General features: G+C 29.5%; 4 protein-coding genes and 1 non-coding gene across 11 annotated transcripts in view; 2 read left to right on the top strand and 3 right to left on the bottom strand.

The window, feature by feature from the left end:
- Positions 1-997: 997 nt before the first annotated feature.
- LOC136986563 (uncharacterized) lies at positions 998-7130 on the bottom strand. Of its 7 annotated transcripts, none has more exons than XM_067284134.1 (3): positions 6986-7126; positions 4933-5127; positions 998-2659 (listed from the first exon to the last, which is right to left on the bottom strand). In XM_067284134.1, the coding sequence occupies exon 3, from the start codon at positions 2551-2553 to the stop codon at positions 1081-1083; it is 1473 nt and encodes a 490-aa protein (XP_067140235.1). In that variant the 5' UTR covers positions 2554-2659; positions 4933-5127; positions 6986-7126; the 3' UTR covers positions 998-1080. The 7 variants fall into 7 exon arrangements, with proteins under 7 accessions (XP_067140235.1, XP_067140236.1, XP_067140238.1 ...); XM_067284135.1 differs by lacking the exon at positions 6986-7126 and adding an exon at positions 6729-6750; XM_067284137.1 differs by lacking the exons at positions 4933-5127; positions 6986-7126 and adding an exon at positions 6431-6610 and having other exon boundaries at positions 998-1763; positions 1875-2659.
- Positions 7131-7854: 724 nt separating this feature from the next.
- TRNAE-UUC (transfer RNA glutamic acid (anticodon UUC)) lies at positions 7855-7926 on the top strand. Its single transcript has one exon. It is a non-coding gene; the product is annotated as a tRNA-Glu (tRNA).
- Positions 7927-15169: 7243 nt separating this feature from the next.
- LOC136986530 (NADH dehydrogenase [ubiquinone] 1 alpha subcomplex assembly factor 2) lies at positions 15170-35576 on the bottom strand. The gene is made up of 6 exons (XM_067284080.1): positions 35413-35576; positions 28371-28460; positions 26024-26064; positions 25876-25950; positions 18971-19022; positions 15170-15464 (listed from the first exon to the last, which is right to left on the bottom strand). Exons 1-6 carry the CDS (start codon positions 35549-35551, stop codon positions 15391-15393), a joined length of 471 nt encoding a protein of 156 aa, XP_067140181.1. The 5' UTR covers positions 35552-35576; the 3' UTR covers positions 15170-15390.
- Positions 35577-36817: 1241 nt separating this feature from the next.
- Positions 36818-45917, top strand: LOC136986536 (pancreatic lipase-related protein 2-like). The gene is made up of 10 exons (XM_067284086.1): positions 36818-36947; positions 37021-37298; positions 42717-42863; positions 42930-43050; positions 43212-43328; positions 43402-43518; positions 43608-43868; positions 45224-45344; positions 45488-45685; positions 45786-45917. Exons 1-10 carry the CDS (start codon positions 36863-36865, stop codon positions 45874-45876), a joined length of 1536 nt encoding a protein of 511 aa, XP_067140187.1. The 5' UTR covers positions 36818-36862; the 3' UTR covers positions 45877-45917.
- A 9876-nt stretch (positions 45918-55793) lies between these two features.
- LOC136986511 (uncharacterized) overlaps positions 55794-61030 on the bottom strand; it is a 26259-nt gene continuing 21022 nt past the window's right edge. The window contains exons 18-19 of the mRNA XM_067284063.1: positions 57133-57309; positions 55794-55947 (exon numbers count right to left, since the gene is read on the bottom strand). Of these exons, the coding sequence (XP_067140164.1) occupies positions 55860-55947; positions 57133-57309 (265 nt within the window). The 3' untranslated portion in view covers positions 55794-55859. The remainder of the gene's footprint in view (positions 55948-57132; positions 57310-61030) is intronic.

Below are 61030 nucleotides of genomic sequence, written 5' to 3'. Positions count from 1 at the left end.
CCTTTACAAAAAAGAAAAAAAAAATGTACGCAACTGCTTTTACGATTGACGCTTATAAGCAATTTTACTTTGTGGTACTATTTTTTAAAAATAATTTTTATATTAAATTTAGAATTTTATATTTTAAAGATTTTTATATTGTGGTTAACGAAGATTTTTATTGTGTTTACAAAATACGTGCGTTTAGAAATTAATTGAATGCTTTTTGTGTCGCTTTTTAATGTTTTAAAACGATTTATTTTTAAACTTAAAGATTTTTTGTTTAAAAATGTAAAGTAGGACAATTAAGCTTTCATGTAGTACGTAAGACATCTGTTTTAACTGTACGACTGTCCTACCGAAAATACAAGCGTGGTAACTGTAATCGAGATGCTATTCTAGACCGGATAGGAAGGTCCATATTGAATGTTTATGTAGGATATTAGCTACATAATCTAAATAATATAATATTATATAAAAATAATTTTACTAATAATAAATGATAATTTTTCATTTTAGTAGTGATATTGTTTCTACAAAATTATTAAATTCTTGACTAATAATTCGATCCATCACTTCGCAAATTTAAAAACATTATGGATTTAAATACAACTAAAATTTAAAGTTGTAGTAAATTTATTTAAAATTTATAATTTTGTTAATTATATTAAAATTTTAAAAAATATATTGGAATTATTCAATGATTTTTTCGAACATATTAAGCATCGCTGATACTATTCCATTGATTATAAGTTCGAGTCTGATAAACAATATTTATCATCAATTTTCTTCTGTTTTTTAAAATTATCTTTATAATTTTATCTTACTATTGATATTTTATAGTTTTATTATCAATACTAACTTATACACAAAAATATATTAAATTTAAAATCATTCAATAGATAACGGCAATCAATCACTAATCATAAAAAATAACATTTATTTGAACTATAATTTAAAATTACATCATTCAATATACATCATTATAAAATCAATATAGTTTATTTTAGTTCAAACGATAATTTCAATTGTATATGTTTATTTATATCAAAGTTCAGAGATTATCCTTATAAATTATTTAATAGTTAACATTTAAAATGCTTAATTTAGGCCTAATTTGAAAGCATTAGCATTTGAAACATTGAAATTTAATTTGTATACTGTAGTCTCAACTTTTCTCGTTAAAATCGGAGCATATTTCCATATTAAAGTATCTTTGACACGATATTTTAGATAAATTTTGAGGCAATCCATTTTCATTGATAGTGGACACTCCGATCTATAATGATGAAGACGAGCCACGTCTTTATTTATCAAGCCGTTTCTTCTCAATCGTGGATAAAGTGGAATAAGAGCGTAATGATTAAAAACTGCCAATGTGTTATTTGTAGAAATAAAACTCTTTACCGCAAATCCCAATTTACTAAAATTAGCTGAACGGTAAATATGTTTTAACATATGCATATAATGAGGAACTTTAATGTCTTTGTAAGAGTTGGAATCACCAGTAAACTGATCAAAAAAATAAACATTTCTAGCCGAAAGTGAACAATAATTTAACAGTGCATCCGGCTGATCATCGAAAATTCTCTTTATCATTTGATGCCAATTTAAATCCCGTGTTGGAACAATAATCTCATCTAAATCTAACAGCAAAACGAAATTATGACTATGAATATGTCGGTAGAAACAATCGTTATAAGGAATTAATTCGTGTCTTCTTTTTTGCCAGATATTTTTATTTAAAAATTTTGTTCGTTTTTCGACATCATTAGGATCCTTACCTGGTAATGAGATGAAGTTTATATCAACTTTACCTTGTTGCTTATAGTAGTGTAAAACTCGCGCGACATTAACTGGAACGTTATACACATAAAATGATACTGTATCGGCACCTAAAAGAAATTGCATTTCGATCCATTCTATTAATCTCAGAGAAATGTCGTTTTTAAAATCCATTCCCTTGACACATACAGCAAAGTTTTTCTTTTCCGTTTGCACCGTTCTTGATAAATTAAAATATACAGTTGGTTCTTCACAAGAGGTAGTTATGACAGATACTCCATCGATATCTTTAATATTATACGGAAGAGGACAACTAATAATGTACGGTCTGTAAAATATTGTATCAGCGACTACGTCCCAATTTTTTAGCCATATCTCTTTAGTTTCGGCAGGAACACTATACCCGACATTATCTTTCCATAGTAAGCAATATAAGGATACTTGTAATATTCCTTCAGTCATGCCTATTATCCTGACTTGGGGATAATTAACGTCTTTATATTTGTATCTAGTATCATAAAATGCCGAATATAAATATATTTGAGATTTTCGGCATCGTTGCCAAATGCCATTATTAAGAAAAATCGAGCCTTTACTGACGTTACAAATAAAAACGTCTACTTGGGGTATTAAGTCTCTTCCATAATTAATAAGTTCTTTGACTATAAAAGCTTCGTTTTGTTTTAGATTAGAAGGTACGTCGAGAGTTGTTTCTTCCAAAAAGAAAAAGTAACAGATACAAACAAATGCGATGATTACTACTACAAATAGACTTCTGTTCCACTTCATACTATCCAAAATATCTATAAATTTTCTTCTTTATATTACATGATTCCAAACGCTGTATTACAGCTGAATTTATTTCATAAAAATTTTCGCTTTCATATTTAATGTTCTGTAAAAAAATAAGTAAAAAATATAACAAAATTAATTTAATAAGAAAAATAAAGTACAGTGGTGCCTCGTATAACGTACGCCTCGAATAACGGACGCTGCGAACTTTCTGTTTGGCCGTTACTTGACTCGAGCAACGGACTAGCTGCGAACAACGGACTTTCCGGCATAATTGGTGACTGCTCCATCGGTGCGTTCTTTAATAGCGGTCGCTCTACGTCTCCGCTACTACGGGAGTGCGCTGCTGTTTGTAGGCATTTAGGAACGACAGTGAAAGAAAGAAAGATGGCGACGCCCCCACTATCGATAATATCGTGATGGAGGAATCTATAATTCTAAAATATGAGCTTTAAAAGGCAAAAGAAGGGTCCCAACTGTAAAATTCAACCATAAAATGAATTATTTGTTGTAAAAGCATTCAAAATAGCCTCGAAAAACAAATTCGTAAAGACACTTACATCACCGCGTGCGCTAACTCGCGCTTTCACGATTTCTAAATTCTCATTCATAAAACCACATAATGGACCCGAAAAGGAAACTATCTGAGCCATGGAGGACGCCATGTTGCTTTCCACCGTAAACTACTGCTACAAGCGGCCGTTCGACAGCGTGAACTCCCACCGGAATTTAGGAACGCGTTCCGCAGGAATTTTTAAACGGATGTCATTCGCGAAAGTTACGCGGAGGAATAAAAGAACGCACCCCATGTTCATTTTTTTTGATACAGTACGGTTATTTTATGCTGCGGAACGAATTAGATGTTTTAGCATGTATTTCTATGGGAAAATGCGTTTCGTATAACGGACGTTGCACTTAACGGACGTGCACCTGGAACGGATTAAATACGTTATATGAGGCACTACTGTATTGGTTTATAATAAATGATTTATTAAAATAAAAATAAATAAGATCTGTAGATTTATACGATGACGAGTGAAAACAAATTGATGGCTTTTTTTCTAGCGAAGGATAACTCTAGCCGAAGAAGTTAATATATATATATATACAAATTTATATGTGTAAGAGTAGGATATAGCAGAGTATACGAATAGTGATAATCACTATTGCATGCTATTCTCTAAGCCAGTGTTTTTCAACCTCTTATCTCACGGCACACTTGAACCTAAAATTAAACTTCCGCGGCATAAATTTCCACGGAAAAATCACGAGCTTTAAAGTTGTGTTTGTAAGCAATCTATTACCATATTACTTGCCACTTAACCTAATTCTTCTTCTTTATTTTTTGAAAATTAAATAAAACAGTATTGTTGTTCCTTAAAATAACATCAGATTACGATAATAGTTATTTAAATTAATAATATTCATTTACATACGAAAGCAATTAACATTAAGTCTTAATTTGCATTTAAAAGTGACACGATAATTGTCTTTAGTAACCTGTCCAATGTCCCGCTATTTCTAAGTTAAAATAATTTGAACTAAATATGGACAATTATAAATATATTTTTGATTTAAAATTTATTTTAAACGAAGAAACGCAGTGTTACGCTCAGATCATTTTGCTTATGAATATATATCTTTTGTTACATTATGTAAGCCCTATACCTTTATTCATTATAACAATGAAAAACTCGTATAATCAATTTAAAGAGGTTTTAATTTTGACATGTACACTTATTGTTCTTTGGTTTTATTTCCAAAATAGTTTATTTAATAACCTTCAAAACTTTTCGCGGCACACCTACGATCTCTCGTTGAAAATAACTGCTCTATGCTTATTCGTTTCGTTAAGGTAATGCACAATTTGACGTCATTTTTAAACTTGTTCATTGTAAAACTAAAGGAATTACATCAAACTAATGTTAAAGCGTTCACTTTTGCAAAGAAACGAACAGAGTTTCTATTATGCATCTATCGCATTTTCTGTAGGCTAAATGTACTGTTTGGTGACCTGCACGACATTTATATATTTATGTGGGCATACATTTTCCAATGATAAATAGAAAAAGATGAAATTTAAAGAGAAAAGATTTAAAAAGATATAATTTTTACATCTGAGAATAGGATTTCTTCAAATTTATCCGACGATTACATTTCCCTATTTTATGTCTTATAAGTCTCTAATATATTGATATTTTACAGTCTAAAATGTGGATAATAACATAAAATACTTTGCTTTACAAACATTTAAAATTATATATTATTAATTTTAATTAAACTTATTTTAATTTATTCAGAAAATAATAGTATTTGAATTATTTTTCATAGAAAATAATTCTTCTACTTAATCAAAGATCAATATGAAAAACTTACCACTGAATTTCATGCTTTTCAACAGAAGAATAATAGAAATGGACAAATTTAGAAGCGATACAACACTTAATAAAAGAGGAATGGAGCAGAAAAACTCCGAGTTAACGATATCCCGAATAACCTCGTTTAAAAATCTGATCCAGTTAAAAGCATCCAAGTGGAAAATTATGTTCTTCTTTAACTAAAATAGCACACCTTTTCGGGAAAACAACAATTTTTAAATTGTCTTATGGCTATTTTACGATGTATTTTACATTCGATTCAAATGCCTAAATATATATATTTGGCTATCACAACTGAATAACATCGTAAAACATTAACCTAGATAATTAGATGCGAAGATACTCTAAAAAAAAAAATGAATGGAAAACATTAAACATAATAGAATAGCCTTAAAAAAATATAGAGAAATATAAAATATTTCACTTTTTATGCAAGATTATTTCAGGTCGTTGTTATATATTTTGACACTAGTAATTTTAACTTAACAGGATAAAATTAATTTTACAAATTTAGTCCATTTTACTAGAAATACAGTGTAAATATTATATTCCGTATTGTGAAAATGCCCGATACAGACAAATTTTATTAAAATAGCAACTTATATAAATTTAATGTAACTGTTTAGTACATGACTCGAACTAATTACAATGTTATGGGCTGTAGATCAACTATAGTTCATTTGAGCGATTAATAGTTATTTATGCTACTTCTTCAGACCACTAACTATAAAATTAATAAACAGAAATTTTAGTAACGTTCGATATTCATTATATTAAATTATACTATATAAAATTTACACTAATAATAGAAAAATAAAACATTTTTGTGCTATTTACACGATAATTTACTGACCGGTGTGACTTTCTGATACATTCAAACCTTCGAACAACGGCCATTTTTTTTTTTATGTTACCATCAGTGGCTGTTGTTCGCAGGTTATTTTGTATACGTTATTGGAGGTTCGACTGTACATAATAATGGATAGAAATATTAATTCTTAAGAAAAGGATATAACATTTATTATCTTAAAATTATATTTTTGCTCGTGTGATTATAAAGTAATTATTAAGTCGTATTTAAATAAGAATCCAGTTAATTAGAAAGAGCTTTAAACGTAAGAAAGAACAGGAAACGTACACAAAAAAAATTATTTTTTCTTATTCCAGTGACGTAAAAATTTGAATTTATAATCAATATTCGTGAGTCAAAATGAAAAAAAAAAAAATTGTAAGGTCAAATTTGACCCGCCACGCATCTCCAGTTAAAAGAGTGACTATTAAACAAACTTGAATAAAAAATATATATAATACCGGACCTATTATGTTAATATTAATGTATAAAAATGTATATTAATTAAAATATTTGTATAAAAGATTTGTCTAAGTAACCTATAAACCCTAAAACGCCTTTGAAACTTGGACGATTGTGAACTTGTGAAAAACATAAACTACACATAGAATTAATTAAAGAAAAAACAATAATGCTGCGGATCCACCTTATTTTGAAATTAGAAAATAATTGAAGATAAGCAGATGCAGGTCATTATAACAGGTGGCCCGTGGAATGCGTGTGAAAGTATCCAGTAACAGGAAAGTAAAAACAAATTAAACAATGAAAACAACAAGAATATACTTTCAATTATTGACGTTGTGCAATACTTTAATTAGATTTCTATCTTTTTCTTGCATGCATCCATTCAAAATTTAATCATTTTTTTTATAACGATCAAAAGCTAAGTTATATATTTAAATATATATATATTGTATATATAATTTTTTTTCTAGTTACTCTACCTGATCGATACTAATTGTTTCGTTCCTCCATTAGAAAAAATAATAATGAAAAATTAATTAGTAACTAGTCATATTTAAATACTACAATTATATTAATAAAAAACTAAGTAGTAACATTCTATTGTTAACGATATAAAATGCGTAATGAAGTAGTTAATAATCTAAATAATAAATATATAGGATAATATAGCAGTTTTTAATTTTATTAAATTAATATTAATAATTAATGGAAGTTTATAGAAGATGTAGGAACCTACCAAAACAAGCAGTTCTTGCAGCAGGTGTGTGAAGAATGTATTGTAGATTCACTTATTGATGGGTGTTAATTCTGTGAAATAATTCACTTCAGCAGACGACAAAAGCAGCGAAGATAGACGTCTGCAATGTGGGTGTCTTTAACCGGTTTTGAGTTGGCGATGCACTTCGTTGGATGCGTTATGCTGTTTACAGAACGCTCATTTACGTAATGTTACTCATAGAATTACTCAACTTTATATTCAATTATTACTTATGTAATTGATATACAGTATTAAGCTGTTACATTCATAAATCAATAATGGTGATTATGAAGTGGTTATTAATATCAGATTAATAAGTTTAATACGTTTAAGTTCGTCTTCAGATAAAGAAATCGTATTAAGAACGAAGAAAAAATTTAATTTCTCAGTTCATTCCTGTATTAACTCGTGTCTTAGTGAATACGTTACAATTATCTCGTTAATCTTTATTAATTCTACAGTAGAATATATTGTATAATGTCGATAATAAGAAAATAAATAATAAAAATTTGCATAAAAAATTAAAATTTACAAATTTTAGAAGATAAGTTACTCATCCAACTTGCCCCTAATTTGTTTAGATGATAATTGTACTAATCACAAATCAAATAAAATAATAAATTTAAAAAGTTTTGAAAAATAACTAACTATAACAGGAAGAAGAAAGAAAAATGATGATTAATTAATAAAAAATTTCTTATGTATATAGGCCTATAATTTTTTTATCACATAATTTTGTCGTTAACTAAATGTTATCATTATAAAAGATATAATCAAGCTATCACCATTGCTAACTTCTGTAATTCCTATAATGATATCTATAGACTTAACATGAGTATGAAATGTATTCCCATGTGGTCTAGTGGTTAGGATATCTGGCTTTCACCCAGAAGGCCCGGGTTCGATTCCCGGCATGGGAAAATTTTTCTTTTCTTTTTTTTTTTACGGCTAGATTATCTATTACCCTGGTCATCTAGCTACGTTGTAGCTGTGATGAGTCCGGGAGGGCAACGAACCCAAGGAATTTCTCATGGGAGGTTTGTCGGGCCTTCTCCCTTCATCACCTGGTCGCCTCTGTTCTGAGCTTAACCAAACCCACGACAAGTATAATTAATAGAGCTTTTTAGTGCCCATAGGACAAAAAGAATTAAAATGTAGAGAAGACCTGGGTGAATTGCAACAGCTTTCGAAAATTTTGTTTCTAATTTTATACATTTGATAAGCAAATCTAGTTATCTTTTATATTTATCCACAAACGAGTACAATCTTTTTACAGCTGAAAATACCAGACCAGTTCAAATGTATATATAATAGAAATTTGGTTGCTACTTGCCCCATTACTGGGGCAATTTTCAACTAAATTGTCATTATACATATCATTGCATTTATTTCCAAAAATGATTTTACTGCAACATTTTACGTATATTTTCAGCTGCTCTTCTTTATCATTAAATAATTGGCTAAGTGATTTATAGCCAGCATTCAGTGATTTGGTATCCTGATTGTTTCCGGTTCAAGGAAAAAATTTAAATTATTTCCAAACAATACGTTTCCGATGAAATATTTTTCTCCAATTAACGACAACGTGTGAATTTATAAACGTCCGATACTTTAGGATATATACTATATTTGCTATTATCAATAATAGAATAGTTTAAATACTGAAAAAAATAAACTATCAAGAATTCAGGTTTAAGAAATTAATTAATAGAATGACTGGGAAGATAAATATATTTAAAAATTCACATAATTGAAAAAACAACCAAAATAAATTTAAAGTGTTTTCATTTCGTCCTTTTTTACGTCTCAGGACCATAACAATCTTAGTGCGAAGTCGATCTTTAGGCTATTTGAAAGCTCTCATCCGCTTCAAAGACGAAATGTGAGAACACTTTTAATTTATTTTAGTTGTTTCTTCAATTATTTATAAATTTTTAAATTACGAGGGCCTCTTATAGCGAACCCATTACGGGTTCGGCCAGGCCCACAATGGGGCGACTGGGTGGTCCCCAGAGCGGTAGGTTCCCACCTTCACTGTTAGGCCATCCGGCCGTCGTTAACTATTAGAGCCCTCTATAAACAGAGTATGGTCAACTGGGGGGTCAAAATATGATTGGCTACTGCCGATCACGTGGTTTGTGGACGCCATTATGAGGCCAGCTTCCGATCTGCTTATGACGAGTGTCAATCAGCTATTTATTACGATAAATAACAGGATTGGAAACTTTATATATCAGGTAGTTTCAATCTAAAATAGATTCTAAACATCAAGTTAGTTCTTACTTTGCTATACTGACGTTAGAAATCATTGTTTTAGCCTTTAGATCTATCGATACATCTACGTGGTACGATCCAAAAGTTCGAGGAATGCAGTAATCTATGACAACAAAAGCATGTATTTGAAGTTACAGCGTATGAAATGGATTCTACCAAACCACCTCTACGTGTTCAGGTTAATTTCACCCATGTCATGTGATTAAACCACGAGCGCTGCTGTTTTTTTCCGGAGATAGTTACCTTTGTCCTGCGACGTAATCAAAGTGGAGTTTCAAGAACAACCTCCAACATTAAATTTTGCCAGCGTTTAGGTAAAACACCTACGGAGATTTTAAAATTGCTAAGAAAGGTGTACGGTGATTCTACGGTGAAAGGTCACGGTGAAGTCGAAATGTTGGAGGTTGTTCTTGAAACTCCACTTTGATTACGTCGCAGGACAAAGGTAACTATCTCCGGAAAAAAAACAGCAGCGCTCACGGTTTAATCACATGACATGGGTGAAATTAACCTGAACACATAGAGGTGGTTTGGTAGAATCCATTTCATACGCTGTAACTTCAAATACATGCTTTTGTTGTCATAGATTACTGCATTCCCCGAACTTTTGGATCGTACCACGTATATCGCTCTTAAAGCTACCACATAAAAATAGATCATGCCGGGTTGATCAGCCATTAATTGCTCAAAATAGAGCTCCTAAATTCAAACTGCATCGATTTCCAAGTGATAAAGCTAAGAAACAAAGCATTGGAGATTAAAGTAAACAGGCTGGATGAAAATAAAAAATTACGCATTCCTGGAAAACATGCATTACTTTGTCAGAATTTTTATGAGAAAGAATCAGAATTTTATGAGGTAAGAATCAGAATTTTTATGAGAAAGAACTTCTGCTTTGCCTACCTATTTAATTGTACAGTACATTGCACATTAATAAACTAAAGCTAAAGAGTATTAAGTCTGTTAATACATTTTAACCTTTATAAGTATATTGGTTTAGTGATGTGAATATTTACAATTAACTCCCATAGGTTCATTTTGAGAAAGATCAGTGTGAGAATCACAGGAAGGATGGAAGAAGATTGCTGAAGCTTGATGCCGTCCTACACTTTTTTCTCATAGACCTGCACCTAAGAGAAGATGCTCTGAATCAAAAACAGGGCGTAGAAACAATTGTGAGTGTATAAATCCGACCTTGGACCACAATTAGGCTACAAATTTATCTCCTATGACATCTATGCAGCCCAGTACAGACATATTTATAATATAAATTTAAAATATTCTTATTAAATATTCTATTTTTTTTTATTGCATACTTTGATTCTTTTTGAAGAAAATGCTGAAGAATGTAAAAGCACGAATGAAGATGAAGACAATGAGACATCTGGTTCAGTATTTCAAGACTCTGGTAATCTTGTTAGCCAGCCACTGTCACCAAAATCAAAACAAATTAATGAATTGTAATCTCAATTGCATAATGCATTACATAGAGTTAAAAGAGTGCAGAAAAGAATAAGGATCTCTATGAAGAGATAAGAAAATTAAAGTCTAGAGTCAACACAGAGTACAAACATAAAATTAATTTTCAATCCTGATCAAATAACAGCCCTTGGAAATGTGTCAACACGGAAAATAAAATGGCAAAGTAATACAATAAGAAAGGCTCTGCAGTTAAAATTTGCTTGTGGAAGATCAGGCTATGAAATGTTAATTGAACAAGGCTCGCCTCTTCCCTCTTTACAGACATTGTAAAGACGACTACAGAACACCCCCTGTAACAGGGAAATTACCCTTTTTATTAATAAATTATTGATATTTAGTAATTATCTGCATTCCTTGCAAAAAATGCAGAGAATCACTATTTGTTACTATGTTACACTATGTTACTTGAGTTTTTCTTATTGAAAAATAAACTTTATTGATTTTTTTTTTTATAATTTTTGTCTTTAGTTATATTTTTAAATTTAAATACATATTTTTCAGATTATTTATATTGCAATAGTGCTGTGAATAAATGTGATCCACTAAATATTTTTTAATATTTTCACTTTTTTGCTTCTAGCCCTGTTATTGTTATATATTTTGTCCATCACTTATAAACTACAATTATTCCGAACATAATTAAAAATTATTTCTAAAAATGTTTAACTTAATATAACTTCTTTCTGAATCTAATTTCTGTTTTTAACTAACATTGCTCATTTAAATGCTAAGCAGTACTGTGACACTGCAACTTTGGCCTCAAAATGGCGTCCATACGTTAGAGTGGCCATACTCTGTTTATATAGGGCTCTATTAACTATATACTAACGCCGCCCTCTAAATGCCCACAGTACAGAATTTAAAATAATAATTCACTAATTTAAACTTTACTTTTGATATTAAAATTATTATTGTATGCTATATTTAATTACTTATTATATTATTAATATGTATTTCTACAATTTTCAATGTAAATATATATTGGCAACACTGAAGAATTCGAAGCATGTAAATCAATCCGTAAAATGGGGTATGTTGATATTGCCGTTTAGTCAACGTTTGTAATAAATCCGTGACGAAAGTTAAAGGTAAGATCACTCTCCACTCGCTCTAATATTTATAATGAGACAAACGAAATAATATTTCGAAAGCAATTAAATCGATGGAAAAAAAAAGTTGGGTAATGAGAAAGAGTAATCATGTTACATTGAAGGAATTTCCAGGTCAATATCTCTATATTTATATACGTACGAATTACTTAAAAGTAACTCCTACCGAATTTGCATTTGTTAATACATCAATGAATTAATTTCCAATTAAATCTTCATACATTAAAAAAGTTCAGTACCAATTTTTCATTTGTAATTTTTGATAAATTACTTAAAATTTTACTTATATAACATTATTTAAAAGAGTTTAAACAGTATTGAAATTGTTAAATAATCAATACTTAAAATGGACGACAAAAGAAGTGTCATTACATAGATTAAACTTGGATTGCAACATCAATTTTTATATGACTCATACTATAATATGTTGTTTTTATGTAGGAAACAAGATGTTCGATTGGAAGGAATGGTTGGATTATTTTGTTCGTTGGGCTGCAGAGTCGCCCGTGGAATTCATATATTATGTCCTTTTGTGTCTGTCTCCATTCTTATTAATAAGTGCAATCCTTTCGTGGAAACTCGCCAAACACATAGAAGCCGAAGAAAAGAGGAAGAAACTGAAGTCGAGAAAAAATACCAACATTGCCGAAACGCGCAGATCTAAGACGGATTAGAATTATAAATGTTTCCAGTTTTAAACAAAAATTTTAATTCCAATGAAACAATTATGATTTTTCTTTTGATAAAAAATTTTTAATCAGTCACATTAATGTAAATGTGAAAATAGTTTTTTTTATAATTTTTGATGTATGTATATATTCGTGTATACATTATATATATTTGTATAATTAAAAACGTTTGATTTATCCATACATAAATTTGAACTAAATGTATAAATAAAAGTTTATTGCATTAATAATCAGTTGTTGTTAAATAATTCTTAGAATGTTGTATATATATAAAAAGTGTGTGTATGTGAGCCGTGACCGTGAAAAAGTGACTTTTGAGTAATTGGCATTAGATACTTTGTAAACTTGCCAGTTTTGACATTGGCTCTTCCATACATATATATAAATTTTTTCAAAATATATAGTCAAAAGTTGAGGAAATTTTTATATATACAGTATACATAAACTCCCTGCCTGAGGGCTCTTAATTGGGTCCATAATGGAAAGAGTTTTACAAGGGCTATTTGTCCTGATATGTCAGGAGAAACAGCCCATAAAAAATTTGATCCCCAGAGTGTAAGCTGACATCTTTACTGCCTTAAGGTCATCTGGTCAAATTATATACAGTATTGTAAAAATGAGAATATAAAAACTTCACAATACACAGATTTTCATGTTTAAAATGAACATTTTTTGAATTCTTTGTTAAATATTGCAGATTATAGAACAATTAAACCTATACGTTATATTTAAAAGCTAACTTTATAAGAACTGAAACAAATTGTATTTTGCCAAACGACTGCCATATTAAATCGGGCCACTTCTCCACAATTTAAATTTCTAAATAATATGTCACTAGAAGCAGGTGTTAGGCACCATCTCTTATTAAATTTAAATAATTAAATTGCATGGTATATGTACATATATTTACCATGAAATTTATATTACTCTTTGAATCTTGTCTATAAAAATTACTACTGTACGTACATCAAATTTTATAAGAATTGAATTGTATTGAATTTGCATGTATATTAAGTATTGAGAGAATTATAATTTGACTTACAGTATACTCTCATGCTGCAGGTAGCATCAAAAACATTTCAACTACTAGATTGTATTTTTACTTTTGTTAATTTTTTTATGATAAATAACAACAATGCTTTAAAACACAAAAATCCTAAAACAGTAGTTAGTTAATATGTTGATAGATATTTTTGGTTTTTAGCAGTGTTCTATTTTTATTCGTACAAAATACCCGAGTTGAAACATGGGAAATTATTTATATTACATTTCCATACTTTTTGTTGTATATATTAAAATAAATAAAAGGATTATATTATAGAAAGATTGCAGCACAAAATATTCTCTCTATATTATAGAAAATTTTCAATTTTTGTGTTAATATTCTGTTTTAAAAAACTACATACTAGTACATTATATTAAAGAATTTACTAATATATTGTTTTTCCTGCTGGCATAAATGTATGTTTATGTTTAACATTTGATTCACTAATAAACATAAGGTTAAGTGCTATTAATTTTCAATATATTAATATTCAAAAAGGTTTCAAAAACATGAAAATAAACTAGTTTTTTTATTTTTAAAAATAAGCCAGGATGATGTGATACAATAAAGAAAAAATATATTTCTCTTTGCAGACAATACATACATAATGTGTCTTTACACTATACATCCTTTCTCGTGCAGTTGAGGGATAAGACAATTCCACAGCGGAGTCGATCTTTCATTTGAGGAAGCTGGATCTTCTCATCCACCTTCAAATGTAAAATAGTCCCAAACTTCCTTCTATCCCTCAACTACGTGAGAAAGGACATTATGTATGTATTGTCTGCAAAGAGAAATATATTTTTTCTTTATTGTAGTTTTTTTATGCTCTCTTCAATTTGTAAATAGATCAATGCAAGCTGAAAGAACATATGCTAAGATTATTATTATTAGTCCTTTTGTCATATTCATTCTGAAAAAATCATAAAATCAAAACAACCTAAGATATTTTAATGTATAAAAAGAAAGATTTCTCTCTTCAAATGCTATATTAACACTAAGGTTTTAAATGTGCTATAGAACAATTTGTAGGTTGAAAACAAGCAATAACTCATTTTTATAAAAATTATAGAAGATAAAATTATAATTTATTTTGTCTTCTATGTTAATGCTTTTTGATATTTCTTGCCTTACTTTTTATTTTCCACAGTTTTTGTTTTTCAATACTAATAAACTTTCATTCAGATTTTATGTAAGAAAAATCCCAATGATATATTTAGTGATTTTCATTATAAAATTTTTTAGAAAAGAACCAGCTATTCTAGTATTTAAAAGAAAATAAAACTTTAACTGCATTTTCAAAGCATTCTGAAAAAGATGAATTTTTAAAGATATACTTTTATCATTTCAGAAAATTTCATTGATTGTAATTGATATAAAATAGAACAAATTAAATAGTAAGAAAATACCAAAATCCATTTTATCAAATATTTTTAATTTTTCTTTTCATTTTTAACTCTGCCATACGGGCACTAAAAAGACTTTTTCCCATACCCAATATGGATTCAGCTAGGCCCACAATGGGAGAAGCTGGGTGATTAGGGACAGAGCTCAGATATCCACAGCAGACTACTCAGATTCAATGGTCTTCCAGAATGATAGGCTGGCACCTTAACTGTCTCAGCCATCCAAATTTTTTTTTATTGAACTGATAGAGAAATCTGATATATTAGTTACAAATATCATACAATTATTACCACAATTATATTATAAAAATGCCATTTTTATTACTAAATAATATAAATTTGTACAAAGAATTTCAACTAATTTTTTAATCAAATTATGTTACTTCTTTTGTTGATTTTCTGAATACTTTTCTCCAGGAAATGATTCAAATTCTTCAATTACTTTGAATTTCTCTGAAAATAAATTAATTTTAAAACTAAATGCTTAGAGAGACATTACTAAATTTATAATAATACAGTGACATTTATAACTTAGAAAACTATAATGTAGATTTATTTGAAACATCATTATCTGTTGATTTTAAATAAACTGTAATTTTTTTTTCCTGAAGATATTAAATTTCATTGAAGAATAAATATTCTAGATCACAGATTAAATAACAATTATCTGTAACTGATCTTATAACATCTCAGATTACAATTTAAAACAGTGGTTCTTAACCTTGCTGGAGGTACCGAACCCCATCAGTTTCATATAAGCATTCACCGAACCCCTTTTAATTGGAAAAATAAAATATAATTTTTCAAATTCAAAACATAGGTATAATAGGTGTTCTATTAGGAAATATAGGCATATTTCCCAATAGAACACATGTTATGTAGCATTAGTTTTCGAAACCAATACGGTTTCTACGTCACGATGACGTCAGGTGGTTGACCTCCGCCGAACCCCTGAGACTGACTCGCCGAACCCCAGGGGTTCGGTCGAACCCAGGTTAAGAACCACTGATTTAAAAGTTTAATATTTACTATATTAGAACATATAAAAATGTACAGTATAACCTCCAAGTAGCAAACATTGTCAAGACTAAAATTTGTCTGCTATTTAGAGGTAAATATAATGATGTCCTATTTGAAGGTTCTACAGATTGTAAAAATGTCCATTAAGTAGAGGTGTTCATTATTTGGGAGTGTCTGTCAATGAAGATTTCACTGTATTTAAAAACAACGAAAATCAAATAAGGTTTGAGGTATTATATTACACACATTTTAAATAATTAAGTAATTTAATCAGCATATGAGAAATGCAAGCAATTTGAACTGCTATATTGCAAGCAAATAATTATTAAAAACAATTCATGTTTAAACCACTGATTAAGACTGATAATGATTGTGCATAATCAGCTACATATTGAGGCTGATAGTGTAAATACATCTTAAAGATGTTTATTTACTGTAAGAAATCTATAACCAAATCAGTTTTATAAGTATATTTTAACTTTAATTTTGATGGCATTAGATGAATGACAATATCTACAGTTATCATAAATGAAATGTTTCTACTATATTTTGATTTTTAAAATGTTTAGCATTGAATATACCTGAATCCTTGACACTTGAAAAACATTTGTATATTAAAACTGTTTAACTTAATATTTAATACCAAATAAAATCAAACAACAAAAATAATTTTGTTTTGTAAACTCATTGTTATGCTTATAAACACAGGATACATAATAAACATAATGAAATTGTCTCTTAACAGCAAAACTTATAGGGTTTGGAAGAATGTGTTGTAAAGTTAGACTTTTGTGATAGAAATTATATTCTGCTGCTGAATACATTGTATACCAAAACACACTTTCAGGCTCATAAAAAGAATATCTACATTGAATAATATCAACTTGAAGAGTGAATAATAGTTTTTTGAATGGTGAAGACAATTCTTGCATGTCAGTGACTAATGTTTCAATTGAAACTGTCTTTTGATGTTAACAGATATTTTCCCCAAGAAAAATAACACAAAATTGTTAAAAACAAAATCATATATACAGTGGAACCTCACACAACGAGTATTTCGCATAACGAGCAAAACAAATTGTAAAAATTTGCCTCACTTAATGAGCGATGTTTCGCATAATGAGCGACGAGGAGAGGGGAAATTCCGAATTGTGCGCATGTGATGTGCTCCATCAGTCTGTGTTTAGTACTTGTTTTGCTAGCATCTTAGTGTCGCTTGTGATCACATATTTTTCCAAACTTGTGTTCACACATATTACTTATAAACATCAACAACCATAGCCCATTACATAATAAACACGCCAAATAATATGCCAAATTCTTGGGTCATTAAATTTAATGACTGATTCCAAATTAAATTTTAGAAATGTCTGAATTAAAAATTAACTATTTATAATTATTAAATTTAATACGAGATGTAAACATAATTGCCTATCTCTAGTCAAATTAATTAATTTCTAATATTTAATTATAGCCTTTACATAACCCAAGAATTTGGCATCTCATTTGGAGTGTTTATCAATCATATTAGCTGTGATATTTTTTTTTGTTTCTGCAAATCGAATTCTCATTCCAGGATGGTTCATTCTGCGATAGAAGAAATGATAATGATGATTCACGCTCCTTAACAGTGTATATTTTACAATTTTTTTTTTGAATAAATGTTATACATAAAACATTTGAGTAATTTTTTAGCGTGGAACGCATTATTGTATTTTACATTAATTTCTATGGAAAAAATTGTTTCGCTTAATGAGTGTTTCACATTACTAGTAAGACTCTGGAATGAATTATGCTCATTAAGTGAGGTTCTACTGTATTTTGCAATTCTGTTCTTAAGCAACTTGGAAAAATTTTTCCAAGTTGCTTAAGAACAGAATTGCAAAATACAGTGTGATAATAATTATAGTCCTCTAAATAGGACAACTTTACAGCTCCAACCAAAAAACTAATTGGCAACAAAATTTGTGTACATGCTTTTCAAAGGATGGAGAAAAGGATTTTGCAAAGAAAAATTTTATTTCCAAAATTGTCTGCTATAGGGTAAATAGCACCACAAGCAAAGGAATGTGATATGCATAGCCACATGAAATGTAGCCAAGACTGGGTAAAAAATGCTGAAACTATTGCATGCCATTCTCATTAGCTACAGTTACAAAGATCATCACTTTGCTGGAGCATGCATTAATTGTGAAACTCTTTAACAAAAATCATGATAGTAGCTGCTATTTATCATGGTAATGTTGCAACATTGGTAGACAAAGGACAGTACTGCATTGCATGTTCCATCATGGGAGTTCCCTATTCAAACAAAATGCTTTACCATTGTGTTTCTATTTTGTTTTGTTTTGCAGTGCCACTTACCCTCTAGTGGATAATTTTGAAACTAAAATTTTTCTTTGCAAAATTTCTTTCCTTTGAATAGTGTGTGTACACAAATTTTAGCATCTATTAGCTCATTGCACCTACAGATGCCTCTGAACTCGTCAAATTTTAATTATGATCATTCAGTACATGTTTTTTTGATAATTTTATTTTTTTTAAATAAAACAACTATTAATATGGAAAGAGATTTTTTGAATATACCTGGTAATAATTTGGTGCATGTTATTATTTCCTATAATTGATATGTCATTAGCATAAGTGTAACACTTAAAAATGAATCTTTAACATTTGTCTTTGTTACTCATTTTTTTGTACATTGTAATGCATTACACCTTGTACAATGTCCTAATTCCTTTTATGGCAAATCCTGAAACTAAAATATTTTTCAATGAATCTTTTCTTATGCCTTGAATAATAGACCTATCAAATTTGATATTTTTATTGTTTGACAAAGCTCCAGAAAATCCTATATAAGTAACATTTGTTTATGATCACCTTATATATGAAACTGTTATAATCTGTTTTGTAGTAGAATTAGAAATTAAATTACTTACCTTGAGTTTTTGTAGATTTCACTTCTGCTTTTATCTGTTTTACTCCCATTTTCTATATGAAAAAATTAAGAAAATATATATTCAGCTTCATGAAAATATTCAATTGAAAATATTAAGAATTATTAGGCTATAATATGGCTATGTAGTTAATTAAATACTAAATAATTTGTCTAGAGGTAGACAGTTATGCTGCTATCTTATAGTCGATTTAATAATTGTAATAAATTTAATTTAATTACATAGCCATATTATATCCTGATAATTTGGCAGTTTGACATTAACTAAAAATCAGGTTTTTGAGTGGATATTCAAATATATACAGATACCCTCCATATAACATAGTAGTTGAGTTCTGAACAACTGTTATGTTATGAGAAATCTGTGCTATATGAAACAATGGACTAATAAAAAAACATATAGTTAGGTTCCAAAACTTAGCAAAAGTATACTATTCTTTTTTGTAATTAACAGAAATATATTTATTAAAGCAATCAATAATTAACTAACAATCACAATCAAAAGTATTGCATGTTAATATTAATTTTTTTCTTCACTGTTAAATGAAGACATTTTCTTTTTGGCAAAATATTGCCATCATCTAAGTTTTCCTGTTGACCTTAATCTGAAGTATTAGCAACATCTTGATTTTTCTCTATTTTTTTTCATAAAATCTGATATTTTCATTTGCTTGCATTTGCCTAAGAGATCTCAAAAATTTAATCTTTTTATACAGTAACTTTTAATTTAATCTATAAAGCACAGTGACAGTCTTTTAGGTTCATTTAAAGCATTATCACCAATGACAGCAACACCTGATTTATACAAGAACTGGAAGAAGCTGGGATAAGAAGAAATATTGTACAATCAGTTCTTGTTAAAGAAAACCTATCAAAAGGCATAAAACAACATTGCCAATGATTTTAGAATATTGAAATTTTCAAATATGACAAAGTGCAAGTTGATTCAACATGTATGCTTGCTTGTTTTTGCACTTAAAAATTGTGATGTTCTGTACAAAGATGTCTCCAATTCTCAAACCGTGTTAAAGTGAAACCATGTTGGAGGAATGCAATGTTGTATGAGGGATACCTGTAAATATTAAAAATTCAGAAATATTCACATTTTAAAGAATAGAACAAAGAATAATTTTTAAAATTTGATATTCAGCTAGTGCAAAAGCCACATTATTTGTATATTAAACATCACAAAACCCAATATGTATATAGAAACATCACCAAACAATCACGTAAAAAATTGGGCTATAACGCCACAAATTTAATGATTAATACTAAGTAATTTGCTACTAGAGGTAGACGTTGGGCACCATCTCTTAACTAAATTAATAATACATCTGGAAGCAAAGGCTTGCTTTGGATCCGGGTGGTGCAACTGGCAAGCAGTGGGTTCAAGCCCTGCCTCAAATCAGTTCTTTTCTTCCAGATGGTTCTAAATTATCTAAAATTATTAAAATTATAATTATTAATTTAGTTAAGAGATAGTGCCTAATGTCTATCTCTAATAGCAAATTGCTTGGTATTAATCATTAAATTAGCGGAGTTATAGTCCAATTATTTAGGCAATCATTTGGTAATGTTCAGGATCATCTGAAAAATCTAAATTTTAAGAAAAATTTTGTTTTTCTTGACACTGATATAATAAATCAAAAATATTAATATTTGAAAAAAGTGTTAGATTATCCACCAAAGAACAAATTTTTACTTACTGAGAAAGAAATTAGAAACAGTAAGTGAAAATAAATAATTGGAAGTCTTGTTGACAAACCTATCTTTTACCAAACACTTTATTGGAAAAAGAACACAGAATAATTTTTAATATTAAGTGATAAAGAGATTTAATCCTTTTTTAGTTATGCATGCATCTGATAGGTGCATGGTTTAATTTTATGTGAATTTCTCAGAAATAAATAATAGTTGGACAGTGGACTTTGCAGTAGTTCTCAACTAATATATTCTGAATTGCCTTCTAAACTTGCAACTAGTGTACAACTATTTAATAAAATATCCAAGTGAAACCAATTATATGTATATTAATCTTCCTTTTCAAATAAAAAAACTTTTATGCAACTAAGATTTCATACCTAGTCATACAAATGATAAAATTATAATGCTGATAACCAGATGTAAAATTTTCCAATGCTCACATGCCTATACAAATATACACACCAATCAAAACCCGATATTAAGCAAATATACACCCACAACTGTCATAAATTTACATAATGATTATAAATTCATTTCTAATTTATAATCATTATATCCAAATTTAGCCTGATCATTTACGGCAGTTGTGGGTGTATATTTGCTCATATGCCTGTATTCCATATATTATTGGATTGTAAAGAATGTCAAGAATTAAAACTGACTAAGGAACTTATTTTTATAGAAGAATTTTTGTCTGGAAAATATCTGTTTGAATATTTAGCTACAGAAAATATAAACTACATAACAAAAATATTTCATTTCCTAGCTAAAGTAGTAAAAAGACTGAATAATCACTGTAATTCTAAATTAATTATTTTGGGTTTGATAATTAGAGACATTTTTTCTTTTTGTCTAGAATAAATTTGATAAAAAATGTAATCTTTATTTATTTTTGTATCTTTTTCAAACTTTTCTACTGCTAGCAAATATTATTTTTTTATCACTCCTATAATAGGACTTTCTCCTTATGAGAATCATTTCAAATGTTTAAATAATACTATTATAATAACATCTTATAATTGTAACTAAGTATTTTTAATTTGTAACAATAATGATTTGTGAAGTAAAGAAATTAATAACAACATTTGACATTGAAATATATGTATGCTAATTACTTCTTTTCAGCTAATCAGTAAAAGTATTTAAATGTATGTTTATGAAATTAAAACACACCCAAATATATCCAAAATCAGTAAAATACTGGTTTTGGGTATATTTTGGTGTGTTTTAATAAATAACACAAACAAAACCTTCAAAATATACCAGCAAATATAATTTAATATAAATATGTTATTACAAACTTTTTAATTCCAATAGGAATAGCATCATGTCAAAAATGTTTGATAGAATTAGAATGCTAAATGATCAAATTTAAATATTTTAAAATTATGGGAACAGTAAAAATTTGAACAAGTATACAAAAAAATCACACCTAGGAGTTAACATTAACATTAAAATTAAAATTAAAATTAAACGATACATTTGTACAAATCCTAAGTGAATTAATTGATTTATAATTTTCTATTAATGTTGTCAGGATCATTGAAAAAGGACTGCCAAGCATGTGAGATGTGTTTGCCTCCTCCTTAAAATTGATATACTCCCCTTTAGTTTGGCTTTAATAATTTCAAGAGCTTCTAAAATTTTGATTTGACTGGTGTGAAGGGTGCATCTAATGAGACTGGCTTGCTGTAGTTTAGCTTCCACATCAGTATCGGATATACTGCTAGGGCAGTGGTTTGCTTTTTGTTTTGTATATCATATTTATGTTCCATTAGCCATTTTTTACGGAATCTCTTGATTGAACCAATGTACACTAGATCTCTGTGAAGTCTGTTATCTCTCACAGGTATATTATATAGTACTCCCAGAGTACTGTAGGTGTCCTCATCATGGAATACAAGAAAATTAAGAGTAGAACTAGTAAACCTGAAAATATACAAAAGCATTTAAATAATTTAAAGAAAAAGTTCGTATTAGATGGATACCCAATCCGATTGATAAATACATGGAAAAAACAAATAGAAATGTTAACCTACGAAAAACAAATCCAGAAGATAAAAAACCAAGATATAAAATACAAAAGCTTTCCATATGTAAAAGGATTGTACGAAGAAATTAACAAAGAAATGAAGAAAATAAATATAAAGTTAGCACCAAAATATGAAAAATTACAATCTCGAATAACAAATAAAAGAAAAAGACAACCTGATGAAAATACAGAAGAAACCAAAAACGTAGTTTATGAAATACCATGAACTTGCAAAAATCCATATACCTACATTGGGGAAACAAAACAGAAATTAAAAATATGAATAAAAGAACATATAACTGATATGAAGCATCAAAGAATGCAATCTGTCTTCCATGATCACTGCCTAATAAATAACTGCAATATTGATAAGGACAACACCAAAATTCTGTACAAAGAAAAAAGCACATAATAGAAAGTTCAAAGAAAGTCTAGCTATACTTAACTCAAAACATTGTATAAATAAAAACATAAGTATAAATATAAATAAAAACTGGCTAAATATACTATAAATCTTAATACTTTCATTCAAAAAAACACCACCAGGGCTTGAATTCGTTTCAACCCCTCTCCATGTTATTATGTAAATTTCAACTATCGCACAATCCAAACACCGCTCAATAGAAGAAAGTTTAAACTAAAGCTTACACTTGAAGGACTTGTATACAAATTTCTCTATAAGAAAAATTCTGAAATTCGTCTCAACATAAACGTACCAAAGGAAGTGCTCAAACAAACTTGGAAAACGTACAGTACATTAATCGTCTCTAATAGGAGAAAGAAGATAACTAATAGTAAGAACCTGTCCCACTATTACCCAATAGTTGATGTAATTTTATTACTTTATTATATTAAATAGATGTACCTTTTTAATTTAAATAGATGTACAAGAATTTTATAACCTTCTAATTCTCGGGTTTGTAATGTGCAGACTTACTGCGTGCAAGTGCCATACTGGGGGAAGATCGGTACGTTACATACGTTTTAAAATGTTTATACAATTTGCCTGTAAATAATGTTAAAACGCTGTATACACTATTTCTTATATTATTTTAGTTGACTGATGAGGGGCACAAGGCCCAAAACGTGTACCGTATCAACTAAATAAAAGTGGAAAAAGTCATGTGATTGTTATTAACACGATTTTGTGTTCAACACTTCTAAGACAATACAACACAATTTCACAGCAAATCAACAATTAGTATATGTTTGTCCTTACTATCATCCTTGTTAAGATTGGAAGTGGTGTGATCATTCATTCTTTTAATATAGTTCTCTGCTAAACCTTGCACCACTGTTTTAGGGTAACCATGTGCCATTGCTATTTTTTCAATGTGTTAATTCTTGCAATGTGCTAATGATGTTTGTGCAGTGTGTGAATGCTCTTTGTAAGGGCTCTAAACACTGCTATTTTGTATGTATAAGGATCATTTGAGGCTGCCGGTATGAGTAATGGCTGGTATCCTAGTTTATAGTAAATATCTGTTTTGATCTGGCCATTTTTAAAGTAGATGTGTGTTTTAATTCCATACAACCTGTTTTTGAAGAAGCAAATGGTTTTTTTTTTTTTTTTAATTTTAGTCAATTTAAATTATTATTATTCTCAAACAATATTTTAACAAGTTATCTTTAGTAAATAATTTATTTGGGAGAAAACTTAAGATAGGTTGGAATTGTGATAACAAAAAGATATGAAGAATAAAATACAAAATTATAATGTACTACTGTATACCATTCACTTTATGCTCAAAATTTTTTCATATTTTACGTTATATTTTACGTTTACTGTTATATAATTTTATTAAAAATATTTTATTTAAAATCATATCTTTTATAGAAAATTCTTACATTAAACAGCTGCATTCTTACATTTATAATGGACACATTACAATATTTGCAAATATTGTCATAACATTGTCTTCTAAAATCTTATTTCACCTATCATAAAATATGATGGAAAGTTAGTGACTAAATTTTCAATTTTCTTTCTCTGACTTTAATAAATGTAAAGCTGTGAAAGATGGATTATATTTCCATGAAAGCAAGAATTGAATTCAATGACTAAGATCCATTTATGTTTTGTAGCAAAAATTTAAATAAGAATCTTCACATACTATTTTTAGAAAATAGCATTTGTTATGAAGTATAGATGAACTGTTACACTTATTCCATTAAACATATAAAAGACAGGAACATTCTATAAAGCAAAATATAGCTATATATTATCAATATTGTCACTGACAGTAATATGTTTTGGTAAGAAAACTTGGTTGCTTATGGTAAATATTATTCTTCAACATGATCAATGAATGCACTGAGATCCAGAAGGATTGATCATATTACTCTGTGTGAAATCTATGAGAACACAATTCTGAAAAATTACACTTATAATCTTAAGTAACATCTCAAAATTTTTGAATAGTAAGGACAGATAATTCTGTGTTATGGAATAGTATATCTATCACTTTTTCATCATTGACATGGACAATATATTTTAAGAAATTAATATCTTTGAATTATGTAGTATCCAAACATAACAGTAATATTGCATATAAATCAGTTTCTGTTTCCACTAACTGGTTACTCAGTATATCCTTCAGGTAAAAGTGGCTAATTGGAATATAAATTTATAATGGGTGATTTAACGCTTAATTATTTGTTTATATTTGAAACTGAGCATAAATTTTAAAATTTTGTTCTTGAATTTTTAATAATTCTATTAAGAAAAATTTTATATGCAAGTCATATTATTCAATGCTTCTTTGAGCTATCTAACTATCTAAATATTTTTTTTTTTTTAAATACCATATGTGTTTTCATACTAATATCAATTTTTAACTACCAAACTAATATGAAAGGTAAATTAAGACTATTAATATATGCATTGAGTACATATACTTTAGTTTGATTTTTATTAGAATCAAATTAACTTTCAATTACCTTTCTTCTTTATCATCTTTTACTCACTAAATAAGAATTTGGCAAATTTTTCTATTAGAAGATTCATTCAGTGAGTAAAAGATAATAATGTTCCTTTAGTAATGTTACTGAAATTAATTAATTAAGTACAAATTATAATTTATTTAATAAAAGCATAAAATAAACAAATGGATCTAAAAAATTTAGCCATTTGTAATGAGTTTTCTTTTTACCTCTTCAGCTTCTGCTGCTAATTTTTCAGCATGTTTCTTAGTAAGCATCATCGTTTGATAATTTTTATCTATTTCCTAGAATTTAAAAATTATCCTTAATACCAAAATAATTTATAAAAGCATTATTTATATAAAAGTAAAATTTTACCTCCTTGGTGGGTGGATCACCTCTTCTTCCTCTTAACCATGCTAAAAATCAATTTAAAAAAAGAAACAAACAAAAATAATAATTAAAAACTAAAAATAATTAAAAATTTATTTAAATCAGTATCAGCTCTAACATTTACATTAATAATCTTTAATGTAAATTTGTTAATAAATTTTCTTTATAGTATCGGTGTAAATAAATCAATAACAGTGAATAATCTTATTTCATCTATCATTTTAATTGTGAATGTAGTCTTTCCTTCATTAAATTTTTCTATTTCTTTACATCAGATGCATCCAAGAATACAATAATGTAAAAATTCATTTAAAAACAAATTGTTATTATAATAATTTAAATTTTAACGTATCATATTCATTTTTCTGAATTTTATAATTTTGTTCTATTATATTTCTGAATATTTCAAATGTAAATATATGTCTTCTTAAAATACCAATGTATTTTTGTATTATTTCTATAGAAGTTATAATATTATATATATAAAGAATTAAATGAACTGAAGATCAATACAAATAATTAAATAATTTTACTTAATAACAACAGATCCTATACTGTGACAATGCTAACTTGTGTTTTAACTTTAAAATTCACTCCAGTGATTAAGAATGTTAGGTTAAAATGATTTACATTTATCAGAGAACTTGAGATTTCCAAATATAATAAGACCTGGGTTTAGTAAATACTGTACCTGTATTCAGCAGACAAAATATTTATTCCCAGCATAATAATAAGACTATTAATGTATTTTTATCATAATAAAGTAATCACTGCCTTCTACAAACAATGGACAAAAATTTCCTACTACTACCATTCTCCAAAACATCTAGTACAATAGATTATATGCTTTCTATGAATATTTTATTTCAAAGACTTTCTTTGTGATCTTAAATAGTTCCATTTTTAAATAGTACTCTGACATTCTTCACATCAGACATTGGTAGGTTGATGGAGGTAAGTTTCTCTTGCATAATTGAAGTAAAGCATTAAAATAACTCATTTTGAAAGGAGGAAAGAATAACAGAAGCAGAATGAATCAAATGAGTCATGTGTTGAAAAATGAGACAAACATTCTGCTTGAGAAACTTAGATAGCATAATAGGTAAAAATCTATGTAACTACTACCTTAATATTAATATTAAATAGTATAAAATAATATTAATATTATTTTATTAAAAAATTATTCTCCATCGGACGAAAATTTACTGATGAAAATTGTACAAATGTCGTCACCAGGGGGCAGCTGTCTTTAAAATCTACATTTTCCAGTGCTTGTTTCAAGTGGATAAAAGCAGTGAACAACCTCCAAAGGTATGGATGGATGCAGGCAAGACATCTGAACATCACCAGTTCCTTTTTTACAAATTATTTATAATTTTAATTGGAAATGTTTTGTGTTTTTACAAGGACTTTTTAGTAACTACCGGTGACATGTAGCCTAAAAAGAAAGGTCTGCTGCCGAAAAGTGTATTGTCTCGGAACACAGAAAATAAATGGTGATCCCTTTTTGGCAGATTCGTCTTTATTTTTATTTATTAATACAGATAATCAAAATTTAAATTTACTCCTTGCAATCTACATTCAATACAAGCAGACAATCCATTTCATACCTGCTGATGGTTTAATTACAAAACATTTTAAAGTTAAATAAAGATATTAAAACTTAACATAAATCTATAATTAAGATAAACTTCAGCTAAGAAAATTGTTTACTGTTCTTAATATTTTTTATCTTTTAGTTTTCTTTTCAATCTTTTTAGATAAAAACTTAGTCAACTTCCTTTAATTGTTTAACCATTTATTCCATGCACAGTCAATACTGCAGTGTCATTGTTACCTATTGCTAAAATTTATTCTAACTGTATTAGTAAAAATTATTATTTGTTATATTGATATGCTTGTATCTTGTTCATTGTTGAGAAAGCAACATAGATAACTTTAATTTTATAATTAAATTTCATTTAATATTTAAAGGGTCAGATATTTATAATGTGCACTTGTAGAAAATATTCGTGTATTTTATAAGAAAATCTTAAGATTTTGTAGTAAAATAAGTTTAAGTTTAAAAAATATACTTACTTGTTACTTAAATATTGTATTATAATTTGTATCTGAATGGAGTTTTTGATATAATTCAATGTTTAACGACTTTACAAAAGTTACTATATTTATAATCAATGTACCAATGAAAACTTATAAACCAAAGCTTGATGAATGTTTTTTTATATGTACACACATGCTCTTAATTCTCATATCATTATGTAAAACACATTAAAAAAATAAAAACATATTAAATAATTAAATTTAAAAATATTTTGTAATGAATTCTCACCTTCCCATTCAATTGGAACTTCTTTTTCCCAGTCTTCATCTATTTCTGGTTTATACCATCTCTTTGGTACTCTTTTTCCTCGACTTGGGTCTAATGTAAAGTAAATCTAATGTGAGAAAAATAAATATAAATTTTACAAATATAGTTATATTATGACTATTATTAAAAATAATTATTTAAACATTTTTAAAAATTATTTAGTGTATTTAAGCCATCCTGTGTCTTTCGTACTCAACCCCAAATTTATTTTATTGTATTCTATATTTAAACAAAACAAAAAAGTAAAATTAGAATGCACTATTTTACTTATCAAAGAAAAAGAGGAGTTTAAAAAAAGTCATTTACAATTAAAATATTCTACATGAATACACACAAAAGCTACTCAGATATAGCAAATAATAATATGTTTTTAATAAAAATGCTATTGTTTAAATAGAGTTAAGCTAAGTATAAAATACTTCTAGACATACTAGTACTGTACTGATAAAAGCTAATAAATTTTCCACACAGCCTTCAGTTATAACTGAATTCATTAGCCCATGGGAGATCACAATTTCACATATGAAACTGTCTTTTAAAACACAACCATCAGAAAATCTAAAAAATATTATGAAAGTAAATTACATTTTTGACACAGAAATAACATTCAATAAATACATAATGCTCATTAATCCAAATCATTTACTCTACAGCAGGGATGGGCAACCTTTTTCTATGTAAGGGCCACATTTCAAAACTTTTGAACTGATGCAGGCCACATACAAGAAAAAAGAGGAAAAAATGCCAGTAAATCACAATTATTTATTCATATATAATTATAAATTAGCAATAATATACTTAATTAAGCTTCTGGAACTAATGTAAACATAATATATTGGAAATATTTGGTTAAATATTAGTCACTGCAAGTTATAAATTAGTTTCAATGTGTCTGTTAGCCGGTTTCTTGTTTTAACTTTTACTAAATTCATTGTGGAAAAACTATTCACATACAAAGAAGTAGAAAATAACATTTGAACTTTTGCTGCATACTTTCTTAAACTGGAAAATTGGCATATTTATTAATATTTTATGCGACGTGAGCCAAAAAAAATATTAATGCAGGCCGCATGCGGCCCGAGGGCCACAGTTGCCCATCCCTGCTCTACAAGATTGTTCAAACCAGTGAAAAGCTTGGATAAACAAGATTTTATATACAAGATTTCAGAAAAGAAAGTCAAAGGGACTACAAATATATATATTCAATATTAATTGTCTTTGTAAATAACAATCATTGAAGTCTCTGGTATATACTGTACTAAAATGTTTAGTATATATTAACTTTACAAATTCATAATTGAAAACAATAATAATAATAATAATAATAATAATAATAATCGGAATTTCTTTTTGGTTTTAGATGGAATATTTAGCAGCAAAAACTTTTCTATACAGTTGCTACAGAGGATATGGTGAATAGGTATCCAGTTTTCAGAAGCTTACTAAATATAAATGTTAAAGACGGTTAATGCATCTCCATATTTAGTTCAGTTTTCTGTAAAGCAGCATTTACAGTTATGATTAACTTGTATAAGAATACACTGTTTGAACAAGAAACTATATTTCTCAAAACAGTAGAGTGCTCTGATACAAATTACTTGTAAATGTAAACACCACTTACGTTTTTTTCTCAATCTTTATCTTCATCAGCATCATCCCAGTGTGAAATAGTATTTTAGATTATTTTTGAATCTTTTAAAAATTCAAATTCCTTTTAAACTTTCCCATTTATCTAATAAATGATTTCCATTGTTATTATCTACTAGTTCATTAAAAACCAGAAATATTATAAAAACAAATTTAAGCAGTACTGAATATTTTACTCTAACTAATCTGTTAAGTACAATTCAAAATTTGTAAAACTCCATTAATTTTCATTAAATTGAGTGTAATTCAAATATTTCAAATGCATATTTATTCTATTTCTGCATGTTAATATTATATTGGTTTTTATTACCAAGTGGACCTAAAAATGACCTTATATAATTAAAAGAACTTGCCATATAAAACTGTGTATGATGGCTTTTAATGGTTATTTAGTATAATTCATTAACCACAGTTTTTTTTCCAGTTTTAACTCTCTGCCATGTGTTCACTAACCCATGTATTCGCCAACACGAGTTGAACAGAGAGTTGACGAACTCCAGTTTAGATGTAACTCAAAGTCAGATTATAAGTTACTCTTCTTTCATATACAGATAAAAATATAACTCTAGAGTTAATGCTTTAAAACAATCCTGCATTTGAGATTAAATAAGTCTTCTCTTGTCAGCAGCATCTTGATCGGTTGAGTGCAAACACGTGTAGAAAATGGCAGAAGGACAAATGGAGAGTAATGCATGCTGTAATTTTACTAATTTCAAGAAGGAAATACTGCTCAAGTTACTAAGTGTGTAATAGAGAATAAGAAAAAAAATGCAGTTTCTTCTAAACAGAAGAGAGATACCTGGAATTTACTATGCAAAGAGTACAATAGTATCCCAGGTGTCACACTCCAAAAAAGTAAGTAGTTATGGGACTGCTATAAAAACCTTAAAGAAAAAAACTGTGAAAGAACAAGCACAGAAAAAAACTGAATTATTTAAAACAGAAGGAGAAAACCCTACAATAGAAACAGATATACTGGTTAAAAAACTGTTTTTCATGGGTATTCTAACTCAGACTCTAGAAAACAACTTTAATAGTGATGCCCAATGTAAAACAAGCATAATTTATAATTTTTTAAATTTTGAATTAATTAGTAATATATTTTAATAACAGAGATAGCTATTATCTCTGCTTAGACTTTAATACGTACTAGACACATAAGACCAATATAAAGTTATCACTTAACATTTAAAAATTTAAGAGGCTAACAAATATACATTTATTCTCACTTATGTTTTGACCTGTTGTTTTCTAAAGTATAATTAATTTTCAGCATATTATACAGCAAAACCGGTTAAGTCAAATCAGTTAAGGAAAAAAGTCAAACTTCGAGTTAACCAGTTCGACTTGACATCATGCTAGACAATTGGGGAAAGAAAACAACTTCAAGTCATCCAGGTTCAAGTTAAACAGATTTCACTGTATATTAAAATTTATTATTATGATACCACCAGTTTATACTTTGTCGAATACAACAGTCCTAATTTTTCTTCTATACTTTTACAAGTGAAAATTAAATCACCTCATCTGATACATAAAAACAAAATTAGATGGTAAAAGATTCATCTCATTTAGTGTGAAATAATTTGCTTTATCAAGATTTCATATAAATATTTGGTTAATATATGCCTAAGTAACTAAAATAGCTGCTTTTGACTGTTTGTGCTCCCAACGGCCTGCCGGAGGGAAGCCACCGGCAGGCCGCCCAGTATTCAATGTCACTAGTTATTGATTCATGGTAGTTCTTGAACAAAAGAAAAAAACAAAAAGGGAACGTCTACTAAAAATGTAGTTAACCTAATCAAAGCGCTGCCATTTTAGTTACCTAGGTAAACATTAACCAAATATTTTTCTTAATTTTTCTCATAATAAATGAATTAATTAAACTGCAATTTGGAAAAATTGTAGACATAAATTCTCATCGTCATCAGTCCAGCTGACCTACCTTAATCCCAAGAACAGAGTTGAATGAAATCTGAAACCGGATATGGAAACCTTGGCGGCAGGAAGCACTGATTAACCATATAAGAATTTCCCATGCAAACCGGAAGTGACGTTATTTCAATTCAAAACTTTTTCCCTGAAAGCAGTTAATAATGACTTGCACGACTCTATTGTTAAAGGAAAAGTAGGATGTACAGGAGTAAGATACTACTTATTTGCGATGGAAAGCATATATTTTAAATTAAATAAATTAAAAATTGCAGCACGTATTGTTTAGGTATTGTGTCTTACGTTGGCACAGTACATACAGATGTGACTAAAGGTTACTTTTTTACCTTAAATTTATCTTTGTATACTAAGTACATTTATCAATTATCAGGACTTATTATACTGGAAAATTATAGATGCAGATATTTAGTCTTACTGATCTGAATTAATATTTTTTATTCAGTTCACCTGTACACATACACTTTAAGCTTGTGTTTCGGACTTGTTTGTCCCTCCTCAGCAGGCATTCAAATAGCACTTTCTACAAATCAACAATTAAAATGTTTTTGTTACAATTATAAAATTAAAAATATACACATTATTTCACCGATAAATTTTTAGATTTTTAAAAATTTTTAGATGAAATTTTAAATCATGATTAACTTCTACATTGACTACTTACATTCTGAAATTATTCTTTCCTACTTAAACTTTATTTACAATTCATTTTAAATCTCTCCTTTTATGCTTTCACTTCTCTCCCCCTTCTATAATGCTTCTCCAGGATTGGTGGATTTCCCCTCCGGTATTGTTGTTTATTCTTTCTGTTTGTCTGATTATATTTATATGTTCATATAATTGATGTTTAAAATTATTTTCTTCTTTTTTCCTTATTTTAACAGTGTTTAAATCTATTTCACAACCTTCCTTATTGCAATGTTCTGCCACTGCTGAATTTGCAGAATTTCCTTTTAATGCTCTAATATGCGCGCTTAGTCTAATTTTTAATTTTCTTTTTGTTTCTCCTGTGTATGTTTTTTTTGGGTTACAATTGCAATTAAATGAATATACAACACCTTTTTCCTCAGTTATATCATAATTTTCTTCTTTTCTATAACACAAATATTTTTTAGTTGAATTTATTTTTTCAGGTATTAAATTAATTCTACTTTTTACAACTTTCTTAATTCTTTCAAATAATTTTGGTACATACCGTATAACATATAACAGAAGAAGACATCAAATACATAAAAAGAGAAGACAATAGAACACCGAAGTTTAACATAAGGGTAAAGACGCATAAAAATCCTATTAAATATAGACCTCTAATAGACGTAAAAAATTACATATATTATAATTTAGAAAAATATTTGAAGGATAAGTTAAATTTATTAGAAGTATCTAAGTACAGTATAAAAAATGTGGATGAATTATTAAGTAGATTAAAAAATATAACTATAAATGAAAATTTGAAGTTAATATCACTAGATGTTGTCAATATGTATCCTAGCATTACAATAGAAGACAGAAAATTCATTAATAAACATCCAAACACCAAATTGGATAATTAAATTATGTTTAATAGTAATTAAAAATAACTATTTTCAGTTTGATAAGAAATTCTACACCCAAACAGAAGGAATACCTATGGGCACATGTATAGGTCCAAAATTGGCCGAAATATCAATGATGCAAATAGATGAAAAGATTAAAAATATAGAAGGTATTGAATTTTATAGCAGGTATGTGGATGATTGTATAATAATTTTTGATAAAACGAAAACAAACGAGAATATAATCAGAAACTGAATTATGACTATTTACAAAAATATAAAATTTTCGAGTCCATCTTACATCCTTTTTCGATCAATTTTAACTTTGTGTGAAAATTTTTTTATACTTTACCTGTTGTTCTAATGACGTTTATTCAAGCCAATACGCTGTTACTTCTGTGGTGGAGTGAAAAAGGATGTAAGATGGACTCGAAAATTTTATATTTTTGTAAATAGTCATAATTCAGTTTCTAATTGAAGATATCCTTGGGTTGTTCATGTTATGTTACGTGTGCTTTTATGAGAATATAATCATAAATATGGCCAATAAGATCAAAGAAAATATTAAATTTGAATTAGAAAACGAAAAACAGAATAGTTTAATTACCTAGATGTAACTATAGAAAGAAAAAATGATAGATTAGTTTATAAGAAATATGTTAAACCTATACAAATACCCAAAATAATTAATTATAAATCTGTTATACCTGTTAGTATGAAATATAATATATTTAAAATGTATATGAATAAAATAAGACAAAGAACAAGTGAAATAGAAACGCAAAAACAAGAGGAGAAACAAATAATTAAAATGTTTATTTTAAATGACTACCCAAAATGTTTACTAAATAAATGGAATGAAAAATTATGTAATGACAATCAATCAAAACCAATGGACAAAGGGAAAAAAATTTGTTAAATTACGGTATGTACCAAAATTATTTGAAAGAATTAAGAAAGTTGTAAAAAGTAGAATTAATTTAATACCTGAAAAAATAAATTCAACTAAAAAATATTTGTGTTATAGAAAAGAAGAAAATTATGATATAACTGAGGAAAAAGGTGTTGTATATTCATTTAATTGCAATTGTAACCCAAAAAAAACATACACAGGAGAAACAAAAAGAAAATTAAAAATTAGACTAAGCGCGCATATTAGAGCATTAAAAGGAAATTCTGCAAATTCAGCAGTGGCAGAACATTGCAATAAGGAAGGTTGTGAAATAGATTTAAACACTGTTAAAATAAGGAAAAAAGAAGAAAATAATTTTAAACGTCAATTATATGAACATATAAATATAATCAGACAAACAGAAAGAATAAACAACAATACCGGAGGGGAAATCCACCAATCCTGGAGAAGCATTATAGAAGGGGGAGAGAAGTGAAAGCATAAAAGGAGAGATTTAAAATGAATTGTAAATAAAGTTTAAGTAGGAAAGAATAATTTCAGAATGTAAGTAGTCAATGTAGAAGTTAATCATGATTTAAAATTTCATCTAAAAATTTTTAAAAATCTAAAAATTTATCGGTGAAATAATGTGTATATTTTTAATTTTATAATTGTAACAAAAACATTTTAATTGTTGATTTGTAGAAAGTGCTATTTGAATGCCTGCTGAGGAGGGACAAACAAGTCCGAAACACAAGCTTAAAGTGTATGTGTACAGGTGAACTGAATAAAAAATATTAATTCAGATCAGTAAGACTAAATATCTGCATCTATAATTTTCCAGTATAATAAGTCCTGATAATTGATAAATGTACTTAGTATACAAAGATAAATTTAAGCTATAATAAAGGACACAAAGGCATAGTAACTTTTTTACCTTTATTTTATTAAAACAGAATTCAAGCGACGAAATGCTTACCAGCAGGTATTTCGTAATACGTATTACCAAATTGATCTTTTCCAGCTACTTTTCCTTGACTAAGAACATTTTTCGGACGTAAAGAACGAATAAAATTTGTAAAAATCATTTTCAAAATACTACGTCCATTTTCCGCCATTTTTTCTCTTCAGGGTTGCCATCTCCATTAAATGAATATTGCAATTTCTTTAGCAAGAAATTTCAATAAGTAATTAAACACGTTATATTTTATATTAATATTGCACTTAAAATTCTATTAAATCTTACGTAAATAAATTAAACTTAATCACAATTAGGAAAATATTATATAATCAATTTTTCTTAAATGTGTTTTGAAACAGGCTTGATGATTGAAATTAGGCTTAATGATTTTTAAATTTAATTACTTTTTGTTAAATTTGTTTTGCATAATAATTTACTTATTAAAAATTATATCTAAGGTTGCGACTGTGGAGATGCGAATTTAGTAGCGAGAGAGAGATTGCGAGCGATATAGTTCTTGCAAAGGAAAACCATGCACAAGCGAGAAGCGAGAAATATCGCTGGCGAGAGCGAATTTCTTTCTCGCACATATCTGACAGGGTTTGATATTTATCGCGTCTCGCCTCTTCTCGCCATATATTCTCGCTCTCTCGGAAAATTCGCTCGCTGGTCTGCATAGTCGCACCTTAACTGCAAAATACGTTTTTTAAAAATATAAACATTGGATGACCGGATGACCGAAGAAGTTAAAGCCTCAGCCATGTGTGGGTCTGTCCGAATACATCGGGCCTTGTTCTTCATCGCCAAACTAAGGGTGTGACTATGCAGATGCGACCGAGCGAGAAGAGGTGATGACATTTCACGCTCTCGGTTTCTCGCTCGTGTCTGCATAGTCGTACCCTAGGGTGAAAGATGGAGCCTAGCTGAACTCATGATGGACATTTAAAAAAGGCCTTCCTAGTACTCATTTTATGATACATTATGTACTAAAATCTCTTATTACAGTATAATATATTAAAAAGGCGGAAAGAGACAGAAAGAAATAAATAGTATAAAAGATAATCAATACTAAATATGATAAAGTTAAAATTGAAAATAACAAACAGTATTATTTAAAAACAACTTGGACAGATGTGTTTGCAGAAAAATATTCCTCTATCAATAAATTTGATAATTTACAGTAATAATGTTTAAATAGTATATAATAACGGAAATTTTAATATTTGCATTTCTCATTAAAGTAATCATAAAAATAAATGATAGGATTACAATTAAAATATACAAAATATCGTACCATCTGCAAATGTTCATAAGGTGTCTAAACAGCTGATGATTAGATAAATTCATAACGTAGAAGGTCACCTTCACCTTTAAGATAGTGAGCTAAAATATAATAAAAAAAATTATCGAAAGTTGCAGTATTATAAAGCCTGAGCCAATTACTAAATTAATTACAAATTATAGAAGGATGAAGATGAAACAGCCTTTTGTTTTTTCGGTACTTTTATCGGGATTAGTAATCCTTCTTTTTCTCCAAGATGTAAACGCTAAAGGTATTCTAAAATGCCAATATTTTAATGAAAAACAAAATATTTTACATTTAATCTTTTGTTTTAATAATTTTAGCCGACAAGATTTGTATGAAAGATTTGGGATGCTTCGAAAGAAAAGGAGACTTTTTTCATCCTTTATATCGTCCTATTGATATGTTACCTCAGCCACGAGAAACTATAAACACGCGTTTTAAACTTTATACATCCAAAAATCCTAGAGAGCCATATATTTTAAGTACAGATGACAAAAGTTCTCTATGTTCTGAAGATTCGCCACTTGATGTCAATAAGCCTACAAGATTAATTACTCATGGATTTATGGACACAGAATTATTCGGAAAATGGCAAGAAGTAAGTCATTTATAAAATAATTTATTTTAAATTAAACAAACATTTAAGTCAGAAATCAAATAGACAAACTAAAATTATCTAATAAAAGAAAAATCTAAAATGAAAAATAATAAATAAGAAAGACGGAAGACCGAAACTGAAAAGATAACTTTCTGGCAACCCAGGTTTAAGCACGAATTAGTAAAAAAATCGAAAAACTCCAGAAATTTTTTGAGGGCTCGCCTCGGATATGTCTGGCCCCATCCCTCACCACCACTGGGTTCGGCCACTCCATGGACGTAGCCGAACTTAGGATTGATATTGATATGATTTAAAAAGGCCGTCTTAAGCCCTGGTCACACTATGCGATTTCCAGCCGCGCAGGCGACCGCAACTGCAACAAGCGCGAGTCGCGCGCGTCTTCTCGTGGTCACACATTGTTCGTTGACGTTGCAACTCGGAACACGTGACCCTATAATAAACCAATAAAATTACAGTAGCTTGTTTTTGTCTACTTTCGTGAGTTTACCGACATTTTACGTTCTACTTCAGAGTATTTACGGAATTTTAGCTACTTTTCTTATTAAAATAGCAAGCAGTTCCTTTTCTGGAATGAATAAAAGAAAAAAGGCGATAATTTTGTTAGAGCTGGCGAGAATATACGAAGAGAAAAATAAGAAAAAACGTTCATGCTGGGTTAAAACTTGACGAAATGAAAATCAACGGGCTAAACAATCGTGCTTTCTTTCACCAGCTGATGAATGAATTAAGGCTTTCGGATGCCGTAGGTTATAGGGGATATATCCGTATGAATACCAATACTTATATATAATTTAGGAGAAACGTTTCGTAGTTTGGCATATCAATTTAGAGTGGCCCATAATTCGATATCAGTCATTATCCCAGAAGTTTTGGATGCTATTTATCAATCTTATAAAAGTGAATATTTGAGGGTAAGTGTTGTTTAGAGGAAAGCTTGAATGATTTAATTCATTTATAATCGATATATTTTTTTCTTTTATATAAGCATTTATTTTATTCAATTGTATATTATTAAAAGTAATCAAACTTTTTAAAATAAATCTAACAATAACTTTTATAAATTCAGATTTGATTTATATCAAATATAGCATTTAAATGTACTGAAACTGAGTTAATACAAATGTTATAATCAAGATATGTTGACAAATATACAACACAAAGTATGACGTGGCACAAAGACGTTTTCTGATTGGATGCGCGTTTGCAACCGTCGCCAGTAGAACAAACTTTTTGTTTCTAGTTGTGGTTGCAGTCGCGCCGGTTTTCGAGGGGGGATTACCAGTTAACGGGAACAGCCGTCGCGGTTGCAGTCGCCCGCGCGGCTGGAAATCGCATAGTGTGACCAGGGCTTTAATGTCCATGGGGCTTTAAAAAGTTTTAAAAAAACCCAAATGTATCGTAGTTCATTTTTCACCATTAGGTTGCACTCGATGACCGAGAAGATTAAGATGTCAACTCCGGATGACCCGGGATAAAATTTAAATGAGCAACCACGGAACTTTTTCTTTTTTTATCACTGTTTGTCCTAAATATGTCAGGCTCCTTCCAACCACTAAACACTGGTAGTTGGTCACTGGTACGCACCAAACCAATAAGCCTACCGCATGGATTTTTCTGGGTTTCCACCTGTCTGACACTTCAACAGCTTGATCCACTCTGTTCTGTCTCAGATATGTCAGGCATCATTAATGGCGTAGCGTGGGTGTCAGCCGCCCGGGGCGGAAGAAAATTTCGCCGCCCCCTTATTTAGGTATCTCAATTTAAAAGACTAAAATATACAGTAATTCTAAAGAACTTTTCAGCAAGAACAATCATCATTATTGTGTATTGTACAGGTTTAAATTTTTACAAGATATTATTATTTATTGTGAAATTTTGCCGCCCCCTAAAAGTGCCGCCCGGGGGGGCCGCCCCTGCTACCTCCACTACGCTACACTACTGGGCATCATTTCTCATCATCTAGCTCAGCGGTTCCCAATTTATTTTATCTTTTTTATCTTTGTAAAAAATGTTGGAACCCTGATAATTTTTAATGACTGTAGATAAAACAGCAAATAGAAACGTCAAAACAATTTATTGAAAATGCAAAAAAAAAGATTAATAATGGAAATCAAATATTATTACTTAATTCAAACTGATCGTTGAAATGCGAAGAGTTAAACTCTTTTCTTTCAATATTTTAAACACGCTAGTGCCGCATTTATACCTTCGTTTGAATCTTCTTTCTCAATCTCCTTATCACTAGAAACATTTGAAGTACTTGCTACATTTTTCTTCAAAACTCTTCTCTCAGCCAACGCTCCATGATTTTTTAATTGGGGTCTACATATTACTAAAAGCGCTATACATTTATACTATTTCCACTATATTTTTATATGAAAAATACTTAAAATATCACAAAACGATTGCAATGCAAAACTCTAATAATCTTTGACTGATATGTCCGCTTGTAAGATGTAGTGTTGCGTTGCAACACGTTACAGCTGATGGAAGATTAATTTACCCCCTTTGCAATACGTGACATTCGTCTGACATGAGTGTCCCGTCACTATAGTATCGTAGTATGTATTGTATAGTACCATCCGGTATCTGACTGGTCACTCCCGTTATTAGATTCAATAGGTTTGCGTTGCAGATAGCGACGAATTAAAGCATATTTAACGATTGTATTATTATTTATATGTTGGATACTTTTAAGGTTATTTTTTAAAAGGATTCTGTAACTTTAGATTAAGTGTTACCGTTTTTAAGGTTTCATTTTATTGTCAAATGTTATATCATGATTTCGGCTCGTTCCGTTACCGATAAATCAGTCTTCATTATGAAACAAAGGACGTCTTGATGACAGTGGTGGGTGCTGTTCTTTTTACTCGATGACTGTTCCTTATTTTAATATATGTTATATTTCACAAGAAAAAATAAACTAATAAACAAAATGCAAGCACTGTCTATCAGTCTAATGCATCAAATTAAAAACAATGTCTTATTCCAATTCAGGGCGAAAAGTGCCATGATACGGCCCCTACATAGTGACATTCGGCCTTACACAATGTAGACCGACGATATACACATAAACCTATTCCTGAACCAAAATTTGTTGACAGACCGACACTGTTTAGTGCACACAGGAAATAGTTAAAAAAGAAAAAAAAACCCAATAAAAACTGCAGACCATGTCAAATTTCGGATGACTTAATTCGTTTTTGATTTCAAAATTATTAATCAACGTTAATATAGGTTTAACGTTATTTAATAATTATTTATTAGGAGCTCTCGGTAAATTATTGGGTTGCAATTTGAAAAAATTGTAGACCTATAAATTTCCAATGACTTTCACTATTGAATTGAATCACAGTGATACCTCGAAAATAGGGTTTCTCATTTCCCGGTCTTTTGCTTGTTCCGGGATTCCGGGATAAAAGTGAACTGTTTCCCGGGATAGAATTAATTATTTTTAGGATATACAAAATATCTTGAAATCAAATGATATAATTATTTTTCAGTATTTAAAGTAATTTAATACGTTCTGCAACCGCAAAAATCATATTAATAATGCTGTGTAAGATATATATTAAAAATTATCTTTGAATTACGTAGAAATTTTCTCAAATAGAAAAAATTTATTAAAGTTTGCTGGAAACTGCATACAACAACAGCAAAATGCTTTGAATTGAGTTGAAAATTTAAATAAATAAATAAACTTCTAACTTAAAAGGTAATTTTCATTTTTTAAATAAAACATAATACAAAATATTATTGTAAATTTTTATAATAAAGTTTTAAAAAGCAAAGATGATCGATATTCCAATTACTCGATCTGGTTCTTATTTAAGTAATGAAAAGTCCCGCTCCCGAGAATGCCCTTTCCGATTCAATTGAAGTGAGAAGAATCGTGTTTAATGCATTTAAGAGAAGACGGATGTTATATGTTTTTCACCTGTTGCCTGGAAAATTTCTAGTTCGTTTTCGAGATTGTAGTCCTTCTTCTGCTCTTTAATATTCTTGATCTGTCTACCTCGGCTACTTTAATAGAAACATCAAGCTTATAGCCTGATAATTCAGCACTTCGTTTGTCTTTAATAATCAGGTTTATGAAGAAAAACTTCATACTTGCAGACTTCGTACTCGTTTGTATCTTTGCTCAATTTGCACGACCTGGCGTTACGCAGTTATTGAAGCTACTGGGCATGGTTAAAAATTAAGACAACATCAGCACAATTATTCCAGATATTGCAGGTTCTGACAAGTAAAGAATTTTCAGAGTCCTGCCACAAATAAGCTACGTATTGATTATTGACCATTTGTGACATGCCATAACGAGCAAAAATTTAAAAATCTAGCGAGTGGGTTTAAAATGAATAAATACAAATGTATTATGGGCAGTTTATGAGTTAATTATACTTTCTATTTGCAAAATTTTTACAACCTTAACACAAAATAAGAAAAAAGTGCATTTTTAAGAAATTTGCGGGATTTCCCGGGTTAAAAAAACAACCGGGATCCCGTTTGAGAAACCCTACTCGATACTCGAACTTAATTCGTTCTAGAAGGTAGTTCGAGTGCCGATCAGATCGGGTATTGAACGAATTTTTCCCATAAGAAATAATGTAATTAATTACATTTTAACTGGAATTTAGTACAAGTTTAACAAAGTTTATAAGTCTAGTGGCATACATATCATAAAAAACAAGAAACGAGAAAGTTTACGGGAAGTTTAGCGGAGTTATGCACTGAGCGACAGCTACGAGGAGATTAACACATTTTCTTTGTTGGGAATACCCATATCTAATATAGATGGGAAAACACGTCTATTAATTTTAGCAATGATTTTGTCTGACGATGATAAACAACTCTAGAGTTTCATTTTATTTTTAAATGGTTACTCATTTTTATCATAGAGAATTTTTTATGGATGACAAAATTAAACTTAAAATAAAAACATTTGTCATGGTAGGTCGTGTTTGCTCGGCACTCGGTCGAACAAAACAGTCGACTACCGAGTGGTTTTTATTCCTCGAACATGCATTCGAATACCGGATTGTTCGAGTACCGAGGCATTACTATACTGTACATCACTTAAAAACTAGGAAATTTGATTAGATTGAATTGATGGGAGAAAGAAGCACAACACATACAATACAAAAAAAATGGCGCTATTATTAAAGAGATGCTGTAGAAAACAAGAATAGAGTAGGCAAAATTAATTTAATTTTTCTAAAATTTATTTTAAATAGTAAAATTTTCTTATTAGATATTATTATTAATATTTAAAATTTATAAGAAAAATAATTTTAAATATACACTGTGAGTTTACATTAGTAATAATATTTTAATATAATTTACTAATTATAATATATTTTAAATGAAATTCTCATTATATTAAAATTTTTAAAATAGGAACTAAAAGACGAACTAATGTTAAACGAAGACATTAATTGTATAATTGTAGACTGGAGTGGAGGAAATAAACCTCCATATGCTCAAGCTACTGCTAATACTAGAGTTGTAGGGGCAGAAATAGCATTTCTTCTCAAAACTTTAACGGTAAGGAAAATGTTTTAAGTCATATTAAAACTGCACTTAACTAAGAAGAAAAATCACATATTTTAGGATTTATGTGGGTTATCAACTATGAAAGTACATATCATTGGACACAGTTTGGGATCTCACATAGCATCTTACGGAGGAGCAGGAGTTCAAAAATATAACCTTACAGTAGGAAGAATTACTGGTAAATTTAATATATTTTTTAAAATTTTTATATTTACTTCGAACTGAAGCTGATATAATAAACAATAATAATAATAATAATTTATAGCATTATCGTAGCTAATCAGCATAAACATAGATCAAATTATTACATTAGAATGTTATTTCTTATTATTATTTTAGGATTGGATCCTGCTGAACCTTTCTTCCAAAATATGCCTACAACTGTAAGACTCGATCCAAGTGATGCTGATTTTGTAGATGTTATACATTCAGATGCCAAAACAATATTACTTTTAGGTAAGTTACCTCAATTTTATATTGTTAAATAATGATATAAACACGTATTCGTATATATTGTAATATATTTCAGGTTTTGGAATGGAACAACAAGTAGGCCACATTGATTTCTATCCAAACAATGGACGAAATCAACCAGGTTGTAAATCTAGTAAATTTACTTCGTTCATTGTATCCGGTCTCGTTGAAGGTAATATATAATATTGATATTTCCATTATTTCAAAGTTTCCAAAATAAATATTTTATTTTTAAGAATTTTTTAATTTATGATTAACCAGGTTCACGAAGATTTATCAGTTGTAACCATCAAAGAGCTATAGATTTCTTTATAGCAACTACTAATCGTAGAGGTTGTCTCCCAGTTGGAATTGGCTGTAAAGATTGGGATACATTCTTAGAAGGAAAATGCACAGAATGTGGTCCAGATGGAAGCAAATGTGGTATTATGGGTATTCGAGCATACGAATTTTATCCACATAAAAGGGATGATTTCCAATTGAAGACGTTTTTAAAAACTACCGGAAAATCACCATTTTGCTGTAAGTTATGTAATTTCGATTAATTATTTATAGTATAGTATTTAAGTATAACTAAATTGATGTACAGAGTCTAAAAGCCAAAGGAAAAAATAAACAAGAACACAATTGAGGGGAGGTTTAAGCTGCCACAAACGGATTCATCAATTCCGGTAATCCCAGTGAGATAATTAACTCCAGTAGCAGATGTTTCAAAGAACAATGGCTCAATGTCTATATTATTAAATAGAAGGATACTCTTAAAAATATATTATAAAAATTATGTGTAAGAAATCACAACATTCTATTTTTGTGATTGATTTTTTGTAATGAAATTACCTTTCTTTAGTGAGAACACTGAATATATAAAATGATTAGTCAGCGAACGATTAAAAACAAACATGGGTGCTTAATTGAAATATTTTTAATACATTTTCTAAAGAATAATTTACGCTTTCTACTTAAAATAAAAATCAAATTTTATATTTTATCAAATTTAAATTTAGAATTTTATTTAGAGACGGCATAATTAAATAATTGATCCTTAAACATGAGCTATACCATAGATGGAAACTCATGGCTTTTGTGGTTTCTAGTGTGATTTGATAACAATATAAATGGTACAAATCTTAATTTTTCTGTTACGAATTTTGAATTGTAAGCGTGTTTTCAGTGAAGACAGACTATCTATCAAAAAACAATTAATACATATTTTTGCTACGTATATATTGAATGCATACACTTATGCAACTTGCAGGATCATCGAGAAGGAGGGAAAGCTAGGTATTTTTTCTCAGCTCTGAGAAGACTTACGGGCCTGTGTGGTACTATCTTTATAAAATTAATGTTATTTTTTATTAACATAAAATAAAATCTTTAAGACAGCATTTCATTAATAAAAAACATTTCGCATGTTTTATTTGTTCGAAAAAAGATAGCTAAAGAAGCTCGCGAAGGGGGAAAAAGACCAGCTTTACTCCCAATACAGGCTCTCGATGGCTCTGACAGTCTGAAATATAACATGCAACCCTTATGATATCCCCTGAAATGAGACGTGGCTTTCTAATTACAAAAGATTTTCCATCTTTGAGTAACGTTGTTTACGTATTGACGGAAGTGTTGCGTTGCCTTCCAACGCAACACTTGGGCAACTCTGCCAAAGGAGTACCCTGGAAGGACTTTTTATGGAAAACTGCCGTCTGTTTAGATACGTGAACAAAATCCGGAAATATTCATGCTGCCAGTCCGTTGATGAGGACCGAACTCGTGGCCAACTGCCAGTGTTCAGTAGTTTTATCCACCCGGACACTGGTGGGCTTAGGCCATATCATTTAATATAATTCAATGTAAATGGAAACTTACTGGTATTATTTTTATAGTGTATCATTACGGCATTCAAGTAAAATTGTATAATGCAAAGTCGAGTAAAAATCAAGAGGGAAAATTGACCGTATCATTGAATGGAGCTTTGGAAGAAGTTGAAGCTCCGTTAAGTAAAGAGTAAGTAAATTTAATTTAAAAGTTATAATAAATATTTAAATATTCATTTAATGTAAAGTAAAGCGAGATGATATTATATATGTCACGAATAACATGAAATTAATAAATTTATTTATCAAATTTAATTCATTTATTTATTACAGAAACGAAGCTCTTTATCACGGTAGTACCTACAAATATTTATTTACCACATCGAATATTTTAGGAGATATTAAGTCAGTAACATTCTCTTGGAAACATCACAGAGATCCAAAAAATCCATTAACATGGGGAATTCTACGAAAACCAAAATTATATGTAGAATATATTAAGGTGATTCCTCTAAATTATGTTGATATGAAGTGAGTATAATATTATTAACCTATGTAAAAAATTTGAAATTTTATTAATTAAAATTTACTAATTCAATATAAATTAATTAATTCATTTTAAATTTTACAGAGAACGTAATAAGAAAATAGGTAAATATTGTTTTGGTAAAGAGAAGGATATCGAATCGGGTAAAGCAGCAACATTCATTCAGGATTGTTAAATATTATCATAAAATGAAATAAAATTTTTAATTAAACAGTTTGTGATGTAGTTTTCAATTTACTTTTGATCATTTTTGCTATTAATTGCGATTAAAATAACCAAAAGTCGGAGAACAGTTTCATGTAAATAATGCCTATCTGGCCGGGAAAAGAAGTCCTTCAGCACCGGCTACCCCATTGTGAGTTAAGCTTAGCCCACAATGAGCCTGAAAAAACAGGGTGGTTATTTTTTTCGTAAAAATGAGTAACATGTGAAGAAGAATCAAAATTAAGCATACTTTGCGAAATACGATAAAAATAAGATCGCTGTGAGATCGCTAATCTATAAAAATTGCGAGTAAATATAAGAAGAATAGCGTAAATTTCGTTGGGGGTATTCTTAAGTGGAGCCAATTCGACTGTATAAAACCATTAAAATATTTGAAGTATAAAAGCCGATCAAAATATTTAATTCTTTCTTTAAAATCAGGAAGACCCAGTCTAGCCCTGGCACCATTCAGAGATTGAGTGTTGGGAAAGTTACAAAATTTATTTAGAAATAGATATATTTTATCGAGTTCCTTGGAAATTTTGTGTAAAATAGTGGGGGCCGCCACGGCCCAAATCGGCAAACCATAGTCGACAACAGATTGGAAGTTTGCAAAGAAACAGAGCGAATAACGTTTCTCGAGGAAATTGGTTTTCAGAAATGCTAAAAGATACTCAGACGTATAGCGATAGATTTTATTATTTTATTGACGTGTTAATAAAATATTAAAAACAGACAAAACTGGGAACAGTTTCGGAAAATCGCTGATGTCTGCTCATCCTAAGAGGCCCTTTTATTGAGTCTATCGTGGTTCGATCAGGCCTATAATAGGGTTGGTATAATTCTGAAAATATATCAAGATTACACCACTCCTAAAAACTTCTTGAGCAGTTTGGCTCGAATTCAGATTTCCATAGCAGTAGGCTCCTTAACCATATCGTCCATTTCTATAAATATACTATTTTATACTTTATCAAGCAGCATTGAAGGTCTGGAAAGACTGCATGCAACATCAAGGCTATAGGTCTCATTTCTGTTCTAGATAAAGCTATTTAGTATAGATGAATTTATAAAATTGAATTAAAATATTTTGACTCATTCAGTTTAAAAACATACCCAAGTTTTATAATATAAAATTTCCACAAAAATAGGATGAAAATATTAACTGTTATTAGTAAACGTATCATTAATACCAATTAATCGATAATCGATAATCATAAAGAGGCTAATATATCGATTTTTTTAAGTTACATGTTTCCACGCAGTTGATATATTTAGAAAAATGGAGTTCTGTAGATTCGAATGTAAGCCGAATTTCGAAAACAAATGTTTAAAATGTCTAACTTTGCCACTTTCGCGATTATTATATCGATTTGGATTAAGAGATTCTCCATGCTCAAGATCCAATAGAATATCATTTCATAATATTTATAGATTTATTGTCTGTATATATTTTCTAACAGTATTTTTCGCAAGTTTTATAGCAATACAGTTTACTTTGCCAGTTCTCAATTCGTTTATACCACATACGATACGGGCATTTAAAGATTCGGTCAAGAAGTTCTTACTGACCTTTATATCATCACACGGTAAGCACAGTTCTCTTTTGATAATTGATAGCTTGTTATTGCTGCGGATCTCTCTAACAATTATTATTTTTAATAAAAAATTTAATAATCTTGATTTGAATGTTATTAACGATCTTTGGATGGAAACTAACCAATTGATGATACAAAATATAACACCAAAACCTGATAAATCCTATGTCACTTTCCAGAATAGAGCCATTAATATCTTTATTCCCTTGGCGTGTATTAGCTCTACATTAGTAATGATTCAGTATTTTACAGGAATGATGAATATTAGATTCTTTTTTAAATTTATGTTTGAGCACAATAATGAAGAATTTGTAATGCTCATTTATACAATATTTAATGTTACCATCATGGCTGTATACTTGGCTGCAGTTTTCTTGTCTACTACTGTGTACTTTGGTCTTATTTGCAGAATGATATCCGATCGATTTAACGAACTAACAGAATTTATTTTGAAAATGGCAGATAGAACAGTAACAATGGAACATCTTTATTATATTCACAATCTTCATCAGAAATTGTGCGATGTAGTGCTAGTGGCTGATGATCTTTTCAGTGAATTTTTGTTTGTACATTTCATTACGTTATTGCCGGAAATGTGTGGTAGTTTTTATATATACATGTTTCACAGTCAAGAACTCGAAGAAGAAGCCAGAAAAACTCTACTGACATTTGCTATTGATGATTTTATTCATTACCTGATTTTATGCTTGGATGCATCGAGAATACCAACTTCGGTAAGTTATGTTTACTATTTTAAATATAAATTATTAAAACGATTACACCAGTGTTTCCCAACGTGGGGCCCACGCCCCACAAGGGGGCAATTTGATTGTTAAGGGGGGCAATTCGAAACTCATCCAGAGTTTAAGTTAACCGTATAGCCGCTGTATGCCATATTTATTGTAAATATTGATTTAAGTTAGTTTTAATTTTCTTTGTTTCCCTTTCCTTCTAGAACTTTCCTTTATAACCCTTTTCCCTTGGGGTGGGATTAACAATTCTGGGAACCACTGAGAACAAAGAGATAAACGAGGCCCTGAGGCCGGTGAAAGAGGAAAAAGAACATTCTTTGCCCAGACCTCGAGATGGGCAGACGTGAGTTGTGGTGTTCCAGGTCGCGTTTGGCAATGACTGGAAAGTGCAAGAGACTTTGATGAAAGGATTGGGTTTTATAGTGGTTACAATAAAACTGTGACAATTAAGTGCAAGAAAAAACTTCAACAAACACGGCAACGAGAGACCTTCCAAAAGAGTTCAACATATATGTTGGGAGGCATAAGAATTTTAGAAAGGCTTAGGTGGGGCATAGCACAAAAAAGGTTGGGAAACACTGGATTACACAATTACAGTGATGTAGCTTGGGTTTGTGAGATCCTTTAGTTGGCTGTCTTCACGACAAGCACAACACACATCAAACGTACTTAAATAAAAAGGGAAAAAGACATCAGCCATTGGAAAAAATCCGTGAAAAAATCAGGACACCGTTACCAATGTTACACCAAATCATAACAAACCGCTTAAATAGGTACGATTAAGAAGACCATCTTCAAGGGAACAGTCCTTATCATTGATCCGTAAATTATGCATAATTATTATACTTTGCTTCTGTTTCGTTTCTTTGATCTCAATATATAACCGGTAAAGACAAATTAAGATAGAAAGTTCAGTGGCGTAGCGAGGGGGTGCAAGGGGGGGTGTATCATGCACCGGGCGCCACTCGCAGAGGGGGCGCCCAAGACAAACTATATGTTTCTGGAGGGGGAGAAGGGCGCCAATAAAGTGTCGGGCGCCAGTTATGTTCGCTACGGCACTGAGAAAGTTCAGGTGTTTTGACCGGTAGTCCTTCTAATAATGAGCAGTGCTTTTGTAGAAAAATAAAATTGTATCTGGGGTCTTGTATCTCGACCAAAAAACATTTTTTTTTTGTTACAGTACGCCAAAAATACCACACGGTTCGGACCTCTCCTAACTACGTTAGTGCACCTATTAAAAAATACAGTTAGTCCGTAACTTACGGACATCTTAAATCGAATATAAAAATAAAGGTAATAATAGCGTATACATTTGAAAGGCTAGAATTACGTTTATAATTGTATCATACGCAATAAGAAACTGATAGTATAAGCTTATTAGCTTATACAATCAGTTAAGTGGATAAAATCACTGATCACTGGAGTTGGTCGCGGGTCGCGCCTGAAAAACGGGCTGACCACGTGAATCTTTCTTTATGAGTCTAACAGTTGAATAAGGACTAGTTTCTAAGACCCAGTAACTTTGGAGAAAGTTAGTTTTGTTGCCTTTTAGGAGAGTATGTGAACCTGAGTTACAGTTAAATATGAATAAAATTACGAATTGTTGAATTGTTGCCATATAGAACGTATTTTTTTATTACATTAGTATTATGTTTAATATTTAATGGTTGAATGCCATTAAAGAAAACTCGAAAATATTTTTAATACACTGTCGTGACTACGGATGTGCGTATAAATACTTTATATTATAACTATTTAGATAAAGACGAATTCACTTACAGGCTAACACTTTTTAGTAACTTTATATCTTTATAATTTAATCATAGGAAATTTTGAAAGTTTTTCTAAAAATTTAAAACTCAAAAGAATTAAGTTACAGTTACAAATTACATAAAAAATTAAAATATTAAGGTATAATCTATTTAAGAACGGTAATAAAAATGATTCCTTCCACCATGTCCTTCCATCAAGAGTAGAACCAAGCACATATTCGAGACTGCCCATTAAAAATTGCTAGGGTTATTAGACAGCCCAGATTCGATTTCCGTCATTCCAGAGTGATAGGATGATGCCTTTAATAAATAATTGTTGTTATTTTATTGTCCTTTTTATAAATACAATAAAGTAACAAAATACCTTTAAAAATTACTTTATTGCAAACTGCTATTAATAGTGCATATGGTAGGTGAATTTTTTTAAAAAGTAGACACTCGTACTTATTTCTAGCTTAGGGTCGTATAAAATATGAGGGTTTAGTAAAAAAGTGGTACAAGTGAAGGATAGTAAAGCTAATTGTAGCTTAGAATTGCTGTAGAGAACTTATCATACAGGAACACCAGTTTATTGATTATGAATTCTTTATTATGTAAAACAGGATATGCCCTTCGGACTACTCGACTCTCTCAGTCCTTATTTATATGTATCTGGTAAAATCACAGAATAAATTGTGGCATGGTTTACAACTATTTTAATACCTTATACATACGTAAAACTTGCAAAAATAAAATTACCTAAAATGATATATTTATTGGTGACAACTGGAGTAAAATATTATTTATAAAGGCGATAAAACTAGTAAAACTAAAATAAAAAAATCAGTATTAAATAATAAATATAGCCTTAAAATGCTTAACTATTACTTCAAAAATAAGAAGAGTCCATTGTAAAAATGGACTTTTTTTCCTCCCCAGATTTTTCAAAATTTACTCTACCGTCCGAATGTCAATTTTAAATTAAATTTACATTATCATTTTGAGAAAGTCAAAATTTATCTGTAAAATAATTTAATAATATGATTACAATATTCTTTTGATTGGAATAGGCTCATGGATGTTATGATTTCTTATCTCACTTATCCAGTAAACTTGAAAATGACGAACAGCAAGCAAAGGTAAATATATGAAATTAATTAATTTTTATAGTTTTATACACTTTTTGACATAAAAATCGAAGCACTCTCTTAGAATATTCCTAGAACCTTGAAATTCAGTATGCAAATACGTCTCTAGTAATAGTAGTAGTAGATGATACAAACTTTCACGTAAATGACCAGGCATCTACTAGAATTTTCCGATACACGATCTGCATAAAACACTTATCAAACATTCGCTATGACAATCTGACTACTTATTGTCAGTTGATTGCAATTGCCAGTGATATGCCACATACCCGAACACCTCAATTAAAGGACTTCGAAAGACGTCGAAAATTAGCTAGTCGTTTCGAAAAATAATCCGGCATTTGGAGCATAGATACAGCAGTAGCAAGATGTCGGAAGCACTGAGTGTAAGAGGGAGGGTACCCAAGAAAATCGTAAAGCCTCAGCCAGGTCCAGGAAGAATACTACTAGAGGAAATTGCCGGATAACAAAACAAGTCCAACATGATCCAGTAGTTTTGATTTCCATCATTGAGCGAGTTGTATCGTCCTCTTTACAACATCCCTTATCATCCCGCACCATTGCAACACGTCTTGCAGAGGCAAGATTCCACTCTCTTTACCTCTTACATCCTTATTACATCCGTGGACTTAGATCCATCGGATAATCAACAAGGCTTTATATGCTTGGGCGGCAGTTGAAACCAACGTGGAATCTCTAACATCTTGAGAAGCAGTTGCAGCAGACAGCAAAATCTGCCCAGAATAACGTCTAAACTTACAGTTAGTTTGACTCAACACCAAGCCATATTTCTGTTTGATTGCTGCCAGAATGGCTTTATTACAAACTGATTTTGTGTGATCTATTTGTATGATCTTTTCTGAAAATCCTATTTGTTTGCTTTGATGTTGTTATCAATTCTTAATCTCCTTATCCATTTAGACGTACAAAATTTTATGAAGATAGAACACCTTCTTCGGGATGCTTCAAATTTTTTTGATTAAAGAGTGTAATAATAAATAATTAGAATATAGATTTCGTATCTAATAATACTTAATATTCATATTAGATTGCGTTAATGCTAGAAAGATTAAGTGGTCCCACTATTGGAATTACTGGTCTCGATTTATTCGTCATTACCAAAGGGACAGTTGTAAATGTACGTATAATCTTTAAATATTAATTTTTAAACATTAACCTAATTTAATTTTTAAAATATTTTTTAGGTAATAGGCATGATAACAACCTATTTTTTGACAATTATGCAATTTAGCGAAGTCACCATTTGAGTACCTTTAATCATATAGGACGGCCAGGAACTAAGTTTGGGTACACGACAACTGGGCGACGGTCAAGTGGACGTTTCACAATGGACGATAGTCATCTGGGCGTCGAAACTTAAAATTTTTTCACGCTTAGCAAGCATACGGTTTGACGGATATTATTTATTTATTCATTTGTAAATATTAGTACACGAGATTTGTATTAATCAAGACGAGTTGATAATAATAATAATAATAATAAGCGCAGAGCCCTAACGGTTTTTTTTTTTTTTTTTTTAACTCTTTCCGCCCTGTGGGCACCAAGAGGGACTCTTTTTTTAGTAGGCCCATTATGGGTTCGGCCAGGCCCACAATGGGGCGACCGGGTGGTGAGGGACGGGGCCCGACATATCCGATCGGACCACCCCCCGAAAAATTCCTGGGGATTATTCGACCCGTTCGGATTCGATCCCGGGTCCCCCAGAGCGGTAGGCTGCCACCTTTACCGCTCGGCCATCCGGCCGTCAGCCCTAAACGGTTAGGAGTTGAAAGTTGAAATTTAGTACACAGTTAGGGTACGTCACGAAAACGCACACTAAGAAGGGATTTTTCGAAATTCCTCCCCACGGGGGAGAGGGACAGGGTTAAGGCTTAACACTTCCATCAACAATGGAAGTGTTAAGTAACAATGGAAGTGTCAACAATGGAAGTGTCACGTAACAATGGAAGTGTTAAGAGAAAGCGACGTGCAAGACACAGATGCAGTTTTTTTCGTTTTGGCGGGAAATCGAACATATTTTTAGACTCATCTAAAAATTCTCTAATTAGTCTGGAAACAGGGGGACCCAATTCTTGCATTCTGTGAAAACGGGTAAGGTTGACTATAATGTAATAATCTTAATCTTCGCTATCGTTACTTTTGCCCGAGCAACGCCGGGCCTACCCGCTAGTTATATATATAAATATGATTAAGACTTATGAGGTACGAGTTATAAGTTGCAAGCTATGAGTTACGAGTTATTTCCAACTTAGGAAAAGGAAATGTTTCGGTTAACAAAGCATCTCAAAGAAAAGCTTTTTTCTTCGAAGAACTTTTATACATTTAACAGAACGTACTCAGCAAATAACTAGATTACCAAAAATACCTTATGTTGCCAATTTTCTGGTTTAACCTGAGGATGGCCTATGGAATAGGCCGAAAACGTTAGTTTTCAATAAAATTATCTTGGCAACATAAAGTGTATTTTCTTGTATTCTTGTATTTAATTCTTGTATTTAATTTTTAGTTAAAACATAAGGTGTGTTTTGATATTCGAACTTTTATACTTTTTTGTTTTAATTTATATTGTATTTAATGTATAATGCAATGTATTTTTATTTTTTATGTAATTGTTGGTTTTGTTTTTACGTATATTTGTTAATTTTGGAGTAGATATTAACTGTTCTTCGAGACTTTTCTATTTACTCGTAAAAATAAATAAATACGGTATGTAATCTGTATAAATATGTTTTGTTAATTACAAAGTCTTTAACTCGTAAATTTAAATAATACTTTTTATTATTTAAATTTACTGGGTCAATAGAAGATCAATAGAAAAGAATGGTGATTTCTATAAAGCAAACAAAAAATTTGTATTTTGAATATTGATAAGCAGTAGTAAATATTTTATTTTTATATAATAAAAATAACATTAATTTATATGGATAGTAACCCCTACGGAATCCGAAGTTTTTTGCGGGTCCTGGGAAAAATCTCAGGCTCTCTTCTCGAAGGACGGCACTTAACAAAAATGTACTCAGACAAATCTGTATGGTTTAGTCCGGAGATAGCCAACAAGTCGGTTCCTTAAAACGCGAAATACATGATGTAAGTTTGATAAGAATATTAAGTCCATATTTTTCACGGGGATATCTTTTAACTGTTCGTAAGGTAACGTTTCACCGGATAGTATGGCAAATAATAAGTACTCACTGTGTCGGTGGTCATTCCTAGATTATGTTAATTCGGTAATTATTTTGTTGCACCCTAAGGAATTCAGTTAAGTGCAAAATGAGCGAGTCAAAGAAGAGCAAAATTTATGATTTGTGCGATGGAAAGAATTTTTTTTTTATGATATAAAATAAATGGTGTCGTTTAATTTATGTTTTTGTGTATTTACAATAAAGAGATAATCTGGAACATTAATTATTGTTCCATTAAATAAATATAACCATGTTTTGCAAAATAATTTTATTAGGATGAATTATTATGCTTTTATAGAAGAAGAGAGATGTTCGTGGGTGCATTTAACTCGTGAAAGTCGATCACATCCCATTATAAGTTGGACAGGCCCGGTATAGTCTATTCACTCATATAGATTATTTGTACAATAATAAGTATCTACGTATCTAAACAGAAAAGGTACAAGTGGATACGAATTCTTTAGCTTTATGATAATCTTATACGACTTCGTCGTGTATGCGGTCCGTCGTTAACTGCATATCTGTATCATAACATAATTAATAATGCCGTTAAAACATTAATTAAATTCGATCTGTATTTTATTTGTTAAGAAAACAACGAAATAACGTTTAATTATTCTTTTGTTTGAGTAATTTTTCTCATTTTTAATTATTTAATATTTATTAAAAGAGTAATTTGTTTAATAAATACTTTATATCAAATTGCATAGGCTGATTAGATTAAAACAGCAATAAAGATTTCATACAGCAATAAAATTGATATTGTTATAAGGTGATATGCTGACTATTACATTAATAACGTCGATGTATTTTGTGTAATATACTTGCACTTACACAATGAATATAGCCTATTTGTATTTTTTGTACCATTAATTTGTTCACTTTTTATTTTCATGTCTTATCGTAATATTTATCAATTTATTTATTTCTTTGTAACGATGCAATATAGCCAAATAGGCTTTAAATAGGCGCAGGTTAATAAAACCTTATTTGGATGAACTAATAACAAATGAATAAACAATATAATGTTAAAATATTCTTTAAGTGTTTTGGTATATTTCTCACACTTGATTTGATTTCATTATTTCTGAAATTTACAATTATATTTAAAATAGATTAAATAATTGAATTAATTGGTAGGCTAATAATAGAAATGAAATATTATTGTACTATAAGTAGAAAATTGAATTTTCTACTGCTAAGAATTCCAATAAAAATTTCTGAGCAAATCAATTATTGTTTTATCATTTTAAATGCAGTTTTTTACTAGATAAAATTCGAAAAAATTCTTAATTTTATTTTTAAATCAATATTTATCAACATTTCTCATTTCTCAGAAAAATTACTATGTATTATTTGTTGTTTATAAGATAGTTTTTTTAAAAAAAAAAAATTATTCTTTAACGTCAAAATAAGTTGGAAAAAAGAAAACAATATAATTATTTAAATAGAAGTTTATATTGTAAATTGATAAAACTAATTTACAATAACAACAATGATCACTAATCTTCCAGATACATTTCGATTTTCTTCATTTCGTTCAAAGTATTACTTTTTGGATAGTAGACCTTAATCAGAGAATCTTGAGTACTGTATAATAAAAAAATTTATAAAATTAGCATCACATAATATTTAATTATTAATGTTTAATATTAAAAAAATAAATGTTACAGTAAAGAGATATACTTATTACTATTGCAATAAGTAATTACTTACTATTTATTTAAAATATCATTTATTGCAATAGTAATAGATATATAATTAGCTGAAAAGTTAGTTTCATCACAAACACTACATTGTTTGTAAAAAGCTTTACAAAATTTTATTAATTAAAATTACAAAAAAATAAATCTACAAATTGTAATAATTACTTTTATCACTTTTTAATTCTAAAAATTCAGTAAACTTTAAACATTAACTTCACATTTTTCTTAGTTTTTATTGACGAAATTGTTCCATAAATAGTATTAATTAATGCTCCAACTCAACAGATTCTTTCCTTGTTGGTCCAACGGATAAAACCACTGAACACTGGTAGTTGCGAGATCGCGCCTCACCAATAGTCTGGTCACGTGTATTTTCCGGGTTTCTTTACGTGTTTAACACCTAATTAGAGCTGTAGAAAGTCCTCCCGGGAAATTTCCCTTGGTAGATCACTCATGCGTTGGCTGCCTTATTCTACATCAAACACTTTTCTTGGAAGCAGCTGACCAAGTCTGGAGTTTTAATTCTTTTTTTAAGTAACTTGGGTAGGAACCACCATAACAATCATGTCTACATAATGGTAAAAGATTTTTACAAATTGTAAAAAAACTGTGAGAATTTGGTTCGCTATTTTTGCTACTTTATCCACAGATAAGATTAAAACTCTGGACTCCAGCTGTAGTCTAAGAAAGAATCAGTTGTGAGTTAATGTATTTTCGTCGTTTGTGAAATGAATAGACAATAAACTATTTGATTATTAAGAAAATAATCTAATAAAATGAATTGCAGAAATATTAAATATAACTCTTAACTCAATTTTGTATTCATTTTCTACTCTATAGAAGGGAAAATAATAAGAATTTAACTGTTGTACTGTTTCTATAATTGTCAAAATTAATTAGTTTATATAAATTAAAAATACTTAATAAAACATTTTACGTGTTTTTATCGAGAAGTTTTCTAATAGAAATTCGTTTAGAATAACAGTTTATAGGTAAAATGAATGATTAGACTAGGAAACCCAAACAATTCGCTTTAGGTCTGTTATATTTACTAACGTAAAAAACTTACGTTTGATCCATTAAATCCATTGGTGTAATTTTAACTTTGTCTACTCCTAAAGTATGAGTATTCCAGAAAGTAAATGCTGATGATACCCAATAGAAAGTGATTGTTTCTGGAAGATGTAATTCGTAAGGTGATATTATCACAGAAGTAAGGGTCGTTCCAGGTACCAGCCGTGTGTATCTATTATTAAATCAGTGATAATAATCGCATGAAACAAACATTTTATTTAGAATATAATTTAATTTAAAATGTCTTTAATATACTTAATTATTGAATTAACTTATGTACTACACAATAAATTTCAATTTGTTTTATTTTTACAAATTATATCATTTAAAGTGGGATTATACACTTAACTTTTTAAAATATTTTACACAATTAACATTTCTATTTATAATGTGGGGTTTTACACTTAACTACTATCTTTTAATATCTATTTATAATGTGGAATTTTGCTCTTAACATTGTTCATATTATACACAATTAACATTTCTATTCATAATTATACAAAAACTTCAGTTTAAGTTAATTAAAAGAAATGCAAGATTTCAAGAAAAAAAGTAAAAAGAATTCATACTTATCAGGCATATATTTTTTTTTAAAGTTAAGAAATAAAATTTGTTATTCATAATTTCTGACACCTTCATATAAATAGTAGTCTGTCTTCAATTTCTATGTTATCACTAGGAACAAATTTAGCGGGCGCAGCTGTAACACCTTTCTGAGAGTTTTCTTCCACCCAGCTTTTCCGAGTAGAGTATAAAATTAGGTAGTAAAAATTTTGTAAGACATATTGTTTCCTTTCTGTACCTTCCCCTAGAAATTTCTGGATCCGCTATTTGTTATGTTGTTTATGTACTGTACAGTACATAAACTACCAGTAGTAAATGTATTACTACTGTATATACTTTAGTAGCCATAAATTCGATAGATGACATTTTGTTTTTTGAGTGCTACAAACACTTTTATTTTCTCAGTTGTTATATTATAACAGAGGGAAAGTATGGCGATCGTTCAAAAAATGATTCTCCGAAGATATTTACATTTTTGGACTAAGTCTTGAAACGTCGAGAAATGCAAAAAACAAATAAATAAATAAATAATAAATTCGGGGGATTTTTCTATATGTATGGATGTTAGTTTGTATGTGTGTGGGTGGGCGCGATTTTGTTCACCCTCGTTGAAGCTTAATAACTCCTGCTTTTCGTTTTTTGTCGAAAATTTCTGAAATTTCGCACGGAGGTTTGTTTATTAGAGGGATTGATGCCATTAAATTTTGGTGGTTAAAAGTCGAGGGGTGGGAAGATCGTCATTAAGTCGGATCCAGTAGGGTCGAACTTAATCACGATTTTACTTGTTATTACCATTTACAATTTTTTTTTAAATAAAACCCATTCCCACCCTGAAAATTAAACTTTTTTTCCATTTTATAATAGTTAAAAATATGAAAGTTTTTAAATAAAATATGATAACAGATGACGTCACCGAACGTTGCCGGAAAAAGTAAGCAACTCGTTGCTGAATTTTTAAAAATTAAGTGTTATAGATGTAGCTATGTAGCTTTTTGACCAATTTATATAACTTACAATATTCAAATAATGCAATTTATTCCGCATTTTTATGGTTTTTAAAATAAAAATAGATTTACTGTAAGATATTGTACATTCATTTTAACCACATATTACAATTATTAAAAAGATGAAATCAGTATTTTTCCTAAATCACACTAACCCCAAGAACTCACCTGTAACGCCTTCGAGCATACTGCGTGACACATCCATTTTCATTACAATCCGCATGACCCAAACGCAGATGTATGACAGTAATGATGTGTCATATTATGACTGTTTAAATAATTAAAATCTATTTTAAGCTATTACATAACATCATCATCTAACTGGTTTTGCTTCCTCTACAACGAAGAAAGTATAGAAAACATGACCAGTACATAAAATGTGCATTATGAGTTAATAACACTGTAAAGAAGTGCTAAAGAAACAAAATCTTTTATTGTCCCAACAGTAACTTATAAAATGGAGAATATGTTGCTTAATAATTATTAATATAGCTAGTATGTTAGGTTTATTATTGATGAAGTATATTAACATAAAAATAAACGTTATTTAATCATTATTAATATATATTCGATATTTTTTTTATTTGTTTCTTGATGAAATATGTATTAATAAATCATTCATTTTCTGTATTCATTGCTGTAATATCTCTCACATTATATTATAAAAAAAGCTTGTAATTAATCAATATTACCGTGGAAACAGGTTAAATATATAATAATAGATGTCTGAAATATCAAACTATAATTTACAATATTAACCTGTGTACTAATTAGTATCAAATAAAATCTTTTATCTTATATTTCCTAAATGGTGTAGGGGCAATTATGTAAACTCTCCCCGGTGTAGGGGAGAGTTGACATAATTGTACCATTTAGGAAATATAAGATACAATATACATAATTGTACCATCAAAACTCGTTTTAAAAAGTCATTACTTTCTGTAAATAGCAGTTGGAATGAAATTTGGTGTACATTTTTGTTCCTTGAAATCTTACTGAAAACACTTTCCAGCTGATTGTGATTGAATATTGAAGCATGAATATGAAATGATGATAAATTGGAAAGCTTGACTATAGATGCATATATCTTTCCAGCAACTAACGTCTGTTTGAAGTGTGTTCTTAAGCAAACTCTTTCAATCTTTGTAGCTTCAGCCAAAGAGCTCCAAAACGTTTCAGAATTTAGATCAAAATGTCCATGATAAATTACAAGATCAACTAATGAAACTGTATTTTTCAAAAAATGACTAACAGAGACGACATGTAATTGCAAGTACCTCCAGCCCCTAATTCAACTAATATTAACCTTTTTATATTTTTACAGTTCTTTGAAACATCTTGTAAGAAGTATCCATGTCTGATAAAAGAACGATTTCTTAATACCATTAAATGAGGTATAACAGCCAAGTTTGTATCGGTGATATGCAAACCATTCATACTGCAAGATTTCTTGGAAAACCTTTTATCCGTACAACCACTTATTTCTAAATCACAAATATCCACACAATTCTGTACTAAAAGTAGAAGCAACTACTGACTATCTATACTGACTACCCTGCGTTTCTTTGTAAATAAACTATCATCATCATTTTCAACATTTTCATTAGGAACTGCACGTTGTGATAAAATAGCACAAGACTGCACTTTCAGGCTAAATTACTTAATATATCTTGAATTTGTTCGGATGAAACACTCAAATTATCAACTATATCAGGTGTCAGATAAAGTTTCTTTCAGTCAACCTTCGAATGTTTTAACATGAAACCTGACAAAAATGTCAATGTATTATTGCTGAGAGATGCACGAACATCTTTGCACATATATTATTCTTGCACGAAAAGCTATGAAGTTTTGTCAATTCTTGGTACAGAGGTCTGGGCACAGGATTTATCGAAAAATAAAATTCATTTGTAGTTGCAAACGGATGAAGATGAAAGAATTCTAAATTGACCGTGTACTTTAAAAACAAACTCAGTAAGTAATTCGACAGTTCTGATTCGTGAAAGGGGCCCACACAGGCTGTCGATAGTCCGTGTGGGGCCCTTTAGCCATCTATTTTTGAACAAATGAAATTCTTAAAATCTTACTTTATTAATAAAAAAAAAGCTATTTTTAAAGATTTTATTTTTTGTAAATAAAAATAAAATTAATTTTATAGGGGTAGGGTAAACTATGGGCCCCTAAGTTTCTCTGAGCTTGGGGAAAAATCCCCAGCATTCCTTCCCTCTAGACGGCCCTGCGCATATAGTATTTAAGTATTGAAATTTTTTATTTTATTCATTATCTTATTTATTAACTGTAATCGTCGATTCTTCTAATATCTAT

Source organism: Centruroides vittatus, unplaced genomic scaffold (genome assembly GCF_030686945.1).
Source record: "Centruroides vittatus isolate TY-2023 unplaced genomic scaffold, ASM3068694v2 scaffold_1152, whole genome shotgun sequence".
Classification (NCBI taxonomy): domain Eukaryota; kingdom Metazoa; phylum Arthropoda; class Arachnida; order Scorpiones; family Buthidae; genus Centruroides; species Centruroides vittatus.
Note: the sequence above shows the minus strand (reverse complement) of the source record. Positions and strands in the feature narration are given on the sequence as shown.

Excerpts from the sequence above, each read along its gene's own strand:
- LOC136986563 (XM_067284133.1), bottom strand. The coding sequence starts at position 2,553 with ATGAAGTGGAACAGAAGTCTATTTGTAGTAGTAATCATCGCATTTGTT.
- LOC136986536 (XM_067284086.1), top strand. The coding sequence starts at position 36,863 with ATGAAGATGAAACAGCCTTTTGTTTTTTCGGTACTTTTATCGGGATTA. Across the intron at positions 43,051-43,211 it reads TACAGTAGGAAGAATTACTG|GATTGGATCCTGCTGAACCT; the intron begins GTAAATTTAATA and ends TTATTATTTTAG. Across the intron at positions 45,345-45,487 it reads GAAGCTCCGTTAAGTAAAGA|AAACGAAGCTCTTTATCACG; the intron begins GTAAGTAAATTT and ends TATTTATTACAG.
- LOC136986530 (XM_067284080.1), bottom strand. The coding sequence starts at position 35,551 with ATGGCGGAAAATGGACGTAGTATTTTGAAAATGATTTTTACAAATTTT. Across the intron at positions 28,461-35,412 it reads GTATTACGAAATACCTGCTG|ACCCAAGTCGAGGAAAAAGA; the intron begins GTAAGCATTTCG and ends ACTTTACATTAG. Across the intron at positions 26,065-28,370 it reads AGTTCCAATTGAATGGGAAG|CATGGTTAAGAGGAAGAAGA; the intron begins GTGAGAATTCAT and ends ATTGATTTTTAG.